The sequence below is a fragment of the Podarcis pityusensis genome (assembly GCF_964106645.2).
Source record: "Podarcis pityusensis genome assembly, chromosome: 11".
Lineage (NCBI taxonomy): Eukaryota > Metazoa > Chordata > Lepidosauria > Squamata > Lacertidae > Podarcis > Podarcis pityusensis.
In genome coordinates, this window is record NC_138036.1 from 18732234 (window position 1) to 18785149 (window position 52916).

Sequence of the window (52916 nt, forward strand, 5' to 3'; positions counted from 1 at the left end):
GCTGCCTTCAGATGTCTTCTAAAAGTCTGGTAGTTGTTTTTCTCTTTGACATCTGGTGGGAGGGAGTTCCACAGGGCGGGCGCCACTACCGAGAAGGCCCTCTGCCTGGTTCCCTGTAACTTGGCTTCTCGCAGTGAGGGAACCGCCAGAAGGCCCTCGGTGCTGGACCTCAGTGTCCAGGTAGAACGATGGGGGTGGAGACGCTCCTTCAGGTATACTGGGCCGAGGCCGTTTAGGGCTTTAAAGGTCAGCACCAACACTTTGAATTGTGCTCGGAAACGTACTGGGAGCCAGTGTAGGTCTTTCAAGACCGGTGTTATGGTCTTGGCGGCCGCTCCCAGTCACCAGTCTAGCTGCTGCATTCTGGATTAATTGTAGTTTCCGGGTTACCTTCAAAGGTAGCCCCACATTGCAGTAGTACAACCATCTCATCCTTTGTCGTCCCATTCTCCTTGTGCCCTCCATCTTTCCCAACATCAGGGTCTTTTCCAGGGAGTCTTCTCTTCTCATGAGGTGGCCAAAGGCTTGGAGCCTCAGCTTCAGGATCTGTCCTTCCAGTGAGCACTCAGGGCTGATTTCCTTCAGAATGGAGGTTTCCAACCCCAACCTCTCTCACCACCAAAGGAACACAAGTCATAGCTGTCAACTTTCAGATTTGACAATAAGGGATCAGCAGCCTTGAAAATAAGGAATCAGCAGCCTCACCTGTCCCGGGGACAGTCTACGGGATATCTAACAATCCAGGATAGCAACGGGAAGCAGTGGGAAATGGCGCTGGAATAAGGGAATTTCCCGCAAAAAAAGGGAAGGTTGACAGCTATGACACAAGTGAATAGCAAAGAACCTGTACAAGCGAGGCTGACACAAAACCCCACAAGTAAAATAGAAACATCGCCACTCGACCCCAGCCCCACGCACCTCTCCCCCCCTCCACCTCTCTCCCCCTTTTCTTCCTAATGTCGCAACAAACAAAACTGATCTGTATAAAATGTTACTTAAAAAAAGAAAATTGCACATACTTTTGTAGACCAAGAAAATCCTTAATAAAAATACATTTTTTTAAAAAAAGAATGGATAGGTTTGATCTTCTTGCAGTCCATGGGACTCTCAAGAGTGTCACTGCCTTGTTGTGGCGAAGGGGCTTGAATAACTCAGAGAAGCTATGAGCTATGCCGTGCAGGGCCACCCAAGATGGATAGGTCATAGTGGAGAGTTTTGACTAAACGTGATCCACCTGGAGCAAGCCACTCCAATATCCCTGCCAAGAAAACTCCATGGACAAAAACAACAGGCTTGATGGGGGGATGCCACAAAAAGGGTTATGCGCACACCAGATATCTGGCCTGGGGACAGTGGAAACACACCAATATATGCAACCACGCTGATCTTAACCTTCTGAAATCATGTGTTCTCTGAAAACCTTCACTCACTTATTGTGAAAGGGAAGGTTTTTTTACAACTGATTTTAAACTGCAATGCTAGCTCAAACAGGTTGTGTTGCTTTGAGTTACATTGACTTTTTAAAAATGCTACTAATAATTCATTTATACATTTATATTCCGCACAATTCAGCACAAATGCTCTCAAGGCGGGCAATATAAAGGATGCAGCTAAACCACGGGTAGGCAAACTAAGGCCCGGGGGCCAGATCTGGCCCAATCGCCTTCTAAATCCAGCCCGCGGAATGCATCTCTGGGTTATTTGTGGGGCCTGGCTGGTGTTTTTACATGAGTAGAATGTGTCCTTTTATTTAAAATGCATCTCTGGGTTATTTGTGGAGCATAGGAATTTGTTCTGTTCTTTCCTTCAAAATATCTGAGGGACAGTGAACCGGCCCCCTGCTGAAAAGGTTTGCTAACCCCTGACTGAAATGGCAGCACATCTTCTGGTTGCACAATGTTTCACGCCACCTCACTTGGTTTCATAAACCCATCCCCTAGAATATACTGATCGCAACAGCAATAATGGACATTCTTCAGGGAAGCTTGTCTGACGTTACTAATGACCTTATTAAAGAATCTGACAAATGTCTAGAAACCCAGCAAACGCTCAGGGACAGTTGAAATAAATGGCTACTGTTGCATTTATTTAATAGCCATTTGTGATTTTTTTTGATATTTATACAGTTTTGATATGAATTCAGTATAACTACCACATTCTACTTATTGTTAACTACAGTGGTACCTCAGGTTACATACGCTTCAGGTTACAGACTCCGCTAACCCAGAAATAGTGCTTCAGGTTAAGAACTTTGCTTCAGGATGAGAACAGAAATTGGGCTCCGGCGGCGCGGCAGCAGCAGGAGGCCCCATTAGCTAAAGTGGAGCTTCAGGTTAAGAACAGTTTCAGGTTAAGTATGGACCTCCGGAACGAACTAAGTACTTAACCTGAGGTACCACTGTATACTGTTGTAAGGGCTGTTCAGATATTGCTGTACTGATAATTTCTGATTCGCTGCTTTGGGCTTTCGGGAAAGAAAAGCACATGGTAGATATTAAGCAGAAGTGAAGTGGAACTCCATTGGTGTAGTTTTTATACTTTTACCACTTTTGTAAGCCTGAAATCAAGTTTAACAGCTTCCCAAAGGGCTAAGATGTCAATGTAGACTATAGAGATGAAGAAAGCCAGACTGGTTATTGAAATTAGTTGACTATACAGTGTTGGCCAAATTAACCGAAAAATTAAGACAACTCAAAACAAGTCTTCATTGCAAAACATTTCTTAAGAACAACTGTGGTAGTCTGAATTCAGTTGCTGGCTTTGAATAACCTCTGTAGCTGTACTAAGTAAAAAATAATGATAGAGAAGAAATAATACTTTATTATAGAATGAGTGGACAGGTTTATGCAAAAAGTTAAAAAACAAGAAATGAAGTATAGAGAAAACGGGAAGTATTTTAAGAAAATTTACTGTCAAGTATATGAACCTATTTTTCTTTTTTGGTGACTTTGTACTTGTGTGGTAAATGATATAAATGAATAATTTTCTTTTTTGTGTTTTGTTGATGCGTAAGCATAATAAAGCATTATACATATAAAAGAAAGAAACCCAGGACACCGTGCACACAAATACATTTCACAGATTTACTTGCATACAATTTAATGTTTATTAAAAGTAACAAGTCATATACAGCTATCACAAGCATTTTTTTTTTCATTCAGTATTGCCGAAAAAGAAAAAAGAAATCCGCAATAGAAGTAGGCACATCTTGTTTGTAAGAGAAGGTGGTCATCCATGTCATAAGCTATACAATGGTAAAATCAACTGACAAAAGAAAGTATCTCAAAAGCTTGTACTGAAACACATAAAATGTCAGAACACATACGAAAGTTGGTCTTTTGAAAATATTGCACCACAAAGATGGACTTCTACCCTCTCACCAGTGTTAAATTACATTGCACCTGGACAGTTTTATACACACACACACCTTGCAACTGATTATGAATTTCAGTAAAAACAAATCATTTGACGGTACTTGGCCAATTAACATGATGCTCCCTATTGACTTTATTTTTGAAGTTGCTGTTGAGAAAGCCCTTTTTTTCTTCACAGTTCCATGGCTGTCTCTTTTACAAAGCAGTTCCTCTTGTTGCATGACCATCTATTGCCCTATCCTAACATACCACTAAGAAAAGTCAACTCTAAGGTGACCTCACAGGGTCACACAAAAAAGAAGTAATTACAACATCAATATTTTACTGTAAGTGTAAAAAAAACACACACACTATGAAAAAGGGTTGTTTTTTGCTTGAATAATACACATTGGATAGCCTGCACTTTGGGGAGGCAGGGGAAAGTTATTTTTTAAAGAACTGAATAGAAAGAGAATGTTCCATGGCCAAAAACTATTTTTTAAAAAAATAAAATTAAAACTGGCCATTTAAGATTAAGTAACGGTACCCTTCTGCTATGTATTTAGACCTAGGGACCATGATAATATAAAGGATGTATCCAACCAAGTTATATATGGGAACAGACCCATTAGAATTAAAGGACCCAAATTAATGCCCATTAACTTCAATGGTTCTGCTATATGTAAGAATTAACATTGGATACAACCCAGACAACCTGGTTACAAAAAACCAAAAATGACATATATTGTTCCCAGTGCAAAGACACGGGGTGCAATCCACAGATGTTGGTGGCATATATCTTCCCAGTCCCATCCCTCTCAATGGAGCTTGTATAGGAGTTTCACTGAAGCTGTAGTCCTAACGCAAGCAGAATTAGGAATAAGCCCCATTGAACTCAGTGGGACTTCCATAGAAACATGCATACAATTGGGCTGCATATCCCACAGAGATAAGACAGACGATGTGCAGCAGCGATGCTTATGGCTTGTGCCCACTATTGTCTGATGTTTGCCAAAGAGAGCTTTCGGGTTGGTTTCTGAACACATCCTAGGAAAGCTACCCAGCAGATAAAGGGGCAGGGGCGGGGAAGAGTGTGTTCATATCATTTTGCCAAGTGCACTATGAACAACAACAAAAATAAAATCACAATTACTGAATAGGTGCAGCAGAACTAGACATAAAAGGTATTTATATAAAAGGTAGGACTGTTGCTTGGTCCCCCAAGACAACCTCTCTCTCTTACGGCATCACAGCAGCAGTACATACCCCTTGTTCCTTTAAAGTCCCCTCCCTCCCGACCACACACACACACACACACACATTCTCTCCTTTGGGAGGACAAATTACAGATTGCTGCTCAAGTTCCACTCTAAAGACATTGCTGCATTCTGGAAAGTTATGTCACTGTTTGAAAATAGGCGGAAAATGTGATGTGAGAGGACCACTCAATGTATCTGGCTCTGAAAGACCAGGGCATGGCAAGAATCCCAAGTAGCTGGAGTTTATGGGCTTTTGACACCATAATAAGCCATGCAATGGTCCAACTTCCTTCTAGTTAAACTACCGACAGTCGACAGTGTGTGAATTCATGCAGCAGATGTGGGCTTAAGCAGCTGCATGTTTATTCTAACTCAGTGCATATTCAAGCGCAGATATTGACTATGATGGGACAATCATTACCTTGGTTTAAAGGCAAGCTGTGAACAAGTGTTACAAAGCCCCTTCGCATTAGCTAGCAAGGAAATCAGGAAGCTTTCCATTAAGTATAGTTTTCCATTTTGTCCTAATTGGAAAACTACGGATAACCCAACAGGCCAGGTATTAAACCACTGCTTAAATTTGGTTGAAAATAGTGCCTTGTTCTGAAGCTGTTAACCATGGTTTCTCTGTTCATACAAAACAGGAAACTGTAATTAATTGAAGGCTTCTTGTTTGGTTTGCTCCTATCACAAAGCAAGGAACGAAGAGGCAGCATAAAAGGCTTGTTCATATCTCAGCTCATTACGCTGAGAAATTATTGTTATAAATTCTCCCATTAGCAGATCCGGATTAATATTATATCAGTTCAAACAGGATTGCTCCCTTCGGTGGTTCTCTACTTATTGCTGGCGCAATACAGCAAGATTACCACCAAAATGAATGAATAAGAGATCCGTTTTCTGTGATCTGCAGGTACTGTGCAGCAAACATAACACTTAACATGGTTGTGTTTTCCTTAACTCTCTGAACACTTAAATCATACTTAACCAACCTGATGCCCTTTGGGTGTTGTTATCGACTCCAAATCCCATCATCATCCCAGCCAGGAGACAATGGTCAGAGATAATAAAGTCATAGTACAATAACATCTGAAAGGACACCAGTTTGGGGAAGGCTGACCTAAATCATGGTTAAGGATTGGCTACAAACTAAGGTGCAAAAACAGTTTGCGTTAACCATGGTGAAAGTGCTACACCTGCAAAGCACCATAGGCAAGGCAGTTTCCACTACCTGCTTGCAAGGTGAAAGGCAAGTCTTCTGTACTTTATTATTTGGGGCGGGACTTAGCTTGGCAAGCTAAGATGTAGCTTCACTGTGTGTTTGGTATGCTTGAAATCCTAACCAGGATTAAGGCAACAGACCAAACTATGTGTTGATAATGATTGGTATGTCTGCACTGGGCAATGATTGGAAAAATGTAGCATTTCCACTGGCATATCCTTCTGCAATTCTTTTTTTTTAAAAATGCACACAAAAAAACATTTAAATCAATGTGTTCTTTGGAGTAAATTCATCAAATAAACATTTAAAAAACCCACAGCACACCCAGCTACTTTTTGCTGTTGCTGGCCATTCTGTCAACACTTGCAGTTCATTACTGAAAAGCACACTTAAGTTTCTAGCAGCCAAACCTGCTCGCTCATTTTTTTAATCAAGAGGTTCCTGTACATTTCAAAACTGAACCAAAGCTACTTATTTTTTAGAAATCTGAATTCAGTATTTAAAAAGTTGTGTAAAAAAAGTGATTTATGCAACACAGGCCATTACCAGAAGAGTAATCTGCCAAAAATCGGTATATGAAAGCCATATGAAAACAGGGCGCCAAGGAATTCTCAGTGCAAGATTCCAGAACTGCATGCACCAATCCGCTTGGGACTGTCTGATGAGCCACATGCTCATTGGGTGCAGGCACAGGAGCCACATCCTGTAAGTAGCATGCAGGAAGCTGTTCACTAGCTACCGGTATGACACATGGGTCACTGAATCTACACAGTTGTGAACCTACCAAGTATATTCTTGACTTTAAAGATCGGTAGCACCAGAGGCTGGAGAGCCCCTTTCCCTAAGTCAGGGGTGGATAATATTTTGGGGGGCTGAGGGCTGCATTAGCTGTTGGGGGCCACATTCCAGCAGATCTATTTGCAGGAGCTGGAATTGCAGACTTTGCACAACATCAAAGGCCTTTTCCCACCCTACAAAGCAGCTGATGGTCAGGAGGAAACCCACGGGCTGGATGAACTCTGGTTATGAGCTGCATCCAGTCCATGGGCTAAGTTTTTCCATCCCTGCTCTCTGCAGTTCTTGATTAAATCCCACAAGCAAGATCCAAGCATCCGATTAGGCTCACAGAAAGAGCCTGCACTAAGTGTGGTGAGAATTCTGAATTGCTCCCCCAACTAAACAGAGGTCCCTGAAATGCTTCTGAAACGTGTGTGGCATATGCAGTAGCTGCTCAAGAAAAGTCACACCTAATACCACCCTCAGACTCAAAAACAGGTTCTGGGATTCTTTAGATCCCAGCCCATTTCTTCCACTCTTATCACAATATCTAACCCAACACTGCTCTGATTGACTCTATTTGGCGTTACAATTTTCACTCTTATGCTTTATGTAGAATTCAAATGCATAAGGTTTCTGACATTGGGTTGCCTCTAACTAAGGTTTACTCAGAGTAGACGCTTTTAAATCAATGGATGCGACTAACTTCAGTCCTTTCATTTTAATGGGTCTCCTCTGCGTACAACCTAGCTGCATCTGCCAACACATTGACTAGCAAAAGTAGAAGTTGCTTTAGCCTTTTTCATCCCAGCGCACCACCGGTTGCCAAAAACCTGAGACCAGTGCCACAAGTTTCAAGAGCTGTTTGACAAAGAGAACACTTATACTGACAGAGGAGGGTGCAGCTGAAGGCTGGGATCCAAAGAGTCACCCCTCATCTAGAAAGTGACCACTTATACTGTAACAGGTATATAATATCAGCAATAGAAATACATACTACAAAAATGATCCACACGGTTAATACTCCATGAAGCCCCAATGTGCGTACAATGAAAGATAAACTCTTGCTGGAAAAGGCTGACATATTTTTTTTTTTGTACCTGTTATCACAACAGTAACTGTCTAATCATAATTTGCTTCATTACGTTAAGAGGTCTAGACTGCTTTTAAATGTATGTTCAATTCCTGTGCAAATTGCAATGTGGCTAGTCTTCTCAGCGCCGAAGTTAACTACAACTTGATTATAACTGGAAGCATCAGACTATGATTTTTTTCCTCTTTTTTTAGGCATGCTTATTGCTGTAAAAAAAAAGCCAATCTTACAAATCATTGTGCAAGTATTTTAATAAGATTTGCACACATCTCAAAAAATTCTATCGTGTGGCTCCCTGATCTTGGGGTTAACTCGGTTGCGGAGGAATCAAGGGAAGAGGTCACCGATGAGGTAAGAGACATATCAGAGGATTTTCCTTGAGCTTCAGTGTCCAAATCCTTCTGACAAGATCTGTAGTTCGTCACAGAGCCTGACCTCTGGGGAGTGGTAGTCCCCGATTTTCCTTCGGTAATTTCATCTGGTGCAAGAAAAGAAAACAATTTAAGAGCCGCAGTGACAAGGCTGTACAATGGCAAATGAGGTAGCTGAAGCTGTTACAACACCAAGAAGAAGAAGAAGAAGAAGAAGAAGAAGAAGAAGAAGAAGAAGAAGAAGAAGAAGAGGAGGAGGAGGAGGAGGGGGAGTTTGGATTTGATATCCCGCTTTATCACTGCCCTAAGGAGTCTCAAAGCGGCTAACATTCTCCTTTCCCTTCCTCCCCCACAACAATCACTCTGTGAGGTGAGTGGGGCTGAGAGACTTCAAATAAGTGTGACTGGCCCAAGGTCACCCAGCAGCTGCATGTGGAGGAGCAGAGACGCGAACCCGGTTCACCAGATTACGAGTCCACCGCTCTTAACCACTACATCACACTGGCTCTCAGTGTGGATTATTATGGTCACAGCTCACAGGCGAAGCCATTGTGGTCCAGTGGAAGAAGCGCTGACATCTGGTTCTGGAAGTAATCCTATGAACTCAATTGGGACCGTAAGAACTGCCTTGCTGTTCAATCGCCCCCTACCATTCTGTTTCCACTAGTGGCCAGCCAGAAAGCTCGCAAGCAATGGTGCTGGCCATTCCATTCGTCCCCCAGTATTTGGTCCTTAGACGTGTACCACCTCTAAACCGGAGTCTCTCATAAAACTATCATCACTATGATACCCTGGTACCTTTCCTCCATGAAAAGTCATGGCCAGTTTTCACCTCCACATGTGGTAACAGTAGAGAATGTGGCGGCACAACTGCTGACAGGCTTGAGGTGAACAGATTGCTTTAATTCTGTATTAATTAACATTATTTTTAATATATTAGTGGCCATGTGATAATTTTCGCTTATAAATTTTGTTGTTTAATGTCTTAACTTGTATATTAAGGTACTTTTATAGATCTGTTTAGAGTAGGTAATGTCTTGATAATATAAATGTTTTAAGTTTTTTGTATCAATTCAGTATATTTTCTTTTAATTGTTGAATGATTCTGTGTACATTGCGGCAGCCTTTGGCTATGTGCAATAAAACTAAAAGGAAGAAAAGAAAGCTCAAAGCTCTTTACAGCTCAGGACCCCAATTTCTTCTGGAATGCCTTTCCCAGATGTTTAAACCAAGGGTGACTCAGAGGGTAGGGACAATGAGACAGCCTTTTCGGTGGTGGCTGCCATTCTGTGGAATGCTTTCCCCAGGCATGGTCACCTTTGTTGATCTCTTTTGAGTAGCAGGGGAAATTTATCTCTTTCCCCAGGTTTTTAATAAGAACTAAAATTATGTTGTTTTGTTACTAGTACTAATTGCTTGGAGACCTCCGGGTAACAAGTAACTATTAAGTCTGAATTAATAATACAGTGGTATCTTGGATGTTGAACTTAATCCGTTCAATTCCCGGAACAGTTCAAAAACTAAGACACGGCTTCCGATTGGCTGCAGGAGCTTTCTGCACTCAATCAGACGCCGTGGAAGCCCCATCGGACATTCGTCTTCAGAAAAACGTTTGCAAACCAGAACACTAACTTCCGGGTTTGCGGCATTCGGGAGCCGATTTGTCCAGGAGCCAAGCCGTTTGACAACCAAGGTACCACTGTAATAATAATGAATTAATAGATCAAACCCGCTGCAATAAATCTCATGGTGTTTTTAAGCTATCCTCAGATCCCATGTGTGGAATAATAGTGGTTTGCCTCATAGGTTTGAGGGCAGGTTAAGCACAATAAATGTTTAGCAGCACTTTGGATAACGAAGAGGTTGCTGGCAAATGATCGACATGACATACCATCAATGCTACGAAAATCCAGTAGGTAAGTCCTACTGTCGACCTGGTATAACTGGAGGCTCATTTTGGAATACGTGCCGGTCACTGGATTCTTCCTTCGAACACGCAAGTAGTATGGATTCACCACCTAGGAAACATAAAGGTAAAGGTAAAGGGACCCCTGACCATTAGGTCCAGTCGTGGCTGACTCTGGGGTTGCGGCGCTCATCTCGCTTTATTGGCCGAGGGAGCTGGCGTACAGCTTCCAGGTCATGTGGCCAGCATGACTAAGCCGCGTCTGGCGAATCAGAGCTGCGCACAGAAATGCCGTTTACCTTCCCGCTGGAGCGGTGCCTATTTATCTACTTGCACTTTGACGTACTTTCCAACTGCTAGGTTGGCAGGAGCAGGGACCAAGCAATGGGAGCTCACCCCATCGCGGGGATTCAAACCGTCGACCTTCTTATCGGCAAGTCCTAGGCTCTGTGGTTTAACCCACAGCGCCACCCGCGTCCCATAGGAAACATAGTTGAAAGTTAAAATCCCACCTTTAAAAAAATAAATTAAGGGACTCCCAAAACAGTAATAGATAGGTTGATGCCAATGAAGATGGACATGACAAGTCCACTGAGTTGGGATTCAACCCTAAGTCTATTTTTGTAACTTCCTTTTCAAACCACCGCCTGTTAACAGAAAGGAATCATCTCACCTTCCACTCATAATCCAGCTGTTTGATTGCTCGACAAACTTCTGCCATGATGTCGTTGGGTCGACTCTGGCTCCGGATTCCCAAATGCCACTTAGCTCTCCTGACCCCTTGATGTTTGGACTTCTGTGGGTTTAGCTCGTCGAGCGTATGGCGTTGCCTTGGCGTTTCAGCCACTAAAAATGGCACTCTTTCGGGGTGGGGGCGGGAGAAGTGATCATCGAGAAAGGAATCTGGTGGGCTCGTAGCCAAATAGAAGTCTTTCGCTTCATTCATTATTCTCCTGTTATCTATAATCAGGTGGTAGGCGACCGCTAAAGGATCCTGGTGGTTCCGGTTATACAGGCAGCCCAGCACCTCCTCCTCTGTGCATTCAAATTTATCGCAGACCTCTTTTAAGGCTTCGTCGTCAATCATCGTTGAACTGTAAGACGGGTCCTCGGGAAAGAGGTACTTGGGGAGGTCTTGCTTGAACCATTCGTGTTCCCTAGATGCCAAACGATCCAGTCATTTCAAGAGCTAATTGGTGTATTAGCTAGAAAGCCTTTTATCAACAAAACATTGCAAATATGGATTTTACTTTGACTCAGCAGCTTAAGAACTTTCAGTTCTCACTTTGCAGATGGAATTTGATGTGGCTCACAGCAGAACGCTGTGATAATCGCTGCAACTGTGGCCAAAGTAGTTATCAGGCTAGGATGTAAGCCTTTTTAGTATTCTCTCCACCCAACATACGCCTTCTAGCTAATGCTTCTTACAGAGTCTAAACATGAGCACTTCTCTTACACTGCAATCCTAACCAAGTCTATTCAAACGGGGCTTATTCCCCATTCTAAGTGGGGCAGCATTGTTGCCTTCATCTAATATTGAATTGTGTCTGATTGGATTCAATTCAGAGTAGCCCCATTGAAATTAGTGGGCCTAAGTTAGTCATGTCCAGCAATCTCAGTGGGTCTACTCTTGTGTATGACTGATGTAATCTCTGACAGATATTTAAAAGTGAACCTAGAATAAGATACAATACTCTGTTCACAACTTGATTTAAAACTGACTTAATCTTTTCTACATATTTTATAATATGAGTATTTTCCTGTTATTTAAAGCTTATTCTCCTGTACTTGAATGGTGGTTGCAAAACATTTGAATTACAATGGAATCTAATATTAAAATCAACATATGACAAAGCTAAATATACGGTAGGGACTTAATACATTACTATAACTAAGAAAAACAATGCGAAAGCAAAGAAATGAATCCTGCAAATACTGTTTTTGAAGCATGAGCGTAGGAAGTTATTCAAACCTCTAGGAAATTAAAATGAAGGTTGTATTAAATCTAATTTGTAATACACTAGCATAAAAATTTAGAAAAAGGGGTGCATCCTGGTCTATATTTTATTTTTTACTTCAAGTGAAAAATACCTTATGTCTCTGATTGTAGCTCTCTTCATGGGATCCACCTGCAGCATGTGTTTCAAAAGGCTAATTACTGCTGGATTCAGGTACTGAGGCGTATAAAAGATACCATCACATATCTTCTTAAAAAGAGTTGGCACATGATCATCATCGAATGGAAGTGTTCCACATAACAAAGCATAGAGAATAACGCCACTGCTCCATATATCCACTTCAGGACCTGCGTATAACCTGAAAAATGAAGCTCATAATTAAATTTTGTTCAGGTAACACATACACAAAGCATTTCTTGATCTGGTTTGTCAGTCATTCAGCAATTAATGGAAAAGACTACACACAGCACTAAAATTCAATATGCTTTTAACTGTTGCTATAAAATGGACCAAAAAAAAAAGTGTGGTGAACTTTTAGTTAGCCAGCATGTCTATGTCAAGAACCTGGTTAGAAGCAAGCCCTGGTTATTCATGGCTACTATTTGTCTCCCTGCTTTTTCTATAAATGGATGCCTCTGCTGGCATCACAGTACTAGGAATATCACCCAATACGCTTCCCACTAGGCAGAATTGATAAAACCAAAAACACATTACAATAATTTAAATTCATATGGCAAAGGCTGAAAACCCTCCTAGGATCATGGTCACCTTGGTTCTTAAGACACTGAAATTATTTTCCCAAGCATGCCCCAAATATATGAGTTTATCATCTTCATTAAAGCCAAGAGCTTGCATATTTCCAGCAAAGCTGAATGACTAAAATTGGCAAACTGTGTTTTTTTTTAACCACATGGACAAGTTATAGGCAGCGTTAGGATGACTGTATCTTGTTGGACTGCACCAGTTGGACTGCCCTCTTAACAATGGTATGATGAAGGGGACGGTTAGGGCAGTGGCATGGTTGGGTACACCAGTATGAGCAATGAATGGCTCCCATGATGCACCTGTGCATCTCCAACACCACTGCTATCCTGCTCCTACTTCATTCTAATAAGTTGTAGTGATGCCACTGCTTGCAGGACGACTCCATGGAGGATACAAGTTAGCATGCATGCAGCCCCTCCATTTTCCTTTCACATAAACAAGCCAGAAGTCTTTCAATTAACTGTATTTTCCCAGTTTGGAGAAAATGGTTTGTGTAAAAGGGAGAAATGGAATGGCTGCAAGTGCAGCCAAAGGCTCATATTCAAATCTTGACTTATTATTATTGACAGTCCAAATGCCAACCCCCCGAGAACGTCTTATACAAAACAAGCATTGAAAGGAACCAAAAGAAGTCACTAAAGTCAGACATTTCAAGTTTCCAAACCTGGAAGTTCAGCAATCTACCTTGCGGCTTTAACACTGAAGAGCAGGGCTTTGTTTTTGACAATACATATTATACATTTATCCAAGAAGAGAAACTACCTTCCTGAAATTACTTCTGGAGCAGCATAGTTAGGAGAACCACAGCTTGTTCTTAAAAATTCTCCATCTGACATCATATTTGAGAGGCCTGAAAATGCACAAAAGTTCAAATGAAGAGGACGAGCCCCAGAACATATATTAAAGCCTCTCACAGTGCTAAAAAAATTATTGGCCTACCTGCACACTGTTACCTGGGCTTATAAATTACAGGCAGAAAAAATAAAATGATGACACCAAGCATACAATAATGTAAAGAAACAGGTTTTATGGTTGTAATCTGAAAAGAAATCATACACAACAGGGTAAATGAGTCCTACCCTGCCCCCCCAAGCTAAAGTTTTAGGAAAAACTGAATTGGCTATTTCGAGACTTGTACCAGAATGTGGCGAGACCAAGAATTCTGAAGGGAGTTTAAGAAAACAAAACAGCAGCTGTGTCCCAGAAGATAGGGAGGAAATGTTCCTCTGCATCAGTTTTAAGAACTTGCTAATATAATTAATAAGAAACTTAATCGGCAACTAATGACAAGCATATTTTAAAGATGTCACATCCAAACTTCAAATCACAGGATGATATCCAGCTAAGTGGAGGCCAAACTTGGCCCTCCAGCTGTTTTTGGACTACAACTCCCATCATCCCTAGCTAACAGGCTCAGTGGCCAGGGATGATGGGAATTGTAGTCCCCAAACAGCTGGAGGACCACTGATAAGGCAAACCCTGAGTAGACCACTGAAGTCCACTGATTTCAATAAGCCTACTCTGAGAATGACTTAACATTGGACCCATAAAGAGGAAATGCTATTTCATATACCCTTCACATAAAGAAGAACAAAGATATCATGCTGCTATCGTTCATTGCTAAGTCTCCTTCAGTTGACTCACCACCACTTCAGCATGACCCCTCAACCACTTGCAAGTTGTAGCTTATTTTTGTTTTTGCTTCTGCAGGAAGGAAGGGGACAAGACTGGGAAGCAAGCGGCAACGGTAGCCACAACCCAGATAACATCATGCTTCTCAAGTGTGCGTAATTAGATCAAAAGGTACAGCTCTGCTGGGATGACATGCAATGGTGGCACAGCACAAATGTGCAGGATCATCTCTGTGGCACAGCAAAGTGGGGAATCTCTGTCCCACGGGCCAAACCCGGCTCACCAGGGTTTCAAAGTACAGTGGTACCTCAGGTTAAGAACTTAATTCGTTCTGGAGCATAGCTGTCAACTTTCAGATTTGAAAATAAGGGATCAGCAGCCTCACCTGTCCTGGGGACAGTCTACGGGATATCTAACAATCCAGGATAGCAGCGGGAAGCAGTGGGAAACGGCGCTGGAATAAGGGAATTTCCCGCAAAAAAAGGGAAGGTTGACAGCTATGTTCTGGAGGTCTGTTCTTAACCTGAAACTGTTCTTAACCTGAAGCACCACTTTAGCTAATGGGGCCTTCTGCTGCCGCTGCGCCGCCGCTGCACGATTTCTCTTCTCATCCTGAAGCAAAGTTCTTAACCCGAGATAATATTTCTGGGTTAGCAGAGTCTGTAACCTGAAGCGTATGTAACCTGAAGCGTATGTAACCCGAGGTACCACTGTAGCCATTTCCCCAAACCGCAGTCACCCACCACACCTTACGTCATATGTGACGCTAGGTATGGAGCAGGTAGAGATGCAGTCGCCAGTTCATAAGTGTGTAGTTCCCAGTTGTACAGTGGCATGGGAAAGCAGGCTTTGGCTCTATTGCCCAGCAGCAGCTGATGGGTGGTACAGTTGAAGCCTGCCAGATCAGCTGCAAAGGGCATGCAAACTGCTTTGTGCTGGGGTCTCCAAGCCCCCCACAGCCAGCTGGCTGTTGGGCCCTTGGGAACCATTATGCAAGGGGTTTTGGCAGGTTAGCAGGACAACCTAGGTCAATCATCCAACAGCATGATGCTGTTCTGTGATTGACGGGTGGGTTGTCCTGCCCACCGATCAAAGTTGGCCTGCAGGGCTGTGGCCAGATAGGGATCTGGCCTGCTGAGCCAAAAAGTTTCCCCACCTCAGCCACAGAAGGACAGCTCATCTCCCCTTAAAGCCAACTACAGGCAAATTACTTACTCTACAGTGGTACCTCGGGTTAAGAACTTAATTCGTTCTGGAGGTCCGTTCTTAACCTGAAACTATTCTTAACCTGAAGTACCACTTTAGCTAATGGGGCCTCCTGCTGCTGCCGTGCCCCCGGAGCACGATTACTGTTCTCATCCTGAAGCAAAGTTCTTAACCTGAAGCACTATTTCTGGGTTAGCAGAGTCTGTAACCTGAAGCGTATGTAACCTGAGGTACCGCTGTATTTGCAAAGGGCTGGCAGAAGGGGAAGGACCATATATCAAGCAACAGAGAATATGCTTTGCATGCAGAAGTCTACAAGTTCAGTTTCCGGCCTCTCCGGCAAAAGAGGGGTAGGATATCTGCCTGGGAAAGCCATTGCCAGTGAGAGCAGATACAGTGGGCCACTTGGGCAGCAATCCAGCTTGGGAGAAGGCAGCTCCTTGTGTAAATGCTGTTCTAAACCATATTTAATATTGGAAAGTTAAAACGACATTCTACTTTAAAAATAAGCAAGCAAAGCTGCTTGCTGTCCCAAAGTGTTTGGGCATTGAGATGTAGCAGTCCACCAGAGAGGAAAGATGCGGCAAGATGGTGAACCTCCAATTATACCGTACCTTTGAAATACCTAAATACTTAGCATTTGCACAGCATCTTTCATCAGAGACCTCAAAGCTGTTTACAAGGGCAGGTGCTAAAACACCATGGGAACAAAACCAATGCCAGGATTATGCAGCCATATATTCAAATTTATATGCCACAAATTATTTGTAAGGACAATCCACAGAGCAGGTGTTTGTGGATTTGCTTTCTCTAGACTCAGTTTTTTAAAAGCCAAAGCAGCATACAGATAGCATGGATATATGATATATTTAGGGATTGGTGGGCGGGGCAGGCTCTTCTGTCTAGAAAACAGGTTCTTCACTAAAAGGATGGACTAGGAAAAAGGGACTGCAGGCTTACACAGTGGTAGGGTGATGGTAGGGTGCCAACTCACATAGTGAAGCAGGGAAGATGGAGGGTGCAATCCTACACTTACCTGGGAGTAAGCCCCACTGTGGGAGGTTACTTCTGAGTAAACATGCATAGGACTGCACTGTTAAGGATGCAATGCTTATGAAGGGTTGCTTGGAATGTCCCCATGGAACTTGTGGGACTTACTACCCAGTTAACAAGCAGAGGATAGTTAACAAGCAGAGGATTGGGCTGCAAATTCACATTACATAAGCTTGGTCAAAGCAAATTTTGGCACCGGCTTTGATCCCATATAAACAGAAAAGAAGGCAGAGTAAATAGGATTTAGTAAGACATTTGCTTTTCCTCTTGGGTGGTTTAATCACCAAGATGCATGTTGAGCGTTCAAATTTAAATCCAAAGTAAACAGTTTGCATTTAATTTCAAACAGCAATAGGCAAGTATACAGAATGCACTGCAGTGTTACTTTTTAATGACACTGGTTTTCACTAAAGTATATTATACTGAGGTTTTTAGATACAAAATGTGAGCATGATCTGGATGTAGGAGCTAATCTTTCACATCTGTTAGTCTATATAGAATTAAACATTCTGCAGACTAATTTTACCTGGTGAGGGAGACTAATTATTGTGCTGTTGAATCACCATTTGGCATTTTTTTGTTTTGTTCTTATTTGTTTTAGTTACCAACAACAATTTTCCAACAATGTATTTTGTTAATTAAAAAATAATAATGCAAATAGCAGCAGTATTGAGTTAAATGTTTACTAAATGGGCAGAGCCTTGATAGCATTTTTCTGCAGTGTTCCAACAAAAAGAATTGCCCCCCAAAGAAAGAAAATAATCAATGCATTCTAGAAGTTAACAACTACAAAAAACTTGGGGGGCAGACCTTAAGAACCCTTCTTTCTTTTGCTTCCTAAACAGGCAAAGGAACACCTTAGTACCACAAGACACAGATCTCTGTTTGGTATCAGAGTTCAATGCAAGCACCAGGAACTCAGTACTACATAAATGTTCATTGTACACCAAAAAATAAGAGACATTCATCAAAGGAAACCTACCAAAATCGGCAATCTTGGCATTCATGTGTGCATCAAGCAGTACATTTTCAGGTTTCAAGTCTCTATGCACTACCATATGCCTATGGCAATAATCCACACCAGAAAGGATTTGCTGGAACAGACGTCTACTCTCCTTTTCATCAAGCTAACAAGAGAGGAAGGGAGAGAAAAAAAACAAGGAAAGGGATACATTTTTAAACAAACACACACACATACAATCAAACAAACAAACAAACAAACAAACAAACACACACACACACAAACATACTGCAAGACATTTAAGCATTTCCAATTTATTAATGGCAGAGCATGTCAGCTTTGTACCATTAGGATGCCAAATATATTCCCTGTTTCGTTTTGTTTAAAAACAGCATGGGGAGAAAAATGCTGGGGTACAAAAGAAGTTGGAGAAGTTAAATAAGTCTTGCTTACTTAGTGGTGGTGGTGGTGGTAGCTAGATTAAGAACTTTGCTGTCTCCAAAAAAAGAGAAAAAAACCATTTGGTCCTTGAAAAGCATAGCTGTGTCAAAACCGATGTTTCATGATTCAGAAAACAGCTTCTTAGATGCTTTGTCACGTTGACTTTACTTAATAAGGGTATCTAACATGGTTTAAAATGTCAGCGCACACACACAAATCCTCAACCTCTCCGACCCCCAACTAAACCAAACTCTCTTCAAACTGCGACACACTTTTAGCAATGCTAATATGTGATTTTGCTGTTTCCCTAGTGAAGGAGTAATAATGTATCTTCACATATGAAAAGCTATCAATCATTCTGATAACAAAATCAGAGGTCCATCAGTTCCCGCTTAAGGTGGCATTCTAAACAATGCCAAACATTGTTTGGTTTTGAAAACAATACTAAGGATCCCTTTGGGTAAAAACTCTGGTTCAGTATAAATACAGTGGTACCTCGGGTTAAGAACTTAATTCGTTCTGGAGGTCCGTTCTTAACCTGAAACTGTTCTTAACCTGAAGCACCACTTTAGCTAATGGGGCCTCCTGCTGCCGCTGCCGCACGATTTCTGTTCTCATCCTGAAGCAAAGTTCTTAACCCGAGGTACTACTTCTGGGTTAGCCGAGTCTGTAACCTGAAGCGTCTGTAACCCGAGGTACCACTGTACTGACGCCTTTTGTCACTGACTAGACCAAGATCAAAGATATCAAACAAAGCTTCATCAGACCCTACTGCAGTTCTCATATGAACTAGGGCATCTCGACTGATTGTAGCTCCATGTTGGCAACAGAAACGGATACTTAAAGACACCCCCCACACACACCATGAGACCAGTGGAAAAGCTCTTGCTCTCACAGGAGCTCAAATAAGCACAAGGAAAACACAATGGAAGCTGTCATATATACAGTCAGACTACTGCCCATCTTGCCCAGACTTTATCTGCCTGAATATGGCTAGCAGGGTCTCATGGCAAAGGCGGCCTCACACTTCTAACTGGAGATTTCAGGATTTGAACCTGGGACCTTCTGCATGCAAAACATGTACTCTTACCAGCGAGTTACAAGACCAAAGATCAGCCTTGATCCTTGAAGCTACAAGTTAGACTGCAGCCTAGCCAAATACCTTTCCATGCCGCTTCTTACCAGTGTGCAACCATTCATCCATCATACAAATATATCAATAACAAAGGGAAGGAAAAAGTTGCAGCCACAGATACATGACTAAGTGTATTCACTGGGAGAAAAAAGAATGCCAGTCATTCTCCTTTCCAGTTCACTGTCCATTATTCTGCATCTGCTTCCAGGAGAATATATACATTGAGAAAAAAATACTTTGGAAGGTGATGGACTCTCCTTCACTGGATGTTTTTAAACAGAGGTTGGATGGTCATCGGTCTGTGATTAGCTGTGATTCCTGCAATGCAGTGGGTCAAATTACATGACTCATGGGGTCCCTTCCAACTGTACAATTCTATGAAAAAGAACTGGCATACAATACTACTTATTACTATTAGAAGAGTGGTGTTAATGATCAGAAGTACTTATTGCGGATACTTTCTTCGAAAACTAACCACAAAAATGGGGGGGGGGGACACCACTGGGGTGAGCTCCTGTTGCTCGGTCCCTGCTCCTGCCAACCTAGCAGTTTGAAAGCACGTCGAAGTGCAAGTAGATAAATAGGTACCGCTCCGGTGGGAAGGTAAATGGCGTTTCCGTGCGCTGCTCTGGCTCGCCAGAAGTGGCTTAGTCATGCTGGCCACATGACCCGGAAGCTGTACGCCAGCTCCCTCGGCCAATAAAGCGAGATGAGCGCTGCAACCCCAGAGTCGGTCACGACTGGACCTAATGGTCAGGGGTCCTTTTACCTTTACCTTTATGTAAACATTTTATGCATCCTATCACCCACTACTGCTGATCTACACAGTACCAGAGTTGATGCCATTTCTAAATAAGCCAGAGACTGGGTCCTAGAACTCAAGGTGGGCTGCTTTACACAAAGACATGGCTCATAAAAGTGATTGTGGGAACAATCTAACATGGGGTTAGAGAACAGTCCAGTCATTTGCTCTTTTCCATGAACTGTGAAATTGCAATTTTCTAAAACAGAGAAAGTTCATATAATCAGACTACTCCAATGTGAAGTATACTTTCCGCATACTTCGCTTTCAACATCTAGTCTGAACCAACGAACTCACAATTCTGGTCAGCAGCCCACTCATGAAAAATATAGGGAGGATTTTGAAAAAACTGGGTAGACTTACCCTTCCATTTTTACAGATGTAATCAAACAGTTCACCTCCTGAAACATATTCCATCACCATGAATATATCGGATGGGGTGCTGATAACTTGGTACCTGAGAAAGAAAATATATTATTTTACTCACTGTGTACACTTACTTGAGCCATACAAAGTGAGCAGCTCTTCCAATTAAAGGGTGTGTACGGACGAGCAACAAAATAATACATGTGCTTATCTAGAAGTGAAGTTTCATCAGGTTCAATGGAGCTTACTTTCACATTCAGAGTGCGAAGGATTTGCCTCAGGCCTTTCCTTTACACATGCAGCTATCACAGGATTTTCTGAGTCAGTAAAAAATGCAGAGCACCTGGAGGGAATCCATGGTAGCTTTGATTGATGCCCCAGACTCCTGAAAGTCTTCAGGGACTGCTTTGGACTATCCTGGACCAAAGAAAATATTGCAGTACTACTGTCTGGAGCTGGGGGAAACATTTCGACCACCAAGTCTATTTTACCATACATCACCCAAGAGGCAGTATGACTTGACTATGGCCAAAGCTTCCACAGCTAGGGACAGCATCAAAATAAGGAGAGGAGATTCTGAGAAAGCAGGTTCTTGATCAACTAGGTTATACCTTGGATGGACTGTGTGTTGTAAAAGGATGAGGCACATAGAAGCAATGCAGATATACCACTCCTGGTGTTTTGAACCATGGTTACAAGATTTTTTAGGGGAACTCAGGATCATGCAATCCATCTCCCTGACCTTTGCCATACCTCACAAGACTCCCTCTGCCTTAACCGTGATGGTGCATTACATCAGCATTGAGTGTTACTGCTAAAGAAACCCCTTCTTAACATTGGAAGCTGTTTCAGATCTTGGTTGCCAACCCTGGTTAAGAGAGAACCTTGGATAAGGCTTGAGGAAGAAATTGGAATCAGAGGAAGGGAAGAGAGGAGAGTCTTATGGCCCCTGATCTTCTATGGTGTGATCTGCTGCTTGCTGGTTTTGCTTTTTAGATTGCACTTTGTCTTGTTTATAGGTTGCACTTTTGTCTTATTTGGTACTGTGTCGTTTTTGCATAAGCCACCTTGTATACATTTGTAGAAAGGTGGGGTATACATTTAATTAAAAATCGTGATATTGGCTCCTAAGACCTACTGCAGTTGCAACACAAGCAGGTAGTCAGAAGAGGATACACACCATAATAGGCAGACGTTTAACTGCTTGCCATGGGGCAACTGCATTACCTAGTACTAAAATTCAGCCCCCACACACATATTCAAGCCTTGCTTCCATTGACTTCCCCAAGGGAGTTATTTTCCATCCTTGTTATTGTGCGACTAAAAAAGCCTTCACTCGACGTTTTAGCCAAGTGCCTTCCGGCTCCCTGTGAGTTATAAATGGTTGCTTGCCATGACTGGTTTATAGCACAAAGAAGAAACAAGAATCACACCAGAAAACCTGCCAACATTCATTTTGCCCATTGAACGGGAGAGCTCCATTTCTCAAGGAACACCCAGCGTCAGAGAGATTATTCTTGAACGGAAACATCCGTGAACTTACAGCTTGATTATGTGCGGATGCCGGAAAAGCTTCAGGTTCTGAATCTCTCTGCGGATTTTCCCCACCACATCAAGGCTGCGAATCTTCTGCCTGTTCAAGATCTTCACGGCCACTTTGTGCCCAGTCAGCTCGTGTTTGCCAACTGAAAGAAAGAAAGAAAGAAAGAAAGTTTAGCCAGGGTTGGCAAATATTGCTTCAAAAAACTCCAGGGATCAAGGGGCTCTCATAGACTACAATGGTACCTCGGGTTAAGTACTTAATTCGTTCCGGAGGTCCGTTCTTAACCTGAAACTGTTCTTAACCTGAAGCACCACTTTAGCTAATGGGGCCTCCTGCTGCTGCCGCACTGCTGCCGTGCGATTTCTGTTCTCATCCTGAAGCAAAGTTCTTAACCTGAGGTACTATTTCTGGGTTAGCAGAGTCTGTAACCTGAAGCGTATGTAACCTGAAGCGTATGTAACCCGAGGTACGACTGTATTTCATTGATGCTGTATCAGGTGCCTTTACCCTAAAAGAGGTTGGGGGAGGGAGCTTCTTTCAGATGACTTCACCTGAACAAAGGCAAGCAACACTGGTTACTTCTGCAGGAATTATTCAGCAGGACACACCTTGCTTCCTGATCATTCGCACACAGTTCTTCTTATTTACTATATACTGCCTTCCTGACAAATGAAGAAGAAAAATGACCCGGCAAGTGAGAATTGCTGCCAATCAATCAAGCAGAGAAGCTTTTGTAAACAGCAAGAGGGTTGAGTGATATGCAAAAACAAACCAAAACCCAAATAGAAGGCACCAGTGGGAAAAGATGGGGTCATAAAACGAAAGACTTTTGTGGGACAGTAACTTGCACAGACTTGGCTGCAAGACTGCTTCGGAGGAGCAATTTTTAAAAGGGCAAGAAAATGTACCTTGCAAACAGGGTCACAAGACAGTCTATGGTTGAAACTAGCAACAGTTGTGTGTTGTTATGGGAGAGGTGCGGAGGGTCATAAATTTCATTGCTGTGAAAGGAGGTGATTGGAGGCGGTATATGTTAGGATATTTCCGTTCCACCTTAAAAAGGGGACAGGCTGTTGTGAGTCACAGCCTAAGTATTTCCTGCTCACAGGAAGTTTCTGTTTGTCTATTGCTTTCGTTTCTCTCTCTGTGCCTGAGACATCGAAGCAGGCAGTCATGTTTTTTTCTTTGTGCTGACCAACGCTGAATAAAGTTGTAAATATGCTCTCCAGAATTATTATTTTTTTCAGGATTGGAAGGGTCACATCAGTATAGTATACAGTATAGTCCTATGGTTAAATATAGGAAATGGTTATTTAAGACCATGCCCCTCCACAAACATTTAAAGGAAGAGTGGGAAGACATATTAGATCAGTTGTGATGGCTGCCAGGTCAGTTCTGAGCCAAATTCAGTGATGGATTTAAAGCCCCAAACAGCTCAGGCCCCAAATATCTGAAATGCCCTACAGACTTTCTCGGGTGTTAAAATGGGCAGAAGGGGCCTTCTTGGTAGCTTCACCACTGACAGAAGTTTTGGGGAACAACCTGGGGGAGGGCATTTTCTATGGCAACCCCTATGAGGTGGTTCACAGAGGTGAACCTGGAACATCCACTGTAAAGCTTCTATCGTGTACTTAATATTTGCCATTGATGCCCGAGAGATGTATCTGTAGGACCTACCCTAGGATGCTGACTGAAATTTTTAATTGTAATACTGAATTGAGGGAGGCAGGTTGCATTGCTGTGACCCACTCTGGCACCTTGTGGCGAAGGGTGCGTACAAAATCTAAATAAATATATAACAGCAGCACAACATATTTGCTATCTCTGGTTCTCTTTGGTCAAAAACAGGTGACTATCCCACTTAACCATGCCATATTTTTTCAGTAAATGTCACGATTATCAACCAGGACTGCAGCCATTCTGCCCCACATGCCAGATCCCACAGGCTAACAAATGCAAGTTGCTTTGTGCAAAGGGCCAAAGCAGAATTACAGGGGGAAATCAATGAGTATGGTCTTTCCACTGAGGGGAGGGGTTTATTGGTGGTTTTCCATCTAATAATTAGCAGTCCCGTAGGACTACTTCAAAGATCTGGGAAGTGGAGATGGTGGTGTCATTTTCTAATCTAAATCACATACCTACAAACTAGCACAGAGGACCCCCCCCCCCCAAAAAAAGAAAGCTATTAGCTCTATGGGGTGAAACTTAAACTCATATGGCACCTATCCATTTTTCTCTGCAGAGCTACTAGCAGTTTTGTCAATGTGAAAGGGTAAGTTATAATGACCCCTGGTATTCAAAGCAGCCAGGTGGGACAGCAAATCAATAAAAACTGGGAGATCCTGATCAGTGATCTTCCATATCATATCAAGTTGGCAGCTTGGAACACACAGATTAGCATGGAGAGTCTATACTGTATTCCTCTTACTCCACAAACATTATACACATTCAATCATGTATCTCAATTTTCTCCAGTCTTCACAATATTTCATTTTCCATGCAGTTTTTGAGATATATAATTGCAATGCTATCAGGAAGCCTTCATTGTCAATATATGCTTTACTTAAGCGTCTTTATGGAATGGGAAAGTGCAAATCCACATAAATTATATACAGTTACTTGCCGCTATTAGCTGCACGAAGATGATACAGAACTCAACTCCCAAACCTTCCAACGTTCATTATACAAATCAACCAGAAAGCCTCAGTTTCTGAAAGAACAGTCTGTCTTATAAAGGGGGGCATTACTGTTGAATAGAAACAGTCATGAAAAAACACCAATAGGAAAAACGCAGTTATCAAAATGCCTGGGCAAAACTAAAATCTAGATGCAAATAAAAACACAACAGGACTGTAAGGACACGAAACTGGTGCTTCAGGTAACCTCAACTTTAGAAGTCAATTCTCTAGTGACTCACCAAAGTCTCAGTCTCTGCACACTCTGGAAGCAGCACATTTTTATTCTAACCAGATGTTGAGAACCAGCAACAGAGCAGAATAAGAAACATGTTACCTGCCTCAAACCTTGGTATCAGGAGTGTCAGAAGTGAAATAAAATACATTTTACAATAGACCTATCATCATCATCATCTCTTTGACATTTGATGGGCACCAACACTTTGAATTGTGCTCGGAAACGTACTGGGAGCCAATGTAGGTCTTTCAAGACCGGTGTTATGTGGTCTTGGCAACCACTCCCGATCACCTGTCTAGCTGCTGCATTCTGTATTAGTTGTAGCTTCCGGGTCACCTTCAAATGTAGCTCCACATAGAGCACGTTGCAGTAGTCCAAGCAGGAGATAACTAGAGCATGCACAACACTGGTAAGACAGTCTGTAGGCAGGTAGAGTCTCAGCCTGCATACCAGATGGAGCTGGTAGACAGCTGCCCTGGACACAGAATTGACCTGCGCCTTCATCGACAGCTGTGAATCCAAAATGACTCCCAGGCTGTGCACCTGCTCCTTCAGGGGCACAGTTGCCCCATTCAGGACAAGGGAGTCCCCCACACCTGCCCGCCCCCCAAAAAAGTACTTCTGTCTTGTCATGATTCAACTGCAATCCGTTAGCCGCCATCCATCCTCCAACCGCCTCCAGAAACTCACATAGGACATTCACTGCCTTCACTGGTTCTGATTTGAAAGAGAAGTAGAGCAGGGTATCATCCGCATATTGCTGAACACCCAACCCGAACCCCCTGAAGATCTCTCGCAGTGGCTGCATGTAGATGTTGAAAAGCATGGGGGAGAGGACAGACCCCTGAGGCACCCCACAAGTGAGTGCCCAGGGGTCTGAACACTCATTCCCCACCACCACTTTCTGGGCACGGCCGAAGAGAAAGGAGCGGAACCACTGTATAACAGTGCCCCCAGCTCCAATCAAAAGCAGTGTCTGACTAACACAACAGTTAAGATGTCTGGAGGCAGCAACAAGTTAGGAAATGGAAAACGGTCCAGAAAAACCCAACACAGAAACATTTAAAAGAATTGTAAAATGTGAAGCTTAGTTAAAGGGAAGCAAAGGAGTAGATGCTAAAAAAATCATTCAAGAAACCTGGAAGTTATTTAATCCTCAGTAGTTAAATGAAGCACATTACTAGCTGAACACTGGCCAGTTCTCATGTAACTCTAAGCCAAACCATGGCTTTCCTTGCTTGTGCTAATGTGCAGGTTCTCAGAGCAAAGATCAGAGCACTTGAGCTCTTCCCTCAGTCCTGATCTTGCTGCGCTACCCAGTCCTAAACTATGGCTTGACATAACCTAATGCCCAAACCAGGATTTGATGTTTGTCTTGCTGCAGACAAACCATGAGTGGCAAACCAGTAATAAACCTTGGTTAAACTGTATGGTTTCTCTGCAGCAAAGCAAACCACAGGCCCAGGTTCAGATGTACCACAACCCCAAGCCATGGTTTAGCCCCGGGTAGTATAGCACGGCGATCAGGATCTTTGCTCTGGAAATCCATTGTTTGCTTGCTTGTGCTAAGGCATAGTTTGGTTTGCACATAATGCTAAGCCAAAGTCTGTGCCAAATGAAAAACACAGTGTACCAAGGAGAAAGGTACTGTGGTCTTAATGACTCAGAGAAAACAGTGCACTATTCAAAGGTATTAAAATCTGTTATTGCTTTTTTCCTTTTAATGTTTGACCACTTATTTTGCTTAGACAGGAGTTCTGTGAAACAAAAAAGCTTCCAGCACATTTTGAAACACTTAGATCATTAAGAGATGACACTGCCCCCCTTTTAGGATGGTAGTTCTGTTAATAATTTACCATCAATTAACACATCTTCACACAGGGAGGTAAGCCAAACAATCTAGATGTTTAACTATGTTATGTCCCGGAATATGTAGGCAAGGTTTCCCAGTGAGGTTTTAATGCCTGTTCCTGGTTTCAGCTTACCTTCAGTATATGTTTTGCTACAGAGTCAGCAGGTGTGCGCAGGGGGTCTCTAAGACACAGCCTCGTGCGGCAAACAAGTGCAATGGAGCATGAGAAAGAAACTGTGAAGCGTTCACATCCCAGTAATAAGAGCACATGATTTCCATGCAAAAGGGCTCTGTGTTCAATCCCTGACATTTACTGTGAAAAATACCTTAGTTAGTAGGTGCTGGGAAAGACCTCTGGAGAGCCACTCCCCATCAGAGGGGTCCCCAGACTTTGGGGGCCTCAGGCACATTTGGAAATCTAAGATACTGTTGTAGGTATACAAAATACCCATTTCCCAAAAGCAATACTGGTGATGCTGTGAAACCACCACCCCACACCCCAAACAATGGCAAAACCTACACACTCCAAAACCAACAGAAGGCAACCCACCAACAAACAACTCAAAAATGCACCAAAAACCCAAACTTCAGTTTATTTATTTTTGAAGGGACAGGTGACCAAGAGGATGTCTGAAGGTGCTGTGATACCACAACTGAGATCTCAGGAGACTGCAATGCTCAGTTACAAGGAGAGATTCATTCACATGTCACAATAAGCCATAATTATATGTTGCAGGGGTAATGAACCATCTTACCGGAACTTTTTCTCTCCTCTGTGCTAACTGTGTTATGTGCAGACCAGGGATTACGGTTTGTTTTGCTCCAACGAACCACAATTGGTAAAGTCACCAGTGGCAAAAGATTTAGATGCAAAATGCAAAGCCAGGCATTGTGGTTTGTTTCTTACTGGAGTGAATAGGAAGGAAGATTTGTTTGTGCACAGCAAACTAAGGTTTATGGCTTACCATGACATGCAAAAATGGTCTGAGGCAGGTTGATACATTCAGCGCCTATATAGAATATGCTTTCAGTGTGGAGAGTTAAGGTGAGGAAGCAGAGTCTTTTCAGCAAGTGGCGCCATTGCTGTGTTAAGTTCTTAAATAAATTCATCAAGCTAGCTCTGCTTTCCCTTTGAAAATCCTTTTTATTCCCAGAAACTTTTGAGAAATCATATTACCCACGATTAATATAGTTTTTAGGGTTTTAGCATTTTGCCTGTAATGATTAACACCTAAAATTGTGTTTTACTGCACACACACATACACACATACACATGCCCTGGGAGTTCTGGGGAGCAACTGTAGCAGGAGCATAAGTGTGCAAGCATGAGAGAGAGAGAGAGAGAGAGAGAGAGAGAGAGAGACGCATTGATGCCTTTCAGATTAATTTTTCCTCTACATAAAACCCTGTATCATGTATGAAAGCAAATGCTCCAAAGCTTACCCACATTTGGCAAACACTCAAAGAACAAACAGGTTCTACCTGAACTACTGTGGTTTTCAAGGACACACAGAACATGGTACTTAGATGTGCTTGTTTTCCATTGAATTCAATGTTTCAAACGGGGATAGGGTTCCTGCTGATTTCAATGGAAGATAAGGTTGACCTAACTTTCGGTACCCATTCTACATGTTGAAAGTCTCCCCAAAACATCCACTGTGCAGCATTCCCTCCCAACCCCAAGATATTGCTGGATTCTATTCAATTGTAAGACCTATTTGATAAATATTCTACTAGAAAAGAATAGGAAAATAAAGGCTACAATCAATTCTGAACAACCTGATGTAAGATTGCTATGTGTCCAGCAGGTGCCTTCTCTGACTGACAGCAATCCTCCAGGATCTCAGTCAGATATTTTTTATATCAACACTTGCCTCCGCCACCCTTAGCATGGTATCTTCTAAATGTTTTGGATGAAAACTCCCATTATCCCTGACCTTTGACCATGCTGGCTGGGGCTGGTGGAGGCTATCATCCAAAACATTGGGAAGCTGAGCTACCCGATCCCTTTTTAGCCAAAGATGCTAGGGACTGAAGGAGAGACATTCTGCATGCACAGCATACGCTCCATGGTTGTACTATGGCCCCTCCCTAATAAAGAGTACAAACGCTAGCAAGTAAAACATAAAACCAATTCAATTTTCCCGTTTGAGAACACATGCACGTATCCAAGTGTTTGGAAAGGAGGGGTATATGGTGGTACCTTGGGTTACATACGCTTCAGGTTACATACGCTTCAGGTTACAGACTCTGCTAACCCAGAAATAGTGCTTCAGGTTAAGAACTTTGCTTCAGGATGAGAACAGAAATCGTGCTCCGGCGGCGTGGCAGCAGCAGGAGGCCCCATTAGCTAAAGTGGTGCTTCAGGTTAAGAACAGTTTCAGGTTAAGTACGGACCTCCGGAACGAATTAAGTACTTAACCCGAGGTACCACTGTATATTTTGTGTGCCTTTTTGCAATACAAAAAACCCCCAAAGCCTTGTAGGTTAATCAACACCTTATAATAGAGGCTCACATAAAATGTATACCACAATTAGAATTCAACGCATATCACAATCAAGATTTAAAAACATTTGTCTAACTGAAATTTAGAGCTACAAAGCTCATATGCCCAATTTGCACATCACTGTAAACTATGGACAGTAAACTCTGGTTTGCAGTGGACAATCATTTACTGTGAATGCCGATTTTTCCCTTTTGCTTCTCCCTTAAGCATGAACAGCAGCAAACCAACCACAAACTTTGATCTCTTGCTGGGCTCTCTAGTTTATTGGTAGGAGCTGTATGGCGCAGCCTAATTTACAGACAAGATCACTCTCTAGAGGACCTACTATCAAGTCCTGAGATAAGTCACTCATTTCCTCTGCAAACGCCCCTGATTAAAAAAAAAAATCATTTGCACTTGGCCTCCCTATCCCAAGAGAGAAAATGTATGAGGAAGTTATGACATGATCGCATGAAAAATATGCTACATGGATTATCTGCACTGGTAAATGAAGCTGCAACTGCCAGAGCATAGCCAAATATTTAGATAAATAGAGAATGCCTTAAAATCAATAAGCAGCTTTTTTCCCAAGGGTGACTGTGAAACGTTTGCAAGGGAATATCTTTTTCTATACAGAACTGCTAATACGCTTTGACAGATGGAAAATCAGAAGTCCTTTTTGTCTCTCTTTCTGTTTTCCCTTTTGCTTCTATTCTTTTTATATTCCTTCATCTCTCTCCCGCCCTTGTTTTTCTTGGTGTCCTCTACTCTGAGAGTTTTATTGGGATTATATACACAGGAAGGTGATGGATGGTTGGTGAAGGACCCTTTATGAGGGGCAGAGAAGGGAAGATCTCCCAGGGTGGGCGATTGGGAGAAGAAAGGAAAGCTCACCCCTTTCTATGTGAGACAAGGGTTAAGATCGACCTTTAAGAGAGGACTCTGCATTTTATTTTCTCTTTCTCTTTCTATTTAGGTTACTTTTTCTTGTACTGTATTATGAAAAAACCTTAATAAAATATTATTGGGAGGGGGAGAGAACTGCTAATAAGGAAGGGAAAAAACATATCTCTTGGTGCCTAGTCACTCTTTGATCATTGGTATCTCTTCCCTCTTCACCTTCACAATTTCTTCTTACAGTTTCTCAAACAGAAAGCAATTTAGCTTTATTCAGTTTCTGGAAAACCTGAAGAAAAGCCAGGCAGCCAAACTAAATTTGCTAAATTGCATGCTTTTAATACAAAGAGAGAGAACAAGAATCTCTGGTAAGCAGAAAGTGTTCAAAGGACCCGACGAAAAATTCATTGGCGACAGACAGTTGGCTGCTTCCACCTCTGGGACTGAATTGCAAAGTTCAAAGCAAGCTTGAAGAGTTCATAGCATTGCCTTGGTTTCTGTGGGAAAGGAAGAAAAGGCAAAGCAGACTTTCTTTCCTTATCCCATCAAGTTATTTCCCACACAAAGCAAGGACACAAAACACAGCTTTTCTCTAAAATCAGAACACAAGATACTCAGATGCAAAATTCTAACTACCAAAGTGAAGCAAGTTCAGCTAGCGTGCCTAATAAGTTCACAAAAGGTTACTAGTCGTCGTTTTTATTTTTACTAGCCTGCCTGGTCTCAAATGCCTGTGCTGGTCATTTGGTGTATACCGACGGGCTGCAATCCTAACTATGTCCACTCAGATGTCAGTCTCACTGAATTCACCGTGGCTTACTCCCAGGTAAATGGGATTCAGATTGCTGTCTAACAGATTTGGACAAGCAGGGAAGATTTTGAAGCCTGCTTATCAGGAAGGGGTTTTGTGTTTTTTTAGTAGCTCACCGTGGGCACCACCTATTTAAAAACACGAATCAAGTGGTTTAAAATGGCCTAAACCTGGATTAAGGGGGGGTTGAACCAGAGAGTTGCAGATTCTGAGGACTGAATTATGACAGCCAGTTTTCAGAGGTACTGTGTCCAAGTTTAAACAGAGGAGGAAAGTTAGCATTAAACTGTATTCACATTACTCCCAGTTCATCATACCATACATAAAGCACAGTAACAAAGTCTGATTTGATACTGGGAAAGCTCAGCTGGTACAAGACTCTTAATCTCACAGACTCTATAAGACTCTTAATCTCACAGTTGTGGGTTTCTAGCCCCACATTGGGCAAAAGATTCGTGCATTTCAGGGGCTTGGACTAGATGACCCTCGTGGTCCCTTCCAACTCTGCAATTCCACGATTCTATGATGCTCTGGAGAATATGTTTAGCCTGGCACATGGCCTGCACAACAAAGCCCAATTTCAACAAAAGTTTAAAAGCTGTGCGTAACAACTAGATGAGAAAACAGAAATCCTAGAACATGAGTATTGTTTCTCATAACAAAGCGTGGGCAGAATATGATTCAAGAACCACAAAACATAGCAGTACCGTTGTCCCGGGTCAAAATAGTAGCCTTGAGAAGACTAGGTCTTGCACTGTTATGAAACATAAAACATACAGCACAGCATGCTATAAACGATGATAGCAAGAGGCCTTTGGGAGGGGGAAAAATGGATTAGCCAGTCAGGATTTCTATGTGAGCTACGGTTCTTCAGCAACTCAAGCAGGTTATTATTATTTTTAAATTTTATAGATCACCTTACCAGTTATGCAACCGCCCAGGGCAGTGTAGAGACTATAAACACATACAATAAAACCAGTAACAACGATCATTATTATCAGGCTATCAGCTCACTCTAAAACTAGCAGCTAAAATGTCAATAATTTCAAAGGTCGGGCAAAATGCATTGGCTTCTGTCATTTCCCTAAGGGCAAGGTAGAGTCCTCTAGGGAGGATGTTGCAATGAAACTGAGATACAACAGGAAAGGTAAGTATCATGTACCCTTCTGGAACAAGCCTCCCTACCAAATGGAATAGAGACCATCACCTTCAGGTCTATAAACATTTATTTCCTTAACATCTACAATTCATCCGCTGTGAAAGCTGACATGCTGAGGGATTAGCAGGGCAATAAAATAATCAGATTATTTTCTTTTCTGCCCCAGTGGGTTCTAAGCTTATTTCACAATGTGAAACCTTTGGAAGTTTGGGGTGAGGACGGACTCCACGTTTCTACAAAAAGTTACACTCACATGTACACATGTGGGATTCACCTCCAGGAAAATATGCACAGGTTCCGGCTGTGTGTGAAAGCACCAGCAGGAGATAGCATCTACCCACCAGGCAAACACTTTACAGAAGACAAATGGGATGTGCAACAAAATTTTGCTGTATACAACATGCCGGTCCGGGATATTCCACTCTATTCCCCTTCCTCCCATTTTTCCCCCACCCTGCCCCGTATAAGCAGTCAGTATTCCATGTCCACTGAGCACATTTGAACCATACAGGGCCCCTTTCCCCAACCCAGACGTGTACTTCTGCAAATCTCAGGGCTCCCCAAACCTGCTGACACTTCCCTCTTGGATGTGGATGGTATCACATGAGGACCATTATTCCAAGAACTGTAATCGCTTTTAGTATAGAGGGGACGGAGCAGATAGGCAGCTTCTGAACTCTCAGGGGATGTGCTACCCTCGAGCACAGGGTTTAAATAACCAACCCACACGCATATGATAAGGGTCTTGAGCAAAACTGATACAACCAGAAGTAACTTCACAGGAACGTAATGCAGACACCCTACTGAGAGATCATCAACAGGATTGCAAAGGATCAAAAGTCCCTCCCCAGAGCTCTGCTCACCAAGTAGATCTGCTGCTGTCCCTTGTCTTAACTGAGCATTGCTCCTTTTTCTGTGAGAGAGAAGGGGGGGGGGGGACCTTAAACCACACCTTGAATCAAATTTGGCAGGACTGCTGGGAGCCTCATAAAGTTATTTCAGGCACTTTATGGCCTGCAGACTTTAAGCTGGCCACCTCCGATATGGAGTACAGAACAGAAAATAATAGACTCAGAAGGAAGATGATCTTGTCTTTAAAACATACTTTATTACCAGTTATGTTCTGAGGCTGCTAGGAACACAGGAAGTTGCCATAGCAAGTCAGATCATTTGTCCATCTAGCTCAGTGGTGTCCAAACTTTTTTCAAAGAGGGCCAGATTTGATGAAGTGAAGGGCCATGAGGGCCGACTCAAGGGCCAACCAAAGTTGTTAACCTTTTTTTGGACTGAAGTTGTTGAGCTTTTTTATGATTTTACCCCAAAGTTGGAAATAAACTGACGCAGGGGCCGGATTAGGGTCTGATGCCTGATTCTAGCTCAAGCATAGGCAAACTCGGCCCTCCAGATGTTTTGGGACTACAACTCCCATCATCCCTAGCTAACAGGACCAGTGGTCAGTGGTCAGAAATGCCTCCCTGTCCAACTCCAAAGTAGGAACACTGCAGTGCAGTGAAGAACCGCTCCCCCTGCCACAGCCCGAGTCAATCTTGTAAAAAGGACAAAATGGCGACTAGACTTTCTGTTTTTGTGCCCGTAACCTAGGTTCCAGGAGCCATGTGGCGAATAATTTTCTATCCAAGTTTCTAAGTCTGTAAGCGAATGTAGTGCTATATAACGGTCATGCAAGGCCCAACAGGACTAAAAACTCCCTGAACACCTCCCTGAAGGTGCTCAGTGCTCCTAAAGATTTAGTTTGGGGCCAAAGAACTTAAGTAATTGCCAAGCTCTAATTAACATGGGCTGGGTTGACAGTGAAATTCTCATTTTAGGGAAGACCTGAATTAAAACGGTTGTGCAATGTGGGAGAAAATTATTTCCTTGCCGATAACTGCTTTCTTCTTTGCAAGACGGAACAAGACCTCACCCAGATGTAATTGGGCTGCAATTTCCTGTGAAGATACACAGGAAAAGAACAAAGCATCTGCTACATGCTATCCAAATATTCACGTGATGATTCTGATTCCATCAGCTGTTCAAGCCCCAAAATAAAAATGCTTGAAAGCCTGCTGGAAAAGACAGGCTAAAAAGTTCCACAAACACATACATGTATGCATGACCTCAACACACACTTACATTTCAGAAAGGCCCCCTCAGTGATCCTTTACACAAGAGAACTAACAACTTGCCCAGTTATTACCACACCAACGTTCTCCCCTCTTATGTCAATTCAGCACTGCTAGTATTAGTCAGAGATGGTGGAACAGCCTTTGAAATTGGCATTTTGATTTGTACATTTAGTGATTCATCCGACTGAAAATCCTGTCTCAGACAGCAGTAAGCAAAACAGCAGAGGCTTAATATATTTCTTCGAACTGCCCACAGAGCAATTGCTGCAAGAGAGATAATTTCTCCACTGAGGTTTGCATTAACAGCTTATACCACCTTTAAAATAAATTTTAAAAGCTACAAGGCGGGCATGTTACAGACATGTTCTGTTTGTTTTAAAACAGGTCTACCAATTTGACTTATTAATGGCATCAAACTAATCCCACCTGCATATATCCGGAATACAAATGGATACCTGCTTTTAGTAACTTCATGAAAAGACTGAAAATAGGTTGCAAAACACTATTCTAAGTCTGCACCCCTATGCACACCTTCTTGGAAATAAGTGTCATCAAACTTCTCCAAATTTCTACATAAATGTGCATGGGAGGTTCAAGCTGCAAGGCCTTGTTGACTAGAGTAGCTACAGCACACTGCAGATACACAGCAAGTACTGAATGAGAAAGAAAAGAAACAACCTGGGTTAGGGCATTGATTTTATGTTCATCTTCGATAATCACCTAATCCATCACAATTATTACTTTTAGCAATTGCCTTACAAGATCCTCTAGAAAATCACAATTCATTAGCTCCTAAACTTGGTTGATACACATTATACAGTCTTAATGTCTACTCTTCCGTTAGCACAGCACTGATTACAAAGTATTCCACTTTAGTACACGGGTCCAAATTAGGCAATGCCATTTATTTGGTCAATGCTTTCTGAACAAGTGACACAGAACTTTGTCAGACAGACTAGAAAGCCAGTCAGCATTCAGCGACAAAACAGTACCAGTTCAAAGTTTACTGTCAAGTCCAAAAACCAAACACAATAAAGAGCAAATTACTGTTTTGAATATTTCTGTGCAATTTAGCAACAGCAAGAAGATCCATTAACAGCTTTTTAATGCCACTTGCAAATACATGCAGAACCTTCTGCAGAGTAGGTCAATAAGTCATTTTAGCAAGCAGTTGGAAAAGGTATCTGCACCTTATCTTTTTCAAGACAGAACATTTGGACAAACAGTAAAGAGTATCTTCCTCTACATTGTCCCCGCAAATGAAGAGTGATCATCTGCTGTGCGGAAAGCTCTTCTTGTCAGATAGTAGGTGCCAACAGATCACAACTACTTACTAATGCAAACAAAACTTTAATGTGCAATTGTGCAAGGTTTATTCAGTTGCATCTGGTAAGCAGTCTGCCACCAGTCCCTGAAGAAAATGGTTTGCCACAGTCACTCCAAGATCTATTCCTGTAGAGGTAGTGCTCTCTACCCGAGGTGCAAATAGATACAAAATTCTACCATCCAATTGCTTGCCGGAATCATGCAAAGAAGACACACTGCTCTCGTTAGCACATCACTTTTAAATATAGCTAACCTTATGGTTGCCATGCAACTGAGAGCTAAGCCACTGTTTGGCTTAGAAGTCTGAACCAATGCACATGGTTAGTCTCTGTCAAACAAACCATGACCCTGGGTTTGGATATATTAACCCAAGACATGGCTTAATTCTTGATAGCACAGGAGCAATGGAGGAATGAAAAGGCAGCAATTTTTCCCCTATGTACACCAGCATGCTTTAAGCCGTAGTTAAGCTTAACTGTGGTTTAAAGTGATGTATGAACCAGGTGATTATCACTTTGGATCACCTACACTTTGACTGACTAATTCAAGATACTAGCTCAGATTACCTTCAGAGCATGAAATCAGCAGGGCCACTATATTTGAGGAAACGTTTTCCCCCATATGAGCTTCAGGAGGAGCACTGCTCCAGGTATCATCCTAACGGGAGGTTAAATAAGGGCCAGCCCAAGCCAACCAGCATTACAGAACCTTGAGAGTCAAAATTCAAGAGGTAATATGTTATGAAAAGCTATCAAGGGACAACAAAATATCCTCTGATTAGCCTTATAGGAAGAGAATCTCTCCATGTTTCCACTTGAAAACACCCTTGAGGAGGAAAGCAAATCACTCCACCCACAATTTGAAGAAAGAGGAATGTGATGCAATAAAGTTAATTTTTATCAAAATAAAGCGATGCCTGGGTTAATCCATCACCTTGATGAACAGCTAACCATGGTCTGGCTGTTGGGGCCATTCCTTGGGATCACACTCTCACTCCTATGTTCCGGATCCCCACCCTCACTATGACTTCTAGCTCGCCTGGCTGAAATGCAAAAGCAGGAACCGGGAAGCAAGGGAGGGAACTGAAGCATGCAAAGAAGGAGCAAAGGAGTCTGAAGTACAATCCCAAGGGCCAAATCATTGTCTAATTGTTACAAGTGGATGATGAGGCTGGACACTTTCTGGCAACACCATAATTTTAGAATATGTTCCCAAAGTGAGTCTGCCAGACTACAAAACTATTAGGATTCTGAAGACAAACCAAATACTCATTTATTTCAGCTAGTTTTAAATGTACAACTACCTACCTTGTCTTTATTACTTTAATGTGCATAATTATTTTATGATGCTGAGTTAATTACTGTGGTATCTGTATCTGTTTTGTTTATTCCTCCAAGTCATTTCTTTTGTGAAGCCCCTGAGACTTGCATCTAAGTAAACATGATTAAGATTGGCTTGTAAGATCCAAGACCCCATTAGCAATATCTCCAATGGTGATTTTAGAGGGATTTTTTTTTTTTTTGCAAGAAGTAACAGAGAAACAAATTCCACCCTTGCCAGCTTTTAGTAAGAACACCATGAACTTGAGATTCCATGTATACACATCAATCACCTTGGCTTTAGCACTCATAACTAGCCTGTTCTTTTTAGAAAGAATTTAGACTGTTGATTACTGCTGCAAAGTTTTCCAGACAGAGCACAATTCTCTACCTGCCCATATTTACCAACACTCTTATTTTAACATATCACTTTCAGGACAGATCTCAGCAAAAGCTGCTTATGGGGAATGGGAGGAGGAAAAAAAAAAATGCAGCCCTGGACTGGTTGAAACTGGTTAGGGCAAGAACAAGGAACTTAGCCCTGGCTGCAAGCAGCAGGAGGGATTGCAAGGTGACAGTAACAGAAAAGAAGTCTGAAGGTGAGTTCACAAAACTACACACTTTTGCTCCACATCAACTAATTAGGAAAAAACACAAGCTGACACTCCTGTGAGTCATCCAAGCCATAAATGAACATACCACGTATTGAAAGCAAGTCATATCAGAGTCAGTTGGGCTTACTTCCGTCTATAAAGTGCAGTGGATTGCAACTGCAAGGCTGCCTGCAACCCAGAAACCCAAATGAATTCAATGGGACCTTGTGTCCTGAGCGAGTAAGTTTGTTAAGGATCAGGTTGTCAGGACACAAATCACAAACTCTGGGAGCAGAGCCGCACTGAACTGACTGAGCTCTTACCTCTGAGTAAACATGCACAGGTTTGGGGCTGCTCTGCGCGGTTAAGCCTTGCAATCCTACACCCTCCCTTCTATAGAAGTGAACTTGCATCCGGATAGGCAACATAGCAGAGCCATAAGATATGGGTTGCTGGGAGGTTTTGCAGGCAGATTTGGGGGGGGGGGTCTTTTCACACCCAATCCTGATTTTTAGCTGGAAGACCGAAAGGTGCAATCAACCTACCTTCTTCCCTACCTCCCGCCCCCCCAAAAAACGAGAGCCCCGTTTTGCAAAACTGGGGGGGGGGGGAGGCAAAGCTACCACTGATGCAACCCCTCCCCAGGTTACTAAGCAACGCCCCCTCCCACCATCGCCTCTCCCCCCCCAAAAAAATTCTCCCCGTTAGGAAAAGGCGCCAGCAGCCTTTGGGGTGGAAAGGACACAGCCCCTTTCCCCCGCCACCCTGACCCCAAATGATCCGGGAAGGGGGTCCACTCCGCTGCCGCCTCCGCCCTCCCTGCCCCGCGCTCACCCTTGACTTTGCCGAAGGTGCCCACGCCCAGCGTGTCCCCCAAGATGTAGTGCCCTATCTTCACCCGCCCGTGCTCATGTTTCTGTTTATCCGCCGCCGCCATCTTGCGCCGAGAGCCGAGCCTGCGCACAAGGGAGCGGGGGAGCGAGGCGGCCCGGCGCCCTCCCTCCTCGCCAATAGGAGAGAGGAGCTCAGGCGAGGCTGTGCGGGGTGCGAGGAGACTCAACCACACAAGCGCCCGCCCGCCTCGAAAGCCCAGAAGCGAGACTCCGCGGCTTCTTGCTTTTACCCCGCTTTTACCTAGGGGCGGGAGGCGGGTGGGGAGACATAGGAAGGCAGGCCTCGGGGGGATCATTATTCCAAATAATCCCAGACCTTCCAAGTGTCCCCGTTTTCCAGGGACGTCCCCGATTTAGAGAAGCCGCCCCGGTTTCTGATAGGATCCCGGAACGTCCCGCTTTATGTCCCTATTTTCATTGCAGAAATGTTGGAAGGTATGGAGTTATCCGACCCCCAGACGACTGATGGCAATCAGTGTTTGTGTTTTTTTGTAATGTTTTATTATGTTTTTATGTATGTTGGAAGCTGCACAGAGTGGCTGGGGCAACCCAGTAAGATGTGGTGGTGGGGATAAATAGTATAATTACAGTGGTACCCCGCAAGACGAACGCCTCGCAAGACGGAAAACCCGCTAGACGAAAGGGTTTTCCGTTTTGGAGGCGCTTCGCAAAACGAATTTCCCTATGGGCTTGCTTCGCAAGACGACAGCCCATAGGGAAATCTCCGGGACAGCGGGGAAGCGCAGCGCGTCTTCCCCACTGTCCTCGGACCTCCTCCCGCCGCCCGGCTTCGGAACGAATCTCCGATGCCGGGCGGGGGGGGAACGCCTCCTCCCGCCGCCCGGCATCGGAACGAATCTCCGATGCCGGGCGGGGGGGGAACGCCTCCTCCCGCCGCCCGGCATCGGAACGAATCTCCGATGCCGGGCGGGGGGGGGGAACGCCTCCTCCCGCCGCCCGGCATCGGAACGAATCTCCGATGCCGGGCGGGGGGGGGAACGCCTCCTCCCGCCGCCCGGCATCGGAACGAATCTCCGATGCCGGGCGGGGGGGGGACGCCTCCTCCCGCCGCCCGGCATCGGAACGAAGCTCCGATGCCGGGCGGGGGGGCGGGGACACCTTCTCCCGCCACCCAGCTTCGGATGGCTTTCCTGAAGACTTGGGGTGGGAGGAGGGTTTTCCTTCCCACCGCCAACATTCAGAATGCTGTTCTGAATGTTGGTGGTGGGGAGGAAAAACCCTCCTCCCACGCAAGCCCCGGGAACAGAGGGAAAGCGCTGCGCGCCTTCCCCTCTGTTCCCGTACCTGTCCTGAAGGCTTGCGGTGGGGAGAAAAGCCCTTCTCCGCACCGCCAGCCTGGCAAGCGGTTTCCCTAGGAACGCATTAATTGATTTTCAATGCATTCCTATGGGAAACCGTGCTTCGCAAGACGAAAAACTCGCAAGAAGAAAAAACTTGCGGAACGAATTAATTTCGTCTTGCGAGGCACCACTGTATCATTATGGAATGGGAAGTCCCTATTATCGTTGGTGAAATGTTGGAGGGTATGTAATTTCCTGTTTGGGAAATTAGGAAACGACAGAAAGTCTAGAGTGAGCCTGGTTGAATTCAAGGGGACTTGTTTCGCAGGTAGATGCTATTTGGATCGCAAGCCTTTTAATTAAGCTCAACAATTCGGTTCCTGGGCTATGAACCGACTTGAGTGCATGGTGGTGGGGAAAGGCATATAATTGCCTTCTGTCATTTATGATCTAGTTGAGATCCCTGGACTAGATGACCCTTGAGATCCCTTCCAATTCTATGATATATGGTATATGTGTGTGCATATATATAGTCTGCTTCAGCACATGCACAACTAAAAGACCGTAATAAATCCACTCCTTCGTGCAGCACGTTGCCCTATGGGACTCGCTCCCACAGAATATAGTGATGGCAGGGCTGGCCCAAGACATCTTGGCACCTGAGTCAAACCACAAAAGTGTCCCTCTCCCACCCTGTGCCAGGGAAGAAGTGGGGAGTGAAGATCTACATCAGGACTAAGATCTGCATTCCTTGGAGGCTGAATCTGCTGCCACAGTGAATCCTGCTGCCCAAGGCAGTTCTCTTACCTTCCCTCATGGGTGGGTTGACCGCCACCACCTTGCATGGCTTTCAAAGTGGATTAGGCAGATTCATGGTGAATAAGGCTGCCCACTGACTTCTAACCATTCTGGACGTGCCAGTCATTGAGTGAGGTGAGCCGTAGGCATGGTTGGTAGTGTCTGCTCCAATATTGTGGAATTCCCTCCCAAGAGATGTTAGACTGGATCCCTCCTTGTTATCCTTTTTAGACTGGTGATGCTGACCACTGGTTCAAACATATTCAAACATTTCCTGGCAGATAGGAAGATATTTACCTGTCTAATTTTTGCAGGCCACGCTAAGATTAAAATACCTGGCAGTAATCAGTTTTTAAGAGTTACTAAATGTATTCCAGAATAGCTCAAACACAGACACACAGAAAAGAGATTCTCTCTTCAGAAATGAACCTGGCCAAGGGCCAGATCAAGGGAGGTGCAATAGGCGGAAGAAAGGCTGACTCACAGTTCTCCTTCTCTTCCGTTATAAAAACACACCCACTATTTCACACAGAGAGAGGCTGGATTCCCTCCAAGGTTACTCAAAAATATGTTGCCCTGTATTAAAAGGTAGATGTTTTAAGTGTGCATGCATAGGATTGCAGCATTAATATGCCAAACCTGCATTAGCGCAGGTGAGTAGTCAGCACTGCAACAAAACAAAGAGATAACATTCTCTGGAAAGAACAATCAAATGAGTACCTGGTATTGGGTCTGGCTTTGTTCGCATTATTGCAAATCACTGGCTACGATTCACCCATGCCTATAACGAAATAGCAGCCACCTCATCAAATTCAACTCATGTAATCAGCAACACAAATGAAGTATTTTCTCCAGTTCTGGCAGCAGTGCTCCTTCATAAAGGTGCAAGGGAGCCTTTGGAACTACAGCCTTGTGGTTTGTGGATACAGCTAGAATTTCTTAAAATGTGGACATGACCACAGTTTCTGCGGTGTGGGACAAAATAACTGCTGCAGTGGTACATGGTAGAGAGGGCACATAGTGAATCACAAAATACTGGGAGTATCCCAAGAACAATGCACACACCTCCATTGACCTGCATGCAGGTGGTGGGAGATTGTCTGCAAAAATGGCTGCTGGATGGGGACCTTCTGCATCTGATTTACAACTCCACTGAAAAAAATGCATTTGCTGCTGAACTGTGGTCTCTCCTCCCAATTAGGTATGCTCAAACTCATCTTTTACATGCCTAAGCATTAACTGGAGCATCAATCAGACCATTGGTTGATAGAGATCAGTACTGCGTGCACTGACTAGCAGCAGCTTTGCAGGCTTTCGGACTAGAACCAGATGGACCCCCTTTGAGCTATGGCAGAATTTGATACCAGATGGCATACTTTACAGAGCAGATCTCACCAAGGCCCTACTTCACTGTGCCCGCCAATGACCAGACACTGTCAGACCTTATACCAACAAATGATCTAGAAGGTAATCCATAATTACTGAGAAATATGCATTTTGCTACTTTTCTTAAGTGTTGCTTTTAAGCTCTGTAGTCCAGAGTTGTTGAATGTGCAAAGTCCCAGTTATGCTGAAATTTTTTAAAAGTTTTTTCTTGAAGCTATCAAAAATCTGGTTCTGTACATTATAGAGAATATAGCATTTCATGTTAGTGCTTAGTATTAACTACAGCAGTTAATACTCAGAGCAACCTGCCTTGTAAACCTAATTTTTTTGCCCAATGCTATGTTCTGCTATCTTGGGTTTGTGTGTGTTGGAGATCAATGTGGAGACAGCAAAGAGCTCATGGCACTCTCAAAATTCCAAATTTGCCCATGTGGGCCAAAACTTTGGCCATGTAATACTATCATATATAGCACAATCCTTACTTTATTGGACCTTTCCCCTTACAATGGACAACTTTGGCAGTATATTAAATGCAAATACAGTAGGTGATATCCAGTGTTAGTCATACTTGTAGTAGAATCTCTGACTCTCAAGTATTTCGATTTCAAAGGGTCTACGCCGCTACGTCAAGGATACCCAACACTGAACATCTCATAATATGCCTTATTTTAATTCACTATATACTGGCAACTCGGCAGTATAATAAAGGGCACATGCCCTCTGACAAATTCGACATTTGAATTGTAATAAATACTTGTACAGGCTAAAATGTATGATGGTTTAGGTCAAGACTACAAAGGCAGCTCCACCTCTATTAAACCAAAATGAAGCTGTTCCTAGTATTGTTTTACTAGTGAACTTGCAGAGGAATGTTTCAATAAATTTCAGATGTGAAAGCCCCCACTTGATGTGCCAATTTCAAACCTCGGGCAAGACCTCGGTGGATATAATCCCATTATTTGGAAGTCCTAAGTAAAATGAAACCTGACATGGCTATGTTGAAGGTAAGCCCAAAATGCTGAGATGTTTGTCAAATCACGTCTTTCCCCTTTGCAACAATAAAGCAATGCTTGTTGTAAAGACCAACAAAGCAAAGTGATAAAACAAGCGCTCAAGGAAACAAGAACCTTAGTAAATATTTGGCATCGGGAAAAGGTGCATTTTTTTCTATGCAGTTTGAGTTTTTGTTTACCATTGCTAACCACATTAAAGTACAGTTGTGATCTTCTTTATGCAGTATTGCACTTCAGACCATTCCTGGAACAATTTCATTTTGGTGCAGCACTGGGACTGCTTTGGAGCAGGTGGAGAATTATACCAAGCACATTAAGGATTACAGCCTAAATTACCATCTTCTATATGTGAATATACAAAGCTAGTTGTGGACACTCCAATAAAACGTATTCTTTATGTTATAAATTTCTGGAGCAAGTTTTCTCATGACACATCTTCAACATATCCAACTGTACCATACCACCAAAATGAAGCTTCACACAACCAGTACTAAGGTTTTGGGTGTGTGTTGTTTTTTTTGGGGGGGGGGTTGTATATTTGAACATGAGATTTTATATATTTATCTCATCAAATTTCAGATTACTTTCCATCAGGAACTATCTGAACAACCAAGCTTGAACAAAGGTCTCAATGTGGAAGAGGAGATACTGAGGAACATGTAAAGATTACAAGCGTTCTTAGCAGTTCAGGCCATTTATTTTAAAAACACATTTGAGTCCTTAGGATGAGCTGGATGCTGCAACAGCAGCTCTCTTGGGCTTTGGCGCTGTTCCTTCACGGAATCCATTCCTGTGTATACAAGACGAAGTGGAGTTAGTGATTACTACAAGTGTTCTAGAGCGAACATTTCCATTTAACTGATTTTAGTGTTCTTTTTAATCAGCTTATCTCAGTTAAAAAATGAAATCACTTATGAACTCAGATGTTCAGACTTTTGTTTTTTGTAGGCATCATAGATAAGCTTCTAAAATGAATAAACACTTCTCAACATGCTGAACGTTTTAAAGTGCCCTTTAATGTTTCCACACACCCCCAGAGGGGTAGCTGTGTTTGTTGCAACACAAACCTGTCTTAAAGACTAACCAATTTATTATGTCATAAATCTTCATGGACTAGCATCAGCTTTGTCAGATGAGTGGACTTTAATCCTCAGTTTCAAGTATATACATTGCATGTGTGTGTGTGTGTGTGTGTTAGGGGATGGGGGTTTAAGCAGTGAGATTAAAAAACCCTGGTAATGTTTTCAACAGTATAATGGACTTCAAGATGCACTGCTGTAAATATATCAGCCATTGGGGCTGCTATTTGTTTAGAATACACTGCCAGGTTAAGACTATTTACAGTGCAATCCTACACAAGTTTACTAAGGAGAAAGTCTCACTGAGTTCAGTGACGCTTAATCTCATTTAAGAAATATAATTGCTTTATTACCAATTACTGTTGTAATGGACATGACTAACAGGCACATTAATCTAGTTAGCTAGAACTCATTACTTCTAATTTATTAATATTTATACCCTGCCCTTTAAAAAGAAAACCCACCATGGTAGCTTACAGCATATATTCATATGGATCTTGCATTAAATAACCCACACTGCATTCCAGAACACATTATCTGTAATAGTAAGGATACTCTACTGTACCTGAATCTGCGGTAGACCTTTTTCAGATGCCTCATACGGCCAGTTCCGGTAGTATTGCGCCTCTTGGCCTTAGCACTCCAGTTATCTAGAATACAAAAAAAGGAGATTATGTGATGCATTACAATCAAGAAGCAAGTTTATTTGATCTGCGTATCAGCTTTCCTCCACGGGTTCTACTGCCCATTTTTATGCTCACAGATAAGGCACAGAGAGTGATTGGCCCGATGTCAGCCAGTGAAACACATGGCTTGAGTAAGGATTCAAACCTTGTTGACTTCAATACTAGTCCCTACACTTTAACCACTCTACCCATGCTGCCTCTCTTTGAAAAGGCCAAGGGTGGAAAATATGAATAGCAATCTCAGAAAATGTGAAAACTTTTTGTTCTCCACATATGTTAAAACTGTGAAACACACACACAGGTAATTAGCCTGCCCATTTTTACTAGTGTGCTCAAGCTAGTAGCCTGAATTTCTACACTGAATTGCTATCAAAGCAGAAAAAGGAGAGCACAACCTGTTACTCCTTCCTCAGCCCAGTCACTTGCCTGCATGAAACCTCTGATTGCCTATAGCTACAAGTCATTAAATCCAAAGTTATATTAAACTGGCTACACAGTTTTTCTCAGGCAAAATATTTTCACAATAAACTATGTATTTGCATTTATATAGTGCAACACCATGGAACTCAAAGCAGCAAGGTATCACAGAACCAGTCATGTGAAAGTCAGATATGTTCCTGCATTTGGGAAGTTCTGCACTTACACTTTCTCTTGCGCTTAGCAGGATATCCACATTTTCCACAGGTGGACTTCTGGAGATGATAGGCCTTGGACCCACATCGACGGCACAAAGTGTGCGTCTTATTGCGACGCTTTCCAAAGGAGGATGTTCCTTTCGTCTAAAACATAAATGGAAATGTTTATGCAAATGCTATGATTATAATAATATGCAGTGTTACATTATTAGAATAAACAGATGTAGAACTTTCTTAATCCTACACTTTGATAAAGCATTAACGAGCAACAAGTGTTTTATAGAAAAAAACCAAGTGTACTTCGCATACATAGTATAAGGACAAAAGTTATTGGGTTGTTACAGCATATGAAGAGTGTGAACTACAAGATATTCAGCTCCCATCTCTGCTATGCCATTCACTTTGTGGTTTCAGAAAAGCAATTCTCCCTCAGTCTTTGCCCCAGCAAGACAGAAACAATGCTGGCCCACTGTTGGGATTACTAGGATCTTTTTGAATGTTTCCTTGAAATATACTATATACATGCTCATCATCCCATACCAGCACAATACAGCTGTCATGACTGAAGGAAATAGGAGTTGCAGTCCAACAAATTAGGAGGACACCAGATTGGTGAAGGCTTAACCATACAAAGGACGTGAAACATTTCTAAAATGAAACCACAAATCTCTCATTTCCACTGAATGACAAAAACTACAGAAAATTTATGGTGGGTTTACAGGCACTGTCAATTTTCTGTGCTCTTTTCCAGCACTACCTTATTATTAAATGAAAGGCATGCTTTTCACTCAAAATGACAACGCATTTCAGATTTTAAATGACTTTCAAATCCCTCTAAGAACGAGGGGTGCCAGCCTCCCTCAGAAGGTGCCCAAAGCCCCTTACCCTTTTGCCAACCTTTTTGTTTTTTAGTTCACCTTTCCATTGCTATGGTTGTGTTTGATTCAGTTGGTATACCAACAAAACCCAATAAAATATTATAGTGATGCGATCCCTGAGGCCTCTGCCCCATTGAAACTGAGGTTTTAATCTGAGTATACATGGGTAGGATCTGGCTGTAAAGCATTTTCGAACATTCACAAAGTTCGCTGAGACACCCTTAGGCATTTTAATACCAACTGGCCAAAGCATCAGTATTAGGGGACCCATGTGTACACTCGCACACATAAGCTATCCAACATGATGTATGCGATATATATTAAAAGAACCAAGAGCTTTCATTTTTCTACAGTACTTTAAGGTGATTTTATTTATTAAGAAACCCGAGCATTCTGCATCCTTCTCAGTCCAGTAGCATCTTTCACTCCAGAAATCAGAGCAAACACATGCTAGCCTAACACGCTAGTATACTTGCAACCCATCAACTTTGCAGCCACACGTTTAGTCACTCCCATTCCTCGCCTTAAAGCAACGCTAGAAACAAGACTACGGGTCGTGGCTCGAGCTGGGAGGTGACCCGAGCCAGGCCCGGGCCTCTGCACGGCTCCCCCTCTAACCTCCGCCCAACCAACCCGTGGCGCTGCCGAGACAGACGGAGCGCGCTGGTAGGCCCAACCGGGCCTCCTTGTAGCAGCTCCCCGCGCTCTCTTCGCGCTATGGGACTCGAGGCTCCCGCGGCTGAGCGGCCGCAACGCCTGAGGGACGCGGCCAAAAATACACGGCTCCCCGTCTTTAGCAGTCTCCGGGGAAACGCTTCCCTACGCGGCCCCGGCCGCAGGGCCCTAAACGGCGACGGATGGCAAAGGATTCCCCGCCGCCCCCAATCCCGCACTCACCATCTTCCTTCAGCCGCCACAACGAAAGAGGGGTGGCTCCGCCTCCGACTTCCGCAATATCCTCACCGCGGCTTCCGGCGAAGGAAGCGCAACCGCTTAATAGGCTCCCTTGAATAGGCATGCGGAGGGGGAGCGGAAGGGGAAAAGGGTGACACGAGGAAAGGGCTCGGGACCGGCAGGGGAAGTGACGTCAGTGGGGGCGGGACTGAGTCTCAGAGTTCTCTTTGCGCTACTCAGCATCCCTTGCAAATAGTAACTTACAAATAATAGTATAACGACGCTACAACCCCTGGAGGCGGCAGCGGACATAGAGTTGCAAATTCCTTTTTCTTTTTTTGGAGGGGATCTAAAAGCAAACGGCCCAGATACTTAGAAATTCTGCCGTGAATTTTAATGGGTCACAGGATTCGATAACTTGCTTATACGTTTTTAAACAATTGTAATTTTTTCTTTGTTGGGTCTTAGCTTGTTTTGAGATGTGTGTTTTTTCTCTCTCACCCCGCCCAGCAGTGTATAAATTTTATGAAATAAATGGACCACCTGCAAAACTCTTGCACGGAACGCCTTGTGCTGTTTTCAGTAAGGCTTACCCACAGATCCCGATTCTAGCAAATGCTGGTTTTGCTGTTACATTACAGAACAATTTAAACGAAAGCTCGCAACAGTACTCCAGAGTAAGCCCATTTAACACAGTGGGACTTCTGTGAACATACCATAGGGCTGCACTGTAAACCTCCATTTGGAACGTAATCCTGAGAGTTGAAAAGTGAATTCTTTTTTGTTGGCTCAATTTATGTTGTGCAGTATCTAATTTCATAGATGAAAACAGGAGCTTGCTTTCCCAACATCCCAATTCATCCCAAAGCATTGCTACAACCTCTTCTCTATTACATTGCCTAAAGTTTTACTCTGCGTATATATATATACCGTATTTTTGCTCTATAAGACTCACTTTTTCCCTCCTAAAAAGTAAGGGGAAATGTTTGTGCGTCTTATGGAGCGAATGCAGACTGCGCAGATATCACAGAAGCCAGAACAGCAAGAAGGATTGCTGCTTTTGCTGCGCAGCGATCCCTCTTGCTGTTCTGGCTTCTGAGATTCAGAATATTTTTTTTTTTCTTGTTTTCCTCCTCCAAAAACTACGTGTGTCTTGTGGTCTGGTGCGTCTTATAGAGCGAAAAATACGGTATATTAAAAAATAAAGCATTTAGAAGGCATTCTGTCATTACCAGAGGCCTAGTGTGCTTCCTGGGGCAGAACATGAACAGGAAGGTGAAGGCAAATCACTGCCCCACTTATAGGAGCGGATTCAGACGAGTGATCTATCTAGTTCAGGGGTCAGCAAACGTTTTCAGCAGGGGGCTGGTCCACTGTCCCTCAGACCTTGTGGGGGGCTGGACTATATTTTTTTTGGGGGGGGGGAAATAATGAATGAATTCCTATGCCCCACAAATAACCCAGAGATGCATTTTAAATAAAAGGACACATTCTACTCATGTAGATTCCTGGACCATCCGCGGGCCGGATTTAGAAGGCGATTGGGCCAGATCCGGTCCCCGGGCCTTAGTTTGCCTACCCATGATCTAGTTTATGAGTAGGCAAACTAAGGCCCGGGGGCAGGATCCAGCCCAATCGCCTTCTAAATCCAGCGTGTGGACGGTCCGGGAATTAACGTGTTTTTACATGAGTAGAATGCGTCCTTTTATTTAAAATCCATCTCTGGGTTATTTTGGGGCCTGCCTGGTGTTTTTACATGAGTAGAATGTGTGCTTTTATTTGAAATGCATCTCTGGGTTATTTGTGGGGCATAGGAATTCCTTCATTCTCCCCCCCCAAAAAAATATAGTCCAGCCCTCCCACAAGGTCTGAGAGACAGTGGACCGCCCCCCTGTTGAAAATGTTTGCTGACCCCTGATCTAGTTCAGTATTGTCTACACTGACCTGCAGCAGCCCATTTGGGGTTTCAGGCATGTCTCTCTCAGCCCTACCTTGAAATGCCAGGGATTGAGCCCAGGACCTTTTGCACTTAAAGCAGAGGCTCCCCCACTGAGCTATGTCCCTTCCCCAAAACAGCCTGAAACTGGTGCAACAATTGGGCCCGATGCCCTCATGAAATGGTGGCAGGACCAGCTTTGACTTCTGTGGATGCTGAACCCCAACAGTGAGGCTTGGGTGGCTGCTGCAGGCAAGAATCCACCTAGTGGCACTTAGGCCTGCCTGCATGTTCAGTGGGTGAAATTGGGAACTCCACATCAGTTTTAGGAATCCTGTATTGCTGGAGGCAAGCAGAGGCCAGCAGGTCTGAGCCCCACCAAATCAAGCACAGTCATGTATGGCGCTCATCAGGGATTGATAAAATTCTTGGTTTCGCTGCTTGCCTTAGATTGCCAAAATACGACTGTTGTCAAGCAACTGGTGCTCTGCTAGTTACATTGTGCAGGCTTAATGTGCACAACACAAACAGATTGCCACTAGAGGTCAGTATGCCTCCAGTTAACCGCTAGCATCGCCCAATTATTTTTGGGGGTTGAGAGGGTGGGAGGGAATAAGTGATTGTAACTACTGTGATTTTCAAAAGGTCAGCAGGGAAATTGAAATTAAAGTGAAGTCAAATGAAAGAGAATGGTGAAGTCAGACACCCCACTATTTCTTTAAAGTTGAATCCTACAAGATACAAATATTCTGAAGGGTTTTAGTGAGGCATCTGGGCATGTTTGTTCTTCCAGATTTCATTCCACGGAGGGGTCATATTAGAAAGGCTGCCTCGTGACTCATTTCTTACTACTAAACATAAGGGGTTTTGTGGCGGGTTAGTTTTGAGGATCACTATTGTTGAGAACCCTGCTCACAAAGACAGATGACACCAAATGCTGCAGGTGGACGATTGCTTCATTGCCAATTCTGGGTATTCTTTACCATCTGAAATCCAGAACTGGTACTGTTAGTTGCTGAAATTGCACTTTTAAGGTTGAGAGCTTAAGGAATGGTTCTGCAACTCATATCTTAATTTCAGCGACCCTGTGTCCACAGTGGATGATGTTGTATAGAACCTGCTGCATGAATGTGCAAATAAATCCTTTGTTTTCCTTGGAGGCAACAGAAGGTTGATTAGGCTCCTATGAAAGTTTGCTTCCATTAAGCCCCCTGGGAAAGAACCATTTGTGCTGCAGAAAATAGCCGAACACTGTCATTTGACACATTTCCAAAAGGCACGTCCCTAGGCTCATTCTATTAGTCCCTGAAATGTGATAAATACCTTAAGAACTTTGGAGCCAGCTAATTACAGCTAATTAGAAAAAGTAAATGACATTTGCTAACAGAAGAAAGTCCAGAAGCTCTCGCTGACAGCCAATTTCCCAAGCTAAGAACATATCAGCCCGATGTTCTCTCTCTCTCTCTTGCCAGCCGTAATTTGACCATCACCATCTGTAGAAGTAATAGAGAGAAAGGATTGGCATCTGGGAACATAACAGATAATGAATGGAGAGGGAGAATATTTGGACATTAACAGGGATGGTGCATCAAGGGATGAGTTAGGTTGTCTGTCAGCTGCAATCTTCAGATCGAGATCAGAGGACCTCTTAAAATCCATGACTTAAAATCAATTTTAATGAGTGTGATGTTGTTATGCTCCAAAGCCATTTGAAATTTAAGGAGGAACCTGAATATCTGTTGCATAGAAAGCCAAAACTCATAAGGAAATATAATAGACTCTTTGGAATGCTATAATGCTTTAGGAAGAAGAATTAAAGCTTTCTTAGGCAGTATCTTGTTTTGTTCTAGACGACAGATGGAAGTAGCCTGAAGGGACCCAAGTAGAAACATCCCATTAGTCCCTAGACATTCAGTTCCAGTACTGTCTATTTGTGCAGCAAGTTTTAATTACTTACTGCACTGAACAAAAAAGTTTGAGGAAGGCTGAAGCTCATGGCACCATATTGCCTCATCTTCCTCACTTTTTCTTTTCCTTGGTTCTTTGTTCCGTAGCTCGAAGTTCCTCAGCTGTTCCGTTGTCCAGGCAGAAATACTAGCACAACTTTCTCCAACCACTGTGCAAGCCAGAACTGATGGAAGTTGTAGTTCAAAATGTATGGAGGGCACCAGGTTGGGGAAGACTGTTCAGTCCTATCATTGTCCGAAGGAATACTTGGTCCTGAAAAGATTATACCTTTTCTACAAGATTTGCGAAGCACTTTGAAGTCAAAATTGCTTGGAACTGTGCTGAAAGCTTCTTGGGAGAAAAGCAATGACAAACCTAGACAGCATCTTAAAAAGCAGAGACATCACCTTGCCAATAAAGGTCTATATATTTAAAGCTATGGTTTTCCCAGTAGTGATGTATGAAAGTGAGAGCTGGACCATAAAGAAGGCTGATCGCCGAAGAATTGATGCTTTTGAATTATGGTGCTGGAGGAGACTCTTGAGAGTCCCATGGACTGCAAGAAGATCAAACCTATCCATACTCAAGGAAATCAGCCCTGAATGCTCACTGGAAGGACAGATCCTGAAGTTGAGGCTCCAGTACTTTGGCCACCTCATGAGAAGAGAAGACTCCCTGGAAAAGACCCTGATGTTGGGAAAGATTGAGGGCACAAGGAGAAGGGGACGACGAGGATGAGATGGTTGGACGGTGTTCTCGAAGCTACCAGCATGAGTTTGACCAAACTTCGGGAGGCAGTGGAAGACAGGAGTGCCTGGTGTGCTCTAGTCCATGGGGCCACGAAGAGTCAGACATGACTAAACGACTAAACAACAACAATGCTGAACGATGCCAAAATTAGTTCAGGCTTGTTGGACAGCAATGGAGCACTGCCAAGTTACAGACTGTGGATGTTGTTGCAGCCTGGCAATGTGAGCAAGAGGCCTGTAATTGTGAACCTGACTGCCTGCCCATCATGGCTGGTTAAATCTAGTAAGAGGTGCTTGACAGGATGGATCGAGGGAGTGGTTAATGCCACACTATGGGAGGAAGTTATTCCTGCCACTTTGAAAAAGGTGATGATGCAGCCCCTCTTGAAGTCCTCCCTAGAGGAAGCAGGTTATCTAAACCAATCAGAGTTTCAGTACCAAAACAGCCTTAGTCACCTTGATTGAAGACCTTCTCACAAATCCTCCCCACTATGTGTTGTGTTTCAACTGAAAATCCTTGTGATTATATCTAACTTTGTTTTTTGTTTTTTATATGTATATATGCTTTTATTGGTTGAAAACTTTGTAACAAAAATGTACAATAGATGTTATAGGCAAAATGAGAAATAAAAAATAAACAATTATTCATACTTGCTTTGTGTATACATTTGTGATTAAATTATACAAGGATTCTGATCTTCCCCTTGTGTTCCCGAATTAAATTCCTTAAATACACACTTAGACTTTACTTTCTCCATGTTATTTAACTTACTATCAGTTTTATTTTATAAAATTATCCTAATTGCACATTGAAGCTCCATCAAGACCTGCCAACGGACTGATCTTTTGACAATGTTCTTTTACATAGACTCTGTATGTATCCCACTCTCTGATAATTTTTTCATCTGTAACGTCTCTTAGCCTTGCTGATAATCTCACCAGTTCAGTGTACTCTCTTATTTTGTTTTACCAGTCTGATTTAGATGGGATATCTCTTCCCTTCCAGCCTTTTGCGATTAGGATTCTGGCAGCAACTGTAACATACATAAAGACTCTCCTGAACTTTTTTGGGGATTTCATTACCCATAATTCCTAGCAGGAAGCTTCAGGGTTATATCTATCTTTGCATCTCTATGTCTAAATTAGCACCAGGCCATGGAGAGGCAATGGGATCCTCTCTCACTACTGCTGCCACTATGGGCAAACTCTGGCTCATCCTCCACCCCGAGCTCAGTGGCAGCAGCACTGGCGGATCAAATCAGAAGCTTTCATAATTCCGGGACTATGCCTGGAAAATCAGGGCACTTTGGAGGGGATGTTCTGATACTGAATCAGACTATTGGTCCCACTAGTTTAGCGTTGCCTACACTTTCTGGCGGACGCGTGTGGCGCTGTG

At 43.1% G+C, this 52916-nt stretch overlaps 2 protein-coding genes across 2 annotated transcripts; both read right to left on the reverse strand.

The window, feature by feature from the left end:
• Positions 1 to 3082: 3082 nt before the first annotated feature.
• On the reverse strand, positions 3083 to 38306 carry PRKAA1 (protein kinase AMP-activated catalytic subunit alpha 1). The gene is made up of 9 exons (XM_080972791.1): positions 38160 to 38306; positions 21844 to 21985; positions 20298 to 20391; positions 17578 to 17722; positions 13467 to 13554; positions 12073 to 12297; positions 10655 to 11138; positions 9967 to 10093; positions 3083 to 8182 (listed from the first exon to the last, which is right to left on the reverse strand). Exons 1-9 carry the CDS (start codon positions 38260 to 38262, stop codon positions 7938 to 7940), a joined length of 1653 nt encoding a protein of 550 aa, XP_080828917.1. The 5' UTR covers positions 38263 to 38306; the 3' UTR covers positions 3083 to 7937.
• Positions 38307 to 43400: 5094 nt separating this feature from the next.
• Positions 43401 to 47048, reverse strand: RPL37 (ribosomal protein L37). Its single transcript, XM_080973318.1, has 4 exons — positions 46892 to 47048; positions 45125 to 45260; positions 44361 to 44445; positions 43401 to 43506 (listed from the first exon to the last, which is right to left on the reverse strand). Exons 1-4 carry the CDS (start codon positions 46892 to 46894, stop codon positions 43437 to 43439), a joined length of 294 nt encoding a protein of 97 aa, XP_080829444.1. The 5' UTR covers positions 46895 to 47048; the 3' UTR covers positions 43401 to 43436.
• Between the last annotated feature and the right edge of the window lie 5868 nt (positions 47049 to 52916).

Excerpts from the sequence above, each read along its gene's own strand:
- PRKAA1 (XM_080972791.1), bottom strand. The coding sequence starts at position 38,262 with ATGGCGGCGGCGGATAAACAGAAACATGAGCACGGGCGGGTGAAGATA. Across the intron at positions 12,298-13,466 it reads CCAGAAGTAATTTCAGGAAG|GTTATACGCAGGTCCTGAAG; the intron begins GTAGTTTCTCTT and ends TTCATTTTTCAG. Across the intron at positions 8,183-9,966 it reads GGATTTTCGTAGCATTGATG|ATGAAATTACCGAAGGAAAA; the intron begins GTATGTCATGTC and ends TTCTTGCACCAG.
- RPL37 (XM_080973318.1), bottom strand. Across the intron at positions 44,446-45,124 it reads TGCTAAGCGCAAGAGAAAGT|ATAACTGGAGTGCTAAGGCC; the intron begins GTAAGTGCAGAA and ends TTTGTATTCTAG. Across the intron at positions 43,507-44,360 it reads AAGGTCTACCGCAGATTCAG|GAATGGATTCCGTGAAGGAA; the intron begins GTACAGTAGAGT and ends TTGTATACACAG.